This window comes from Cibotium barometz, chromosome 32, assembly GCF_041138505.1.
Source record: "Cibotium barometz isolate CiBa-2024 chromosome 32, ASM4113850v1, whole genome shotgun sequence".
Classification (NCBI taxonomy): domain Eukaryota; kingdom Viridiplantae; phylum Streptophyta; class Polypodiopsida; order Cyatheales; family Cibotiaceae; genus Cibotium; species Cibotium barometz.
In genome coordinates this window covers 47,998,760-48,070,848 of record NC_141077.1, presented here as the reverse complement: position 1 = coordinate 48,070,848, position 72,089 = coordinate 47,998,760, and the positions used below count along the sequence as shown (strand labels likewise).

General features: G+C 43.1%; 1 protein-coding gene across 2 annotated transcripts; it reads left to right on the top strand.

Annotated features, from left to right (window-relative positions):
• Positions 1-23,142: 23,142 nt before the first annotated feature.
• On the top strand, positions 23,143-41,413 carry LOC147620275 (UDP-Glycosyltransferase superfamily protein). Of its 2 annotated transcripts, none has more exons than XM_086772464.1 (7): positions 23,143-23,565; positions 23,774-23,916; positions 33,880-34,151; positions 35,615-35,769; positions 40,368-40,631; positions 40,743-40,804; positions 40,891-41,413. In XM_086772464.1, exons 1-7 carry the CDS (start codon positions 23,217-23,219, stop codon positions 41,161-41,163), a joined length of 1,518 nt encoding a protein of 505 aa, XP_086628590.1. In that variant the 5' UTR covers positions 23,143-23,216; the 3' UTR covers positions 41,164-41,413. The 2 variants fall into 2 exon arrangements, with proteins under 2 accessions (XP_086628590.1, XP_086628589.1); XM_086772463.1 differs by having other exon boundaries at positions 23,774-23,949.
• The last annotated feature ends 30,676 nt before the right edge of the window (positions 41,414-72,089 follow it).

Genomic DNA, 72,089 nt, shown 5'->3' with positions numbered 1-72,089 from the left:
GGCGTGCGTTCTGTTATCTGGTTTTCTGCGTGCGAGGGGGATTTCTGAATCCCCAGACCTGTGCTGTGTGCGAACCGTGCCACGGCCAAGGCTGAAACCTAGAAAACTTTTCTAAAAAAATAAAAAATCCTAAAAATTTAAAATTTTAAAAATAAAAATTAAATTTTTTTAAAAAGAAAAAACCAAACGTGTGAAGAGGAAAGATTTTTCAATTGGAGAAAAAAATTTTGAAAAGAAAAAATCCCAATTGACCCCCGGCCCCGGCCCCGGCCCCGGCCCCGGTCTTTTGATATATATATATATAGGAGAGTGAGCCTCCATAGCCTTCTTTCAAGTGAGAGCTTATGGGAAGTTGTGCCCTATATGTAGCCCACTCCCCAAGGAGTAAAGTGAGCATGTGGGATAAAGCCCTCACCCTTTCCTCCACAAGCAAATAGGCTTTCGCCCCTTCCCCATAGGGAAACGGACTGTTTTGAGGACCACAGGAGCTCTGGATAGGTGAACATGGTGCTGTAAAGCACGCTAGGACCCTTTGAATGATACGCTCGTTTTGAGCTATCACACGCCCTAGTCCAAGTTCGACCGTAAGTAAGGGGGTCAAAAACGAGTTAAAAACAATCTAAAAACAAGTAAAAACGGGGTGTGAAACACCTAAGAAACCACTTGTGTGAGTTTCAAGGGTAGTTACCAACGCACGTAGGATACCCACGTCACATGCATCTACGTTTTGGTCGGGTGCTAGAGCCTGAACCACTAGAAAGCGTTTCAGTTTACGCAGGCTCACACCATCCCTCCACGTTGGCATCTTGGCCTTCGCCTGGAACCCAAGGGAGTGCAACCCAAGATCCACGAATAGTGGATAGTGACTCGTCTTCTGACTCAGAAGCCATGGAAGGGCACCCTACCAAGAATCCTGAGGAGACAAGCCAAAACATGCCAGTGTGGGTCCCACAACCCGGATCTAGCATGTTTAGTCGTCTAATAGAGACCTTTAGTAGAGCTACACGCTCTGAGCATGCGACAAGCGAAGTAAATGAAGAAGGAGGGGTAGTGGATTCGCCATTCACATCTCATGTGGACCCTACCCTCCCAAAGAGTGTCCATGTGGATATTCTACCCACTTCGTTTAATGAGGGCCCTACTGAGCTACCACCTTCCGATGCACCTCCTAAAGTAGAGGTCCCTAGAAGCCAATCCATAAGAAGTGACATTGCGTCCACTTCAAGAGAACCGTTTGGCACACCAAGTCTGGATGGGATATTTCTCAATGAAAATTGGGAATATGATCTACACACAGAGACTCTAACTGACCTATACACGGGCTACACATACCATGTAGGTTGGTTAGAAGTCCTACACTCTACATCTAGCGCCACTAATCTAGAGGAGCAACAACAAATGATATGTGAGGTTATTCATAGAATTATCCAAATTGAGAGGCAAAATAGGGGAGTGAACTTAGGTTCCACTGGCCCTATGAGATTTTTGGATACAGGCAAGGCCAAACAACCAACCCTATCACAATTGGAGACTCCCTCGGTGAGTCCCATAGACCCTTCATATGTTGTTTTGCCTGGAGTCTCAATGCAGGTTGAGCCCACGAGCAGTAACTTCAACTTTCCAACCTTGGCTCAACTTTCCATTAGGGAATCCACAATGCCTATCCCAATGATGAGCATGACGAAAGGCGCACCTGTTACCACTGTAGTTAGTACGACACTGCTACCTGGTGGAACAGTACCTACAATAGTGCGTGGCAGTGCCTATCGGCCTTATGTACCTATTGCTACTCATGCTCATGTAGCTCCTACGCCTGTTGGTATGCCAATGGCGTATGCTCCACGACCGCCTTATCACAACCCTTATCCAAGAGGAGCTAGGCCTAGTCACATATCATATCCTACGTCATTTGCCAACATACTCAGACCAATGCCAACTCCTATCAGCCAGGCTATCCCAGAAGTGCAGCGTTTGCTCAGACGATCGGACGATCTATTGCGGAAAATATGCAGGGTATGCCTGAGAGAGAACCTAGAAGCAAGGCAGTACAAGTGGCTAAGCTCACTCAGAACTTCGGCGGTGGTAACGAGGATGTTAGGAAGCACATTATAGTCTTTGAGCACGTGTGTGATTCCTTGGAAGAGCACAATGAGTTGCATAAGTGTAAAGCCTTAGGCTTAACCTTGAGTGAGAAGGCCGGAGATTAGTATCGAACCTTAAGGGTTGAAGAGCGCACTCACTACCCCACTCTCAAGAGATTGTTCTTGAAAGAATACATACGTGAGGGTGTGCTTTGGGGAGTAGCATCTCAACTCCAAAAAGCTGAACGCGAGGAAGGGGAGTCAGTGAGAGACTTTATAAGTCGATTGAAGCATCGAAATTCTCGCTGCACTCCCGATGAGGGCTTCAATAATAACCAACTACTCGATAGATTCATCCGAAGATTGCGCCATGAGGACATTTACAATGGCCTAGTCATTAGAGGTCTTACAACGTGGGAAGTAGTCACTGCCAATGCAATCCAGTTAGAAGACAACTTGATGATTGCAGGTAAAAAGGTGTCTTCAGAAACAAAATCCGTTAGTTCGCAAGTATCTGGGCACGAGCCAATGACAGTAAAACCTATTGCCAAGGAGCCCAAGATATCTGAAATGTCTGTGACCGACCTTACTAAGGCTCTCCAAGAATACTTTAGGGGTAATCGAGCTCCTCAAAATAGCCATATGTACCCAAGGAGAGAGCAACAATGGTGTTCGGTGTGCTTAGGACCACATAGCATGAGTGAATGTCCCACATTCAGAGTCAAATTCAATGGGAATTGCAATGCATGTGGTAAGTACGGCCATCAATCTAAGGATTGCCTAGTACTTAAGCGAATGTTGGCAAATCAAGCACCACTAGCCTGGTCAAACACACCTCAAGTACCCGCGCTAATGCCTGCACAACTTGTCGATCAACCATCACAGCACATAGTTCCAAGGAATGCGAATGTAGTCCAGTCTGTGCCATTACCACCGCCAGTGCTAGGACCAAATTGTCAATGTACTACTTAGTTTTTGAAGTTGCTTACATGCTAGTGTAAATCATTAATGAGCTTAACTTTATTAGAAATATTCCTAGGCAGCATGACGTCCTTAGTTAACCTTGGAATACGATTGTCTTAGGTCTAGGGTCAAACCATCTTAATGTTTGACACCTGGCCATGTGTGTGTTGACCTCTAGGACATAGCTATTACCCCTTTGTCGAAAGGATGCAAGACAAATTATAGTTCAGGAGCGAAGATCAAAAGAAATAGATTTAAAAAAAAAAGCCTATAATAAATGGCAATACAAGTCTATGATGTGCTTTAATGTTGGCCTATCGCCTTATTGATACTTGGTAGGCGAGGAGTATTCTACTCCTCGCCTTATTGATACTTGGTAGGCGAGGAGTATTCTACTCCAGGCCGATGCCTTGGTTGGTAGGGGGTAGCCTTGCCTAAGGTGAACTAATAGATTCCTGGATAATGCCTTGTGTTAAACATGGTACCAGGATCGATGTTAGTTTTGCCTTAGGAAGTTCGCCATTGTGTGTAAAAATTGTCACGTGCATTTAAAAAAAATAAAGGCAAAAGGCTCCTGTAACTCTAATGTTTCTTGTGTCCCTAGACTCGTGGTATTAACTTGTTCTTAGAGTAGACACAGTGTGGTCATCTGTTTATTTATTAAGCTTGGTTATTTTCCTTGACTTAGGCCAGTTATAAACCTTGATTAACCTTTGACACCTTGCTAACCCTTTGATTTACTTTCAATAATTATTAAACTCCTGTTAATTTGCTACACTAGCTCATTCATGTGACCCCTTAAACTAAGTTCTCATAGCATCATTCAATGTGGTCTAACATGCTTGAATTTATACACTTTATATCTTTTGAATTCTAGCATACTTTCACTCTACTTCCCTGTTTTGCAGACGGTCTACCACAACAACCCTATCGAGCTTACCATACCATAGCTTCCGAGGACGGAATCTACATCAGGAAGGGGGGCATGTTAACCTATGACGGACAATGAGATGTACTATGTTTTACGTCATGTAATTAGTTTAACTATTCTGAGTCATGGGCCGGGCTTGTCGGCACCATATACAAAGGATAAAGGGATTGGGTGATTGCCGATGAGAGGCGCACCTTGTATATCAGTAGGATAAGGGTTAGGGTCGGCCGGCCATGTATAAGCGTCCAAGTGTGAACGGCCAAGTCACCTATAAGAGTCAAATGTAACCCTAAAATCCTCATTCTCATGTGTTGTGAATACGAGAGTGCTCTTGCCTTATCTCCTTGGTTTCCTTCTCCTGCGTGAGAGAGAGAGAGAGAGAGAGAGAGAGAGAGTGAGAGAGCGATCGAGCACTGTGTAGCGGCACGGCGGCGGAGAGGCGGTAGAGCGGCGAGGCGGCTCCTCCTTCACTGCTGCGACGCGGGAATCCTTTACGGCGGCGGTTAGAGCGGTGAGTGACACACCCTTGCATTCTGTTTGAGCTTACTTTTCTGGTTGTATGCTTGTAGCCATTCGTGGCTCGCATACGGTGTTCGGCAAGTCCCCAGCTACGACCTGTGCGGCAAAAGCGCACATCCACCTCTATGGTTGCAGATGTGTATCCCTCATCCTATGAGGAGTGGGAGCTAGTTCAGTGCATCATTGGAATTATGAATGTGGTTTATGCACACATTGGTCAGCTACAGTATGAGGGAAGGAGCAACAAAAGCCTTGTAGATGCAGGAATCTTTTTCTATGATCATTTCTACCGTCTGCTAAACAAGAAACACAATTGTGGCCGCTTGGAAGAGCTACCTTTGCAAGCTGAGTGGAACTACATGGATTGGCCTATGCCAGACTCCTCAGTAATGGAGTTAGCAAGAGCAAGCTCTTCAAGGATGTGCAACGCTCTCTACGAGGGAGCATTCCAACTCGTGTAGTGAAAATTATGGTTTACCTACTACCAATTACTGTGTTTGTGGAGCTTTTTATGTTATTCCAGGTGAAGATAGCAAGAACCATGCTCGGGAGCTTCTCTGTACCCAATGCTTTGGCCCTGAATCTGCGGAGCTTCTCCGTACCCAATGCTTTGGTGAAAATGTCAGTGACCTGATCCTGTGTGCTGACATAAACAAGGTCAACGTCTCCTGCCAAAACCTTCTCTCTGACAAAATGGTAGTGGACCTCTATATGCTTCGTGCGAGCATGAAAAACTGGGTTCCTGGCCAACTGTATACTGCTAATGTTGTCACAAAAAATGACAACTTGTCCACTGATAGACCCAAATCTGCAAGTAGCTTTCTCAACCAAGCTACCTCACATGCTGCCATAGCAGCACCTCTGTAATACTCGGCCTCTGTACTAGATAGAGCAACCGTAGGCTACTTCTTGCTGCTCCAAGTCACAGCAGCACTCCCCAAAGAAAACATAAGGCCACTAGTAGATCTTCTATCTGAGATACTACCAGCCCAATCAACATCCATATCTCTGTCCCAGTTTCATAAAATAGTCCACAATGCAAAGTAGACCTCACATACCTCAGTATGCATCTCAATGCATCCAAATGCGGCTTCTGAGGAACTTGCATAAATCGACTCACCAACCCAACAGCATAGCTCAAATCTGGCCTGGTGATCTCATCATGTAGATCAAGCTTCCTACTATGCGCTTATACATAGTAGGATCCTCCAAAATCTCTCCTGAATCTTGGAATGAAGGGATGTAATGCATGAAAATAAGAGCAAATCACCATGTAAACATGATGCCTAAGTGTGTTTAGTCTCTCACACCAAGAGAATGGAAATAGCCTTCCACAAGCCAAGAAGCCATGAGCTCCAAGAAACATGAGTTTCCATTTCTAAAAATGATCATCAAAAGTTACAACCATAGTCCAAGTCCCCTCTTTTATACATGGACTTGTCCCATTATTAACCCTATTTAATAAAGTTCCTACTTTATTACAAACCATCCCTTCCCAAAGATTTTGTCCTCAAAATCAATAACATGTATAATCTCAAAGTATGAGACTCTAATGTAATCGATGGGAAGTGGTTAATAGTTCTCAAGTACATCCAAAGCACATATACAATGAAAAATTTGGATGCGTACAAGTCCACAAAGCTTCAAGCCCAAAGTGTATGAGTGGGACTGTTATGACAGCCCTTCTAGTCGATGAAGACCCTTGAAAATCCTTCATTTAGACTCCATATATTGGGCTGAAAATGATATGTACACTCAGCCATATGTAGCCCACATCATAATCCTTCATTAGGATACGCCATGAAGCTTGTTGGAGTAGAAAAATAGGCCCAATAGTAGACCTTCCCAAAGCTGTCCAGAAATTACAGCATGTATACTTCTCCTCATATTACCCAATTTGCTCAAGTAAACCATACCACTTGGTCACGGAAAGTCATCCACAAGTAAGCCATGTTGTTGGACATACTCCAATGATTGCCAAGTAGCCTCATCCATGGGTAATTGCTTCCATTTGACAAGGTATTCATCAATATTCCGATTCCTCAACTCTCTTGTCCTCTTACCAATAACCCTCTCCGGCTCATAAATGATCTCACCTTCTTCATTCATGGGTGGAAGCTCTTCCATCTCTTGAGGCAAAGATCCCATAAACCTCTTAAGGTTAGATACATGAAACACATTATGGATCCTTGTCGAAGAAGGCAAATCCAACTTGTAGGCCAAATCACCAACCCTCTTGATAATCAAGTATGGTCCATAATACCTATGAGCCAATTTTGAGTTGGTTACACCTTTGAGAGTGTTATGCCGACTCTTGGGAAGCTTCAATAGCACATAATCACCCTCTTCAAACTCCACATCCCTTCTATGAACATCCGCCTTAGCCTTCATGACATCTTGAGCCTTCTTCATATTGTCCTTGCAAAGTTGAAGAAGCTGTCTCATTCTTTCCAACTCTTCTTTTGCCAATGGATTGACCACTTTGTCTTCACGGAAGGCTATCGATGGCACATGTACTTGATATCCATAGAGAGCCTCAAATGGTGACATGCCAATACTCAAATGCTTGCTTGAATTATGGCAAAATTCAGCAAGATAAAGCCACTCATCCCAAGATGTTTGCATGTCATGACAATAGTGCCTCAAGTACACCTCAAGCCATTTGTTTGTGCACTCCGTTTGCCCATCCGTTTGAGGGTGATAGGCTGTAGATGGAGTGATTTGAGTACCCAAGCTCTCATATAATGACCTCCAAAAAGTCCCCATGAACTTGGTATCTCGATCACAAACTATGTTAAGTGGCAAGCCATGTATCTTGAATACATGTTCCAAAAACTGCTTGGCAATATGAGATGCTCCATAAGTGGTCTTTGAAGCAATGAAATGGGCTGATTTTGTAAGCCTATCAATCACCACAAATATTTGATCCCATCCATGCTTTGTCTTTGGTAGACCCGTGATGAAGTCCATAGAAATGTGAGTCCATTTACCATCCGGAATAGGTAATGGATGAAGTAAACCACTTGGAAGTTGATGGCTATCCTTATTCTTTTGACAAGAAGCACATTCCATCACAAACTTCTTTACATCTCCCCATATGCCTTTCCAATAAAAACTCTTGCTCACTTTGTCATATGTTTTGAGTACACCAAGATGGCCCGAAAGTGGTGAAGAATGCATCTCATGAAGCACCTTTGGTATGTAGAATGAGGTAGGAACCAAATACACCTTATCCTTGTACCACAAGAGACCATTATGAAGCTTGTAATGAGGAAATTCTCCACCATCACCTTGCTGTAATTTTCTGTAAATGTGGGCAGCACCCTCATTGATGAGGTATTCCTCTTGAATTCCCTTGATCCATTCACTATATACCTCCATGATTGAAGTTGTAGCACAAGCCCACATTCTAGACAATGCATCCGCCACTACATTGTCCTTCCCGGGTGTGTAAGATATCTCAAAGTCATAACCTTGAAGTGTGGCCAGCCATCTCTTTTGCTTTGGAGAAAGATTTGGTTGGGAGAGGAAAAATTTCAGCACCCTATGATCACTTCTCACCTTGAAATGAGCACCATAAAGATAGTGATGCCACTTCTTGATGGCATGAAGTATGGCTAGCATCTCTTGCTCATAAACATGAAGCCCCATCTCCTTTTCGGTAAGCTTCCTACTTTCAAATGCAATGACTCCATGCTCTTGATACAAAACTGCCCCAATTCCTCTACCACTTGCATCCGCCCTCACATAAAATGTCTTTGCAAAATCCGGACATACAAGTATAGGGGCTGAAGTGAGCAACTCCTTGAGCTCATTGAAGCTCTTGTTGGCAATGGAATCCCAAAAGAAAGCCTCCCTCTTGAGCAAGTCGGTAAGAGGTGCCGCAATGGATGCATAATGTTGCATGAATCTTCTATAGAAAGAAGATAATCCCAAAAATCCTCTCAATTGAGTTGTATTGCTTGGTGTTGGCCACTCTTTGACACATGCCACTTTCTTAGGATCAGCCCTTATGCCATTCTCACCCACCAAGTGTCCAAGATATTCCACTTCATTGACCATGAATGTGCATTTGCTCTCCTTTGCATAAAGCTTGTGCTTCCTCAACACTTCAAACACTTGCTTCACATGACATAAATGTCCCCCTTTGCTCTTGCTATAGATCAAGATGTCATCGAAGAACACTAGCACAAACTTGAAAAGAAGGGGAGCCAATATCCGATTCATCAATGCTTGAAAAGTGGCCGGAGCATTTGTAAGACCAAAGGGCATCACCATGAAGTGAAACAATCCCCTTTCCGTCCTAAATGCTGTCTTCTCTTCATCACCTTCCTTCATCCTTATTTGATGATATCCCGATCTCAAATCAATCTTGGTGAAGAACTTTGCCCCTTTGAGCTCATCAAGAAGATCATCAATGCGAGGTATGGGATACCTATTCTTGATTGTGACCTTGTTCAAGTCACGATAATCAATGCACATGCGAAAGGATCCATCCTTCTTCTTCACCAAGAGAACGGGAGATGCAAATGGAGATTGTGAAGGTTGAATAAGACCCATAGCAAGCAAATCTTGCACTTGCTTAGCCACTTCCTCTCTTTCTACCTTAGACAAACGGTAAGGAGGCTTGTTGACAACCTTTGCATTCGGTTCAAGTACTATGGCATGGTCAATCTCCCTCTTAGGTGGTAGACTCTTTGGCACTTGCAAAATATCTTCATACTCCTTAAGAAGAGTTGCCATTTCCTCATCTATGTGCTGTCCACTGCCTTCCATCCCCTCTTGGGTAACATGTAACACATAGATAGTGCCAAAAGCCTTAATCTCTTTCTTGAGTCGCCTTGGAGTGATCAAAGAGAGCTTCTTAGGTGCATTTGCAGCAAGTACCACTTGTTGCCCATGATGTAGAAAGCTCATGAAACCTTGTTGAAGGTTCATGTGAATGTCACCAAGTGAAGCCAACCAATCACACCCCATGATAATGTCGATGGGACCCATATCCAAAACCACCAAATCACCTTCCCAAGTGTATGAAGAGGATAAAACCACTTTTGTAGAAGGGCAAACCAAGCTAGTCTTCTCACTTTCCCCATTTGCCACTTGCACTTGGAACGTTGTAGGTGTCTTCTTTGTGTTGAGTTTGAGAGAGTTGATGGATTTAGAGTTGATGAAGCTATGAGTGCTCCCGGAATCCACAAGAATATGTGCAACCCTCCCATTGATGGTCCCCACCAACCTTAGTGTGCTTGGGTTCTTGCAACCCGCCAACAACTCTTGCGAGATAGAGCATATGCAAGCTGAAATTTCTGCATTTGTAGGCATGTCTCCATCCACAAGGCTTTCCTTAACTCTACCTCCCGGATCAAACGGAAACTCACCATCCTCCGTGATGAAAGAATGGTCTTCAAGTGACTCCTCATGTGCTTCTTCATTGCAATCCTTCCATTCTTCAATGTCATGAGAGTCATCCTTGTTCTCTTCCTCATCCATGAGGATCATAGTGGCCACAATCTTCTTTGATTTGCACACATGCCCGGGTGACCACCTCTCTTTGCACTTGAAACATAGCCCTTTGCTTCTCAACTCCTCAATCTTTGGATCATCCATTCTTTGAGTCTTCTTGAAGGGTTGAAAGGGCTTCTTCTTCATGAAGTCACTACTCCTTTTGGCATCAAATTGATGTACCCCATTCTTTGGCTGTCCACCCCCAAATGATGTAGGAGTTCTTGGATTAGAGGATGGTAATGTAGAGGTAGGACCTTTCCCAAAATTGTAAGAAGTAGTGGTTGGTTTGAGTGTGTCTTTGGTAAAGGTCATGGGCTGAGATCTCTTGTACTTTGGCTCATAGAGTTCGGCTAACCTCATAGCTTCTTTGAGAGAGCTAGGCCTTTGAGCCGACACATCCGCCTTGATGAAGTGTTCAAGCCCATGCACAAACTTTTTCATCTTCATGTCTTCACTCAAGCCTTCCACGTACATTGAAAGCTTCAAAAATTTCTTGATATAATCTCTCACCATCATCCCCTTTTGAGAAAGTTCATACCATTCTTCATGGTAACGGTCAAGCACTAGGGGTGAAATGAAGGCCAAGTTCATCTCCCGCTTCAATCCTTCCCAAGTTGATGGCGTGTTCCCTTGTTTGACCAAGTGCCTCCACCATTGATGTGCATAATCTTCAAGGTGTAAGGAAGCAAATTGTACCATATCACGCTCACTTTTTGGGTAAAGTTGGAAATAAGTGTCAAGCTTAGTAGCCCACTCCTCCAACTCTTGCGGAGATGATCCATCACCTTTGAACTTTGATAGTGAGACTTTGTCTTTGACATCCTTAGAAGCTGTGTAGGATGGGTTGTCATGTTGGGTAGAGGGTTTGAACCTTTGCATCTTCATATACGATTCCATGAATTGCGCAAAGTCTTTGTAGTCCCTCTTGATGTCATTTGGTAACTCCATCCACTTCTCATGAGCATCCCTTTGTCTTTGGGCAAAGGACAATTGGTTCCAATCGAGTACCACCTCTTCATCAATCATGTGCATATTGGAATTAGATGGACCCGAGTGAAAAGAAGAATGAAACATGTCCTTGACAAGGGGCCTCCGTGCATCCGCCATGAATCCAAAAGTAGCATTCTTGGTGGCATGCTCATGCATTACTTTGGGAGAAACCTCTTGTGCCATAGGTAGCTTGCCTTCCCTACGGCCTTCAAAAGCTGTCCCATATTGCTTGCCTGCATGTGAAACACCATGACCACTATCAAATGAAGGTTGGCTCATTGGCCGAGCCACCCTCTCTTCCAAGACTTCCATCCTTGTGGCCATAGTATCAAGTCTATCATTGACCTCCACCCTTGTAGCCATCGTGTCCATCTTCGCATTCATTTGCATCAGCATTTGCATGATCGAATCGATGGGGATGGTATGTGACGCTTGTGGGGTGGGCTTGTGGGCACTTCCAACATTCACTTCTTCATGCACTTCCCTTGAAGTATGCCCACAAGTATCTCCCGGAGCATCTAAGATTCCTTGCTCCATAATTGCTTCTTCTCCCTCTACCTCGTCGGGAGTCAAGGTGTTATGCTTTGGTCGCCCTCTTGTCCTCGTTCCCATGGAAAGTATCGGTTTCAAAGATTTGGCTCCAACTTGAGGTAGGGATGTCCGATTGAAGTGGTCTAGAGCTTGTTGGAGAGCTAACGAGGTGTACTAGACCACTATACAAAGACCCTTAAGAGGTGAGAAGTGCTACTATTCTCTGTTTTAGGGTTTACAGGGTTATAGGCTGAAATAGTATTTTGAGCATAACTTGGGCTAGAAATATCCGAATGCAAAACTTCTTAGTTCAAATCGAAGCCCTCGATGAGTACTACGAGCCTATGTGATTAGATCTTGAAGACCTTAAAACCCCTATGACTGAATTAGGGTTTACTGTTTCTGCAAAAACCCTAATTTCTACCCCAAAGAGATATCGAAACGGAAAGGTTAAGGGCTCATTGGGTAGCTCTAAGGAAGCACTAAGAGCTCGTATGATCACCTTTAATTCAGTCCAAAAGGTTTGGGACTGAATTAGGGTTTTGTAAATCTGCAATTTTCTTGCCCAAGTGACCCTTTTGTGCCCCCAATGATCCTTGCTTGTTCCCACACCTTTGTTAGCACCTTTTGCACTTCCTTTGCATCCCAAGGTCTGCAATTAATGTTTCACCAACCTCAATTGCCATGCATAGCCAAGATTTTGGAAAGATTTTGCCATAGTCTCCTTTGTAAATGGAGCCAAATCTCAACTGAAAATGCAATTTCTGAAATCAAAATACAATGCTCTTTGCATCCCACAATGCCATGAAAGCTCTTATGCAATCTTTGTCCATCAAGGCATTAGCAACATCCACACAATATGATGGAATAGGGGCCCCATTGCCCAAATGCATCCATAAAGTCGATGTGAGGATTGTTGAGGACGCGCGTTGAAGCTTGCCGATCTCCCGGCCAAGCCCTTCTCACCCCTTCACCAAGTTTTCCTCCAAGGTGAAGGTTGAGGCCATGTCTTCACCACCATGTACCTAATCCTCCACCGTATCGCTTTCCCAAAGCAATCACGACACGGTAGATTCAAAACATGCTCCCCTTGGCCTCTCCAACCAACGCCAAGGTACCCTCACACATTGCTAGATTCACTAGGAAATGAAAGTGAATGCAATGGTGAGTGTATGTGTTTGGAATTTACAAATGGGATGAAGGTAAAATCACTTACATGTGTGTGGCATGACTCATGCCATTTACAATATTCTCATGAATCATTATGCATGAATTCATGCTCATTCTCATAACTCCATTCATCAAACAATCCAACATCAACCATCAAATCACAATGCCCTCACCATGGCATTTGGCATTTGCATAAGCATTTGTAAGACCAAAGTCAAGGCATATGTAATTGCATTCCTAGTGTCCATATGGCATCCAAAATGAGCATGTTTCCATGGCATGGTATGAGCTTATCAAATGGCAATCCATAGCATGGATATGGCATATGAATGGTGTATATGATATGTGAATGATGCTTCAATTCCAACCAATGCTACATGGATTTGCCATTAAATGCTTCATTTCTGAAATTTAGGGTTTCTCAATGTAATGAACCCCAATCAACTCCCAAAGCACCAATGAATGCTTCAAAATTGCTAGAAATTGATGAAGGCACTCACCAATGGCATCCCTTAAGCTTCAATGACTGAAATTTGTTGAAGGAGGCTTCATATTGATGAAAAACGTGGCCACTTTAGCACTGACTTGCAGCCATGTAGAAGGTAACCAATGCTCATGAAAATGGCATGAAAAGTCTACCAAAACATGAGGGAAAACTTGCATATGATCCATGGTAGGCATAGCAAGCAAAGAAGCTCCATCTCTACCATGAAATCGGTGCCGTTTCGCCGTCAGGCTGCCGCTGCAACTCGTGAAAACGCCTTTCCATTGAAGCACCAAAGCTCCCATACAATACTCCTAACTTGCTTATGATTGTTTCCCCATGTTTGCTTGCCATTTGGTGAAGGTTTGGTTGAGGAAAACCATGGCTAGGGTTGCAGGAAACTCCACAGAAGCAAAAACGTTTTTGGATTAAGTTTCCTAATCACGATTAACCATTTCCCCCAAATTTGGTCCAAACTTTTCAAAAAATTTGGTCCATACCCCCAGATTTGGTCCAGAAAGGGTAAAAATGGCCAAAATCACTCAAAATCTAAGCAATCTACATGAAATGCTCACCATCCCCATGAGATTAATCAAGATTAGAGAAGATTTGTCAAGAATCACTCAAGGATTACAAGAAAATGAGAAAAAAAAAATTAAAAGAAACTCAAATTTTCAAGCAAATTTTTCCCAACAACCCATGCATGCCCATGATCAAAATCAAGAGCTCTGATACCAATTGGAATGAAGGGATGTAATGCATGAAAATAAGAGCAAATCACCATGTAAACATGATGCCTAAGTGTGTTTAGTCTCTCACACCAAGAGAATGGAAATAGCCTTCCACAAGCCAAGAAGCCATGAGCTCCAAGAAACATGAGTTTCCATTTCTAAAATGATCATCAAAAGTTACAACCATAGTCCAAGTCCCCTCTTTTATACATGGACTTGTCCCATTATTAACCCTATTTAATAAAGTTCCTACTTTATTACAAATCTGCACTCAACTTGCCATTCTGATCCAATGGCACTGAGATAGGCTTACAGCCTGTCATACCATACTTGGACATGTCCAAGCCATACCATACTTGGACAACATGTCCAATGGCACTGAGATAGGCTTACAGCCTGTCATACCATACTTGGACAACATGTCCAAGCCATATTGTCTCTGCAGTAATCCAATACCATTTGGTGACCTAATCACCTCAATGCCCAAGAAATATCTGAGCTCTCCCAGATCCTTCATCTCAAACTTCTGTCTAAGCAAGATCTGTACATCAAAGATCTCTGCATCATGGTCCCCCATAATGATCAGGTTATCTACATAGATGACAACAAGCACAACCCCTCTATCACTGTGTCTCACATACAGCGAGAAATCTACATTGGCTACATGAAAGCTAATAGTGACAAGATATTCAGAAATCTTATCAGACCATGATCTTGGTGCTTGTTTTAAGCCATACAAGGCTTTCTTCAACCTACAAACATGCTCGGGGTGACACATCCTCATAAACATGCTCGGGGTGACACATCCTCATAAACAACATATACACCTCTTCCTGCAAATCCCCATGCAAGAATGCATTCTTTACATCCATCTGATGTAAAGACCATTGCTTTGATGTAACCACTACTATCACAACTCTCACTGTTGCCATCTTGGCAACTGGGCTAAAAGTTTCCTCATAATCAATGCCATATGTCTGCGCATATCCTTTGGCTACCAATCTAGCCTTGTACTTGCTTATGCTTCCATCATTGTTATGTTTTACTTTGTACACCCGCTTGCATCTAATGGCTACCAATCTAGCCTTGTACCTGCTTATGCTTCCATCACTGTTATGTTTTACTTTGTACACCCACTTGCATCCAATGGCTTTCTTGCCTTCAGGCAATTGCACTAAATCCCAAGTCTCATTTCCATATAGTGCATCCATCTCCTCATCCATAGCTTTCTCCCAACACACATTTCCAACAGCCTCATCAATGCATGTGGGCTCTACAACCTGTACAACTTTTGCCATGTATGCATAGTGATGTGCCACATAACCATCATAGGTAAACCTCTGCACAGGATTCTTCACTCTCCCAGATCTTCGCAGCTTTACATTCATGGCTTCCATAGCCTTCTTTACACCAGGTGTTCTCATAGCTGGTATCCCAAGATCCTCATCAAGGCTCATCTCTGAGTCTAGTGGCTCATCTCTGAGCCACTAGACTCTCCATCAACATGAGAATGCCCTGCAGAAATGTCAGGCATACTAAGGGGCTCAATCACTTTCTCTTTGCCTTTATGTGATGTACTAATCACATTTGCAGGACTGGTATTATGACGCAGCCTGCCACTCCATGGTCTATCACAACTAAACCACTAGATGAGGACTCTCCTAGTCTATTCAACTGACTTGCATTCTGTGCAACCACATTTCCACTCACATCAGCCCCAACAGCTTCTTTTTCAGTAGCATACCAGTCGCTCATCTCATAAAAAACAACATCCCTGCTTACCCTCAACTCACATGTAGCAGGGTTATAACACCTGTATCCCTTTTGCTCAATGGAATACCCAATAAACACACATTTTTCAGCTTTTGGATCCAGCTTAGTTCTCATCTCATCTGGCACATGCACATATGCAATGCATCCAAAGACTTTCAGATGAGACAAATCAGGTTTTCTGCCAGTAAACCTCTCCTCTAGAGTTACATCATGTATGGCTGTAGTTGGAGTCCTGTTCATGATGTAAACTGCTGTAGAAACAGTCTCAGCCCAATAGCTATGCGGCATATTCTTCTCTCCCATCAATGCTTGCGCAATCTCAGCAATGTGCCTGTTTTTCTGCTCCAGCAACTCCATTTTGCTGCGGAGTGTATCTGCATGCAAACTGTCTCTGAATACCATTCTTCTTCAAAAATTCAAAGAACTCATTGGAAAATTACCCTCCCCCTCCATCTGACCTTAGGCACTTTATATATTTTCCTGTTTGCTTTTCAACCATAACTCTGAAATTCTGAAAATGAGTGAACACCTCACCCTTCTCCTTCATGAAGTATACCCACACTTTCCTTGTGTGGTCATCAATAAATATCACATAATACCTGTAGCCTCCCATAGACATGGTCTTCGTAGGACCCCATACATCTGAATGCATAACATCTAGTGCATTTCTGCTCACATTTCTGTCACGTGGAAATACATGCTTTTCTGCTCACATTTCTGTCATTTCTAGTGCATTTCTACTCACATTTCTGTCACGTGGAAATACATGCTTTGTTTGCTTTCCAAATTGGCATGCTTCACATATTTTCTGCATACCTTCAACTTTAAACTTTGGCAGTCCTGTCACAATTCCTTTAGTCTGCATAGACTTCATTCTCTGCACATTCACATGTCCAATTCTTTTATGCTAAATGTCTATGTCTGCAACAATTCCTGAACCATTTGCAAACATCGCAGCACTCACTTCAGGCATGTTTACATTCAATGTAAACATTCTGCCCACTCTGTTGCCTTTTGCAACTAACCTGCACTTGTCTTTAAAGTCTTCAACATAACAACCATCAGGGTTAAACCAAACCTGCAAACCCTGCTCAATCATCTGGCCAATTGAAACTAGATTCTTTGTTATGTTTGGAACATAAAGTACATCTGTTGCAAGGTACTTCACTTTGCCATCCTACATAGACAATGGCACATCTCCAACATGGGTGATTGGATGAGCAGTGTCATCCCCTGTTTCCACAAAACCTTGTCTTTCAAAGTTTTCATCTCCTTGAACCACTCCCCATGACTTGTCATGTGGTTCAAAGCACTTGAATCAACGTACCATACATCATCTTTATGTGCTGCTTCAACATTTTCAGACATGGCATTAACGACATGCTGCATAACAAACAACCTTTCATTATCCTCATTGTTTCTGCTCGAGGATGCATAGTTGTTTTGCTGCAATTTCCCATTTTGCATGTCAACCTGCTTCTTATAACAATCTGCCTGCACATGTCCAGGCTTACCACAATAAAAGCATCCACGTGTAATCGTTAAACTGCCTTTGCCAATTTTCCAACCTCTTTGACTCCCCCTGCCTCTGAATTAGCCTCTTCCACCTACGTGTTGTTGTTGTTGTGAATTCTGGGACTGTTGTTGTTGCTGCTGCTAGACATAATTTTGATTACCTGTTCGGCCACCTCCTTGGCCACGTCCACGGCCTCCTCTACCTCGTCCTCTTCCTGAACTTGTGTAGAAGGCCTATTGCTCTGAGCTGTTTTTGTTTTGTGAGAAGACTGTTGGTCTCCACCCAAGCTCTTCTCTTCTATAATCAACATAGACACCAAATCTGTGAAATTGAGAATGTTTTCTTGAGTCTAAATAGACGTTTTGAACGCCTTGTATTGTGGCCTGAGACCACGTAGATAGACTTTCACCTTATCATCATCAAATGCCAATAAATGCAAGGGATTCTACAATACCCTTGATCTTCAATGCATAGTCATTCATAGACATACTCTTTTTCTTTTCTCCACAGTATGAAGTTCATTCTTCAATTGGATCTTTCGTGCCTTGGTATTCATTTCATAGAGCTTTACCAAGGTGTCCCACGCCTCCTTGGGGGACTTGGCATCTTGTATGTGCCCATCATGGTGTCCTATATACTGATAAAGAGCCAATACATAACTTTTCTGGCTCCTTGGTTCCAATCCTTGAACTCTCTCACATCTGTAGCAATCGGATTGATCTCCGGTGTCTCCAGTGCCTCTCCATGCTCACCTTCTATGTAGTCCCAGTAACCCTTTCCCATCAGGAAATTTGTCAACCTGAACCTCCAAGCATGGAAGTTGTTCTTATCAAGCTTCTCAACAATAATTTGGTTTATGCCATCATTTGACATCTTGCCAGACACACAAATTTACCAGAAACAACACTATGGTTTGTCCTGCACAAACTACTGTATTTTCTACAGCGGTATTGTACTACACTCAAATGTCACAACCAGTGACCTCAATGTGCATACATACACCCAATGGCAACTATTGACCTCCTTGCAGCCCACACAATCTCTGCACAACCAACCTGTCTTCTTGCAGTTCTTAAAACAGAGTTCTGCATAGAATCGATGACTTACCCGCAGTGCTTAAAATCGGCTGCTTTCTGAAAAACAGAGGTCCTAACGCACCCAAAACGCATTTTTGGCCTGAAAAATTTTGTCCAATAGGATGTTATAATTGCCCTGTAGCTTTACTCTCGCGAAGAAAGCTCCTCAATCAGAGATCATTTGCCGGTGCCTCCCGTAGAGCTCCCGACAAGGGTGTAGTCGCCAACACAAATAGGGAAGAGTAAATGAAGCTCTTACCCTTGTACTGCTTCTTGTGCTTCTCTTGCTTGTAGCTCAGCCCTTAGCATGGACCAGGCTCTGATACCATGAAAAGATGCAGGGGAGAAGAGAGCTTGAGCTCTTGCAAGCACACACACACTCACAAAACCCTAAAAGAGAACATACTCACAAAACCCTAAAAGAGAACACACAAGGTGAGAGGCTGAAAATCTTCTTCTTCTTCACATAACACTCAACACACCATATACAAAGATAAGAGTACACACAATATGAAAGGTACTTAACCAAATATATACTAGGGTTCTCTATAGTGTGAACCCAACTAAATGAGCTGGCGCTATAACTATGCCAGTCTCTAGAATGGCTGTCACACAACCTGTCATCCCACTGGCCGCATACCACCCATGGTCTCACCAACCATGCCAGTGGTGTAAGTGTGGGGCCTATCCCCCAGGCGGGTCATCAGTGTCCACCGCCTCACTAGATGAGCTCGATATCTCAACAGAGTTTATGGTACATGATCTAAAATGATCTACCTTCAAACTCTATGATAAGAGAGATCACCTCTCTTTTAAGATATTGAGGTTTATCCATAGGAGTAGCAACCGGCCTTCAGATTGGGCTCACAAGGTCATTCTCTCACAAATTAACACTTGCCTTTACACAACTAATGATCCCAATGAAGCGGCTCTTGCTGTTCGTAATTTGGTTCAAAGATTTTGCGACAATAGATTTGAGAAAGCTAAACTTTGGAGACTAATCAAATCAAAAATCAAGAATACTTTTCCTTATCCTCATTTTGATATCCTTCTGCTTCAAAAGATTCTCTCTGTAGGATGCACACCACCATTGGTCATACCTAGGATGAATAGCCTTGGTGTCATCCATTCCTACTCTTTGGCCCTTTCGTGATGGGTTTAGGGTGGGTTTTTGATAACATTTTGCTAATATAAATGACAAATATTGTCTTGATCTTATTCAGCTTTGACTAAATTTTGGAAGCATTATTTTGAAAAATATATGTTGTCCTTTTTAAATTAATTTTTGCTTTATAACAAAGAATTTTCAAACTTTTGGCGGTTATTATATGTCTTGTATCGAAATGTTTAACACACACAAATACACACACACACACACACACACACACACACACACACAGAAGCATATACAACACAGACACACATATGCAGTACACCCACAAAGAGAGAGAGAGAGAGAGAGAGAGAGAGAGAGAGAGAGAGAGAGAGAGAGAGAGAGAGAGAGTGGTTTGTGCAGTTTGGCACGATATGGCACTTGCAAAAGGAATGGAAGTGCGCTATCACGTCAAACTGCACAAATATAGATAGAGGGGTCGCTCGGGTTCTAATTCCTCACAGGGTTTTACTGATCAGAACAACAGAGAAAGCTTAAGCAGGGACCCACAACATTGGATCCAAAGTTTAGTGATCCAAGGAGAAGCAACATGCGGATGAAGGCTCCAAAGTTGTTGAGGACCACAAAGAAAAGGTCTATTGACTTTGCCCTACTAACGATCGTGAGGAGGTTATGTACGGATAGAGGAACCACAACTTGTGAGAGGACAGACAGAGGAGCAAGGATTTCCAACTATGGAGCCAAGAGGATCTAGTTCCCCCCTTTACTTTGTTAAGTAGCATAACGATGAGGAACCCAATTCAAAAGACCAAGATATGGGGGCAGATGAAAATGAACAGGAGAAAGTGGGTGTTCTCAGTCTGGTGTCCCTTTCCGAATGCTTGCCAGAGGCTCTCTATTTAAGAGGGATTTTAATTTCTCAACGGAGGCTAAGGAGGAGAAAGGGCCAACTAGTGACACAGAGATGCAAAAGAAAAAGAAGAAGAAGCAGAAAGTTCTTAGCACTGACATGAAGGACAAGAAGGAGGAAATTGTTGATAGCAATGATCTTACCTTAATTGATGAGAGACTTTTTGATTTTGTTTGTAACGCTAGAGCTACTGATGACTTTCACATAATTGCTGAGATGTTTAACAAGCCTTTGCCAATAGAGTCAATTTTTGACCAGCATGCAAAGTACCTATCAAAACAGAGGGACGGTTTCGAAAAAGCAGTTTCCAAAGGAAGGCTGCTGCTAAGGGATCAGCTTTATGTGCACTTACTGGATTGTGCACCAAGCAAGAAAGTAAACAATTTTTTATACAAGAAGTACCAGCGATTCCCATCTTCCTACTACAAGTCTACTTGGTGTACCATGCACATGAGTTGTTTGCAGGATGTTGTATGAGCCATTGGGATTCTTCTGCTACTCGCACTGCCTCTATAAAGAGCTTCCTGAAAGGGGTGAAGAACTGCTCTATGAAGGTACTATTGAAGATGAGATTCCCCAAGAAGATGAGTTATCTTCTCAAGAGGCAGAAGTTGAGGAAGAGATACAATTAGTACAGGAGGAAGAGGAGGCCAAGTCTATAGATATTGTTGCTCTTAAGACGTGCACAATACAGAGACCTCTGGATGTAGATCTCTATAAAGTGGACCAGTGTGGTCTAATATTGCCAATACTGCCATAATTCATTTTGGATAACAAACGTTATGTACTCTTATTTAACATTCAGAATATTTTCAGTCTAATAGTAGGGAAGATTTTTCTCTATGTGCTATTGCCAAATTTCAGGAAGAGAGCAGTGGTTTTGTCTCAGAAGATGACAGTGATGACTTAGCATTGGAGGTAAATTACAATAGTAAAGAGTGTCTTAGCATATGTTTGGGCAAAGCATAGAAGCTCAAAGATGATGGCTTTGTTCCAGACAATAGGACCTTCATGGAGCTTCAGGCCAAATATGGCTATGATAGGTTGAATGACTTCACAAAGGAGTGGATAAACAAAGTAGGAGAAGATAGCAAAAGTTCTATTAACCTTTAGCAAGGCCAACTGTTTGTGATAGATGAGACTTAGGTTCTCTCTCTCTCTCTCTCTCTCTCTCTCTCTCTCTCTCTCTCAGTGAAGAAGTGATATGTAGATTTATGTTTCCTTAATTATTTTGTTTTGCAAAGTATGTTTGAAGTCAATGATGAATTCTTGCAGCGGCATAAAAGGGAGTACTGTGGTCGAGACACAGCTCTCTCTCACTACCTACCCAAATTATCTAAGGCAAATATGATAATCTACCACAATGCCATGAGCCAAGAAGGGAGAGTTGTAAATTTTTTATTCAAGACATTGTCCCTATTTCTAGGTGGAACAATTATTCCTAAAAGTTATGAGAAGATTATTTTGATAGAGAAGTCCACTGCCTTAGAAATTTTTAGATGCTACCCTGAAAATATGTGAGAATATTTCTTTTATTTCTGCTATGTTTCTAACAATGTAACATTGGTTTTTGTGGCATGTAGGCATAAGTTCCTTCAAATCTAATACAAGAACAACTAATAAATAGTGTATTTAAAGTTTCCCTTTTTCCTTTGGTGGTATTGGCGTGTTAATGTATTGCGATTAAATATAATTAAAGAGAGTAAATGATAGTCATGTATGTTTAAAGTTTTCAAAGCCATCTCACCCAAGCGATACTTGGTCCCATTGTCTATGGGGTATTTAACTCAATATTATTAAAAATGTTTTATAAATGTTTTCTATGCACTTATTTCATTGCATTGCACCCCAACAACAATCAAATACTATTTATTTATGAATTGATTAATTTTAATACTTGTTAAGAGGATTTTGGGATACTTGTAATGGGGGGGGGTTAAACACAAGGAGTAATTACTCTTATTAATACTTGTTAAGAGGATTTTGTTGATACTTGTAATGGGGGGAGTAAATACAAGGAATAATTACTGTCATTAAGAGTTGCTATTAAAGGTAATAATGTATGATCATTCGTATGTATGGTTGCTTCCATTATGAGTGTTTGTGGTTGTAATATCTAGTACAAAAAAGTACCCACACCCCTCCCTCACACCAAACTTTTCATTTGTTGCTTTGAGATATCTACCTTCTAACCCTATCAATGCACTCTTTTTCCTTGTGTAATGTGTGAAAATTTTTTGCGTAGGGATTCTTACATGTTGTTTTTGTGTCTGTGTATGGCTGGTTTGGGCAACTTGCCAAGGTTGCATGCATGTTGCTTTTGGCAAAGATATGCATCCCTTACGTACTATGTGGGCATATGAAGTAACATATTGCTTATAGATAGATTACACACTCTTGAAGCAACTTGCCAAGTGTGCATGCTCCTAAGTACTTCTATCATATATTAGAATGTCCTCCATACAATAAAGAAATTCAGTTATATTCATGGCCACTAGAAACACATTTGGGATTCAAATTTGGCTGGACATCAAATAAAAGAGTAAAAAAGACTAAGGCTTTATAAAATTGGCTTTATAACATTAGCCTTACATGGACTTAAGAGATAAACACTTGGCTAAAAACCTTTTGGCATGACAAAATGTGTTAACCCCAAAATGGGTATTAACATACATTGGCATCTAAATATAACATCTAAATAAACCTAGAAGTCATCACGCTTAGAAACTAATCTCTGCACAGGCTTATCTTTGATAGGAGTCTCTTTGTTTGTGTTCATCCTTTATGGATGTGAAAATATACCAAATCCAATTTATAATAACTTAGTTCAGTTTGTGCCTTGATGATGCATCAGACTATCCCAATCCTTAAATGGTGGCAAAGCATCTACAGACTTTGAGAGACTAATGTAAGGCAGCGAGGATGCACCAGCGGCTTTTGTTTCCGCACAAGCAAGATGTTCTGAGCAGCTCGCCCAAGGCTAATGCAGCTACAGCAGCAGCACCGACAACAACAATGGCCAAGAGCTCGCCGCTGACACGCCACCACCACATCGCCGTCCTCGCATTCCTTATCCTGACACTCGCCACCCTCTTGGCTTGCATCGCCAGATCCTTCACCTCTTGCCAGTCCCCGCTTGTGCCCCCCCGGCCCCACACCTGGGAGGAGCTCAACCAATCAAACGGCCGGGAGAACCTCAACCAATCAAACGGCCTGGAGTTCATAAAAGGAAAACAAGTCATCTTGGTGTCTCACGAGCTCTCATTATCAGGTCCATTGATTATGCAATCAGCTCAATTTCTGTTTTTCTTTCCTTTTCTTTTTGATTCATGCTCAGACTAAGATCGGACGTTAATCCTTGACCGTAATGCTGCTGTACTTAGCTTACATCATGATTTAAACATCAACCTTTGATTTCTACGCTTAGACATCAACCTTATGTTTGCACTCTCATCAAGATCCATCTATCTTGCCTGCAGGTGGACCATTGCTTTTGATGGAGCTTGCAGTGCTTCTTCACAAAGCTGCGGGAGAAGTGAAGTGGGTCACCAATCAGAAGGACATAGCCAAGAACACTGTATATGAAAGCCTTGAATCTAAGCTTGTAAAGAATGGTATTCAGGTTCGGCCTTGCTGGAAAACTGCTAGATTTCTGGTATATTTGGATTGTTATGGTTGTACAAGCATTGGGGTCATCATCCTTGAGATTTTACCTGTTGTTTAAATTGAACCATCATTCAACCACATATACCACTAACCAAATGCACTATAGTGCTGTAAAGTATGGCCGCATCACATTATGCACGATACTTTTTCTCATGAAGGCTGTTGTTGCTGCATGAAAGGGTGTGAACGTGCTGCTGAAACTAGGAGTCTACAGATGCCATAAGGAGGACTACTTATGGTGAAAACAGATGTTGATGCTGAGTGTTTCACTAGTGACCGAAACACTGCTGCTGTGTGAAAGCAGGAAATGAGACATTTATAAGCACCATATGGCTGTCTGAGCTGTTATGCTGGTCAGCTAGCCAGTCAGCCAACCTTTTCTGCCCCATAAGCCCTGCCCTTGGGTGCTCTTCTTGCTCCTACTCTTGCCGTGTAAATGTTTCTTGTGACTATGCTCCAGCTAGCACATTGCAAGAAATTATGTGACAAACACAAAGTCCAAAGAGGAGGCTCCTTCATAACCACAGGATGATCATAGATGAGTTTGTCTTGGCTTTCTTCAATTCTGAGGTCAGTTGCACATGAAGATTGCGTCATGCAGACGTGTGCTCTAAGGGATTATTTGTTGAGGGGTTTTGGAGCCTGGTCAGCATTCTGTACTTGAACCACCCAGCAGACTATGCCCAGTTAACATAACTGTGGGAGCTTCTGGAATGGGGTATCCCAAGACTGCGGTTGCAGCATGAAAGGTTTCCAGCCATGTATGTGAAGAAGAATCTTCAAAGCCATTAGAAGTGTTTGGTGGAGAGTCTTTGACATCATCGATGATTTCTTCAGCAGCTGCAGCACCATATGAGGATATGTTAGTGGATGTGTCTTCACCCGAGACAAGAGTAAAAAGGTGAGAAGTCTTCTAATAGATTTTGATCCAAAAGTACTGAAGCATACAAATTGTCACATGTGCAAGGACTACCTGTATTCAGAATTGTGCGAAACACATAGATGAACAGAGAAGAGAGATGTTGCTATATATTCATCAATATATACATAGATCCTGGCCTTATGGCCTCCCAAACGGAACTCATATGCCTATGACCTATCCCACAACGTGGGATCAGATGAATACAAGTGGGATTCAATACGCCTATCTACAAGCTCCCAAAATCACATAAAATGCAGTTGGCCAGTAGACCAGAAGTCAGCCCGTTTTAGGACACACAAAAGTGGCTCTAATAATGCCTTATTACCTAGCTTTGTTGTCCAGCACTTACCCAACTGCCCTGGCTTTAAATTGGGCTGTTTACTGCCCCATAAGGTTCATAATCACAGCCTAAAATTGGGGATTAAGCATGTCCACATTCTGTGACATCCCCTTTTGCTAAGCTTGATGATGGGAATCCAAGTGATCTTGGATGACTAACATCATCCCCTTAATTGCATGTGGACTCCATCCTTGGCATCCTGCTTCCAAAACTTGAGGCACTCTTGACCGCTTGGATCTTGTCTTGAAAACCTTTTGCCACAACCTTGGATTGCTGCAATCTCTAATGCTATGTTCTGCATTGAGAAATGTGCACGTGTTCTTCTTGTCCCCTCCTTGGGTTGAAGAAGTCTACCTTTCTTGAGCTTAGAGCTTGATCCCTTCTTGAAAACTTCCAACCCCTTGTTCCTCCGTTCATCCTTGTAGCATGGTGGTGGCCAGGCTGAGCATCTAGGGGCTCTATACCCCATGGCTGCCCTCATTCTAGTTCCATTGGGATACTTGATGTCCAAGAACCACTTGGCTTCTTTTTCTAGTGTGGACCAAAAAGAGCTACCTTGTGCATTTTCCAATCATGCAAATTCAGCACATCTGGCATCATCCATGCCACCACTTGGTCCAAACCATTGCAAGGTCAAGACATTGGCCAGGCTTTTATCCCTGCATGATGAAGTAAGTGTGGGTGGGACATCAGTCGTGTTGATACCTTGGGATCATCGAGGCTTTGATACCTATGTCCTAGTGGAAGAACTACCTGTATTCAGAATTGTGCAAAACGCAAAGACCATAGTTGCATTCCGTACCCGTACTCATCCGATGAGTACCTTCAGTACTTTCCGTACCACTCCATAGGTACCGTACCTCGTACAGATAAGGTCTTCATACCAAATATGAGGTTCAATGTACAACACTTATTTGGCCCGTTTTTTAATTATTTTAGTCAGTGGTCATTGCCCAGTAGTTAATAGATTAGTTTTTATTTCATTACCATTGTCTTTCATGCTATTTTTGTATGGATGCTAGATATTTCTTATTTTATATACATACATACAACATAGTAAACAACGTGAACGTACTTAAAGTACTTATCTTGATGCGTACTTTACATACACGTACCATACCGCACCGTACCTAAAGTACTCAACCACTATGGCAAAGACGAACAGAGAGGAGAGATGTTGAAAAGCATTGTCTACAGAGATTTTGGTCTTGTGGCCTCCCAAAAGCAATCTCCTATGCCTATACCTATCCCACAAACTTGGGATCAGATGAATACAAGGAGGATGTTAGCAGTCATCTCTTGTCTGTACACTATGACAGGGCCTCTGTTGTGGGTGTGCCGCCCAGTTTTGGTGTGTCCCCATTTTTTCCTCACTTCCATGTGTTTTTCCCATTTTTTTGCTTGGTGTGGGAGGTTGTTTTGTGTGTGTTGGTGGCTGTTTCAGATGCTGGCCGATTGGACACTGCTGACCCGACTTGATGTGCTGACCTGGCCAACTGTAGATACATTGGCCGACAGCCCATTTGCTGGCTGATTGGCTGGGACAGGTTGTGGGCTGCTATTGGCCTATTTTGTGCTGGCCGACTAGCAGCCTGCTGGGGCCATATAAAATGGCCCCTTGTCCCCCACATTGTTCATTGTGTATTCCAAGATTTCTTTGGTGTATATAGCAGAGTTACACTAGCTTCTCTCTCTCTTGCATATGTGTATTGCTCTCTACAGCAGTTGTCTTCATTTCCGCTATGCATTCTGACATGGTATCAAAGCCCTAGGTGGCTTGAAGCTTGGAGACAGTGGGACGTCGAGGGTTTGCTGATTTAGGTGCTGATTGGAGACTGTTTTGGGCTGTACGGGACTTGGAGATCGGGTAGAAGGCGGCCATCATCGTTGGACAGCCACCTTGCATTCTATTTGCAGCCTCTTCTTCTTTTTTCCCACCCACCCTCCCTTCACAAGACCATCAGATTTGCTTGAGATGGTTGAGAAGCACGTGAAGATCTCGACACTCCCCACGGTCCCGGTGGACCGCCAGTTGGACGGGAACAACTACGGCATATGGAAGGTAATGATGGAATCTGTTTTGGAGTCTTATGACTTGGCTGATTTCATTGTTGTTGGGGTTCCACGGCCGGAGTTAGAGGACGGCGAGTTACCCTCTATTCAGAAGGAACGGGAGCATAGTCACAAGGGACGGGGGACGGGGACGGGGACGGGACAGGGGATGGCCATAAGTAGGGAACGGGGATGGGGGAGGGAACGACACTCAAAAAATACTTTTTTTTAAAAGTTTTTCTATCCTACACTTATTCTACTTTGGAAGTACATCAAAATGAGCACAAATTTACACTAAAATGGTAAGCTTTTGAGTCATATTAACAAAACACGCCCTTCAAAGAGTGAAGGCGTTCACAGTTGATTGTATTAATAATTAAGTTGAGCAAAGAATTACAGAAGATGCTTGATTCGTTTCAAGACGTATTTCCTAAGGAATTGCCATCGGGTTTACCACATGAACGGGCAGTCGATCATCGTATTGACTTGATTCCTGGTGCTCATCCTGTCAGTATTCCACCTTACAGGAGGAGCCAAGCTGAGGAAGATGAGTTGGCTAAACAACTCGAAGATTATTTAAGGATGGGCCAGATCCGTCCAAGTAAATTACCTTGGGGTGCACCTGTGTTGCTTAGGAGAAAGAAGGACAATTCCTGGAGAATGTGTATAGATTACAAGAGATTGAACAAGCTGACCATTAAGAATCGTTATCCTCTCCCTAGATCAGATGACCTGATTGACTGGTTAGCAGGAGCGAAATATTTCACGAAGATCGATTTACGTACTGGCTATCACCAGATACGTATTCATGAAAGACATGTCGAAAGAACCGCCTTTCGGACTAGGTATGGCCATTACGAGTTTCTCGTATTACCTTTTGGGTTAACCAATGCTCCAGCCACTTTCCAGCAAATGATGAACGATCTTTTTCGTGAACATTTTGAAAAATTTGTGGTGGTGTTTCTGGATGATATTTTGATATATAGCCGTACTCTTGAGGATTATGTCAGACACCTCATGATTGTCTTATCTATTTTAAGACAGAATCGACTATATGCTAAATTAAGTAAATGTGAGTTCTTTATGACAGAAATCATTTACTTGGGACACAAGATCACTCGAGATGGATTGAGCATTGACTATGATCGAGTTCAGAAGGTTCTGGACTGGCCTATACCGCGAACAGTGAAACAACTTCGTTCTTTTCTCGGTTTTGTTGTTTTTCTTAGAAATCTGTGCGGGAGTACTCTTAGCTCACACTACCGATGACCGACTTATTGAAAGGTCGTGGACGTAAGTCAAATCAGCCTATCACTTGGAATAACGATTTGGATATGGCCTTCAGACTTTTGAAAGATAAAGTCAAGGAAGCACCTATCTTAGCATTACCTGATCCTAGTCGGTCGTATGTTCTTGAAACTGATGCCAGTGACTATGCTATCGGGGCTGCTCTATTTCAAGATGGTAGACCGGTTGCTTTTGAAAGTAAAAAGCTAGACGACACTCAATCTCGTTGGCCAACCCTTGAGAAGGAGCTTTATGCTGTGATTCATGCTCTCAAGGTTTGGAGACATTATTTATATGGCTCCAAGTTTGTGGTATTGACTGATCATCAGTCAATCAAGTATGTGTGTGATGCGGATGATTTGAGTGGAAGGAAAGCTCGTTGGGCTCAGTTAATGCAAGATTTTGATTTTGAGATCTGTTATTGGAAAGAGTCCATGAATAGTATTGCAGATGCGCTTAGTCGAATTAGAGAGGTGAATTCTTTGTCGTTCACCGAGATTTCTACTGACTTATTTCAGTCATTGAGAGGGCTTTGCAGGAATGATAGTTATTTTGGTCCATTTTGGGAGAAGATCCAGGACGGGAGCTCATTGATTGACCAAGACTCAATGACTGAGCAGTCTACCATTCAGGTTGCAGGAGGCCAGTGGATGATTCGGAATGGTTTACTATTCCGTAATGACAAAATTTGTGTACCACAGATCCCGGACATTAGGTCCAAGATTCTTAAGGAGTGTCACGACGCCCCTTCTGCTGGACACCCTGGGGTACACAGGACACTATCGTTAGTGAAACACACTTTTTATTGGCCAAAGATGAAAGGGTATGTAGAAGATTATGTTCTCAAGTGTCAAATTTCTCAGGCAAATAAAGCTGAACGCTTTAGACAGGCTGGGTTGTTGCATCCTTTGCAAATCCCAGGTAATAAATGGGAAAGTATTTCCATGGATTTTATTACCGGATTGCCAAGAACACATCAAGGCCACGATTCTATTTGGGTTGTGGTAGATCGCTTGACAAAAATGGCTAGATTTTTACTGACCCGGAAGACTATTACAGCTACGCAATTAGCACGGCAGTTTATCGAGCAATTGTTTAGACTGTACGGGTTACCGTAGGACATAGTCAGTGATAGGGACTCTAAGTTTACGAGTGATTTTTGGAAACTTGTTTTTGAGAAGTTGGAAACAACTTTGAATTTGAGTTCCTCTGATCATCCTCAATTTGATGGCCAGTCTGAAAGAGTGAATGAGATTTTGGAGGATATGCTTCGAGCATATGTATCCAAAAGACAGAGTTCATGGGAGGATTATCTTCCTATGTTAGAATTTGCATATAACAGTACTAAGCATACGAGTACAGGTTTTAGTCCTTTCATGCTTATGTATGGTTTTCAACCCAGATCATCTATTACAGTAGGATTCTCAGGACTTCAGCATGATGTAGCACGTAATTTTTTGCAAGATATGCAGGAAATGTTACAAGTTGCAAAGGAATCTATTAGAAGTGCTCAAGACCGAGACAGATTTTATTCTAATAGACATCGTTCACCCAGAGAGTTCTCTGAAGGAACGATGGTGTATTTGCGAGTTCCGAAAGATTCCGAGACTTTACGGACAGGTTGATCTCCGAAATTATCCCCTAGATATTGTGGACCATTTCGTATTACACGACGGATTGGTTCTGTTGCATATGAATTGGATTTGCCTTCTCATGTGAAAGTTCATCCTGGATTTCATGTTAGTAGACTTAAGGAAGTACTGGGTGGAATAGACTAGTTAGTTACTCCTCAAGAAATTATAGATGTCGAGGACATGACATTTGTTCCGCACGAACCTGAAAAGATTCTTGGATTTCGTGAAAGAAGATTGTGTGATACGCTTATCACGGAATACAAGATCAAGTGGAAGGATCGTGTTGAGGAGGACGCTACATGGGAGACATTGACTACTCTTCAGAGAGATTACCCTGGGCGGCCAGCAACAAATTGTCCCACGACTGTAAATTCAGCATTAAATGCTGAAAATAACACATAAAAACCTGCGCATCACTTCATGGCTGGCTGGGCATCATGCGCCTGATTCTCTGGGGGCTGGGCACTAAATTTGCAAGTACATTGGGACTGAGCAGCCTGTATGGGCTGCCCCATACTTGCCCTACACCCCTCCTAGGGCTGGATAACCAGTCGGCTACCCCTGACCTGTGCCCTTAGGGCTGTCCTGCAGCCCTCCATGGCCTACCCATGGCTGGTGGGTACAGCCAGGACCTTCCTGGCCCTCATGGGGGTGGTTTCACACCATCCCCATGCCCACCCTAAGACTTGGGGTAGCCCTATGGGCTGGCCCCTTTTCCTATAAACAAACCCTAACTATCTACACAATGATCTGGCATCCGGTACCATACCAGATACACAGAATCACTGACATCATTCCAGAGGGAGACTTATAGCGCGGACTGGCACTGTTTCATGTGCAGGACAGTGCACACCTGACCTTGGACTCATAGAAGACCAAGGACAAATGGATACCAAAGAGGCACTAGAAACCATGTCGAATCCATAGGTTGAGGTCAACCAAGAGGTGTATTTGTTCGAGCATGCATAGCCACAAACAATTCGAGATTCCATGTGAGTTCTCGAGATCATCATAGCCATCGAGGAGGTGACAGTTCGCGAGGTTCCCACAATTATCTCCGATCCATTGACGTGGAGGAGAAGATAAGTACTTCAGTTTCTGAGGTGTTCATGGAGTCTACCATGCCAATAGAGCTTCCAAAGGTAAAGGGGCAACTTCCATTTCCGGCAGTTCTCGAGGAGATAGTGGTGGAGACACCATATGGGAGATCGAGCCCGTAGTCAAATCGATAGCATGGAGCAAAGGTGCATCATGTGCATTCCAGCTCCAAGTTTAGCAGGAGGGGATGTCACGTGCACACCTTAATCCGGTGCCACGTAGACATGATTATTCCTTACAACCGCCTTAAGGGCGAAGTTAGAGGTCGTATATGGGCAGTTTGGGGCTGGTTCGGTGGTCCTATAGGTGACCGGAGTTGCCCAGGACATGCACCAATGGTTGGGACATATATGGACACAATATAAACACATTTTATGACATTTTTGATGACTTTTTATGGCCTTAAAAGTGAAAATTGACCTGATTACGACTTGCTATCACTTTACTATGTAAAGGCAAGTCATGGGTCATTCATAATCATTCAAAGACAGAGATTGTAGAGCCAAAGTCCAAGGGCATGAAGCCTAACAGTTTGGATTAGCCAAGTACATCTCCAAATCAGCGTTTTCCATTAACGCACAATGGAAGGACAATAAGCATAAGTTCATTCATAGCATTCATAGTCTAGATCTACATTGGATCTATGACAATCATTGTAATTACTCATTCATTCAATAATATATAGTAGGAGTAGGTTAGGTAAAGAGTCTCTCTCTTCTCCTCTCTACTTCTCTATTTCGTGAGCATGTGATTAGTGTTAATCTTTATTGCTTTGAGTTACAAGATATGGTTGAGAATGAAGACGTCAAATCACAGCCTTGTGACCTACTGCTCACTCGCGGCTAGCACTTCGCCTACAGAGAAACGTTCTCTGAAGTACAACGGTGAGGAAACCAGATGATTATGACTATTTGGTGACACACCTATATATATGCAACAATGCTCCTAGTCGGCCAGTTGTACCCAATTGCCATGTCACCATAGTCCATAAGCATTATTATTTCAAAAAGGCACAAGAGGCTTAGTACAAGAAGTAATATAGTGAACTAGTGACTCTCCAGACTATAGTCATACCAGCCAGTACAAAGAGCTTTTGAACTCCATTCATACACAAAGCCAACTAAGCCGGTCTACTAAATACTATTGCAAGACTGTGCATCCAGACTACACTTCCACTTTTAGACTTGTATGCTTACAACCATGAATTTCCTATTCTCTCTCGATTACTCTCTCTCAACTACTAGTACTTTTGTCCTCATACATAGAGAGACTCAACTGGGTACCACCCGTTGGCCCTCAAAGCAGTTACAAGAGAAAAAGACCGTTATCCCAGTAGGAGCTCTTGATCATGATGGATACATCACAGCATCTTTGGCGGCCATTAGCTGAATTGGCAGACCATTGGCGGTGAACTCTTAGAGGTGGTTCACCTGCCAACAACTGGCATTGGTTGTGGCCTATCCTGCTTTCCTTTGCCCCCACAGGTAGCCTCAAAAGGTATGCCCTCAAGTCACTTTAGATAGGCACCCTTTATTGCCTCTCCTTTTGGTCCATTGTCCCAATGTGGTTCACCTTGAAGGGTGCCCATGGGCTGTCCACAGCTATGCCCCCAAAATGACCATTATTAGTAAGCATATAAGTGCATGGCTTTCACACATGGCTAGACCTAATTGCTTAGGACTTGGACAAGGACTTGACATTGACTTAGCCTTCCTAGACACCCGACCAATGGGTCTAATAAGTGTCCAGTTGGGCTTGTACAACCATTACATCTTGCAAAGAGGGTTACAAAGACTTGTGCCACAGGCACGATCAGACCAAACCCTATTTTCTATTGTGGATTTTTTTGCTCTTGTTTTCTTTCTTCTCTTTCTTGTCTTTCCTGGACCTACTTTTTGTGGTTGGGCTGCTTGCTGTCTGATCTTGTCCTATCTCCTGTTGCTTGTTGTTTTCTTAATCTACCTATCTCTGATGTTTTGTTTATTTTTTTGGTTTGCTTTTTCTCTATTCTGCCTCCTTTGCATTCCTATAATCTTGGAGATTTCTGTGTTTATCTTCACTACCCTTATCTCCTCTTGAACTTTTCTTTGTTGATTGCCTTGAAAAGTTTGTGGTGGCTTCTAAGACAACTTCTTTTGTTACTGTACTTAGCCAATTCATAAAAGCAGTGCGCCACTGTAGGCCAATCTAGACCTCACTCTTGCTAGTCCTTAGCACTTGGGTAGGTCCTATCAGTCCCCATGACCGGCGAAGCTCTAACCCTAACCTTGGGTTAGTACATCCCCTTCACCCGGCCTCATTCCTAACCCTAATAGGGTTTCGAGGTATGCGGTCCTAACAGATCCCCCACTCCTTTTTGCATTGTACTCTTGACCTCCATGGAGGGTTGTAGTTTGTTCAGGTCTTTATTTCAACGGATCTTCCATTAGTTGAAAGAAAAATGAAATGAGCAAAGAGCATTCCGACCTTTTTGGAGTAAGAAACTAAATCACCATGATATGCTGCACCTTTCTGTGCCTTGTCATTTGGTCTCTTGTTCATTTAAAATCTGCTGAAACTTTTCTTACAGTCAACTTTGTTGGGCAGGTTTTGCCAGCCAGGGGCTCACTCACAGTTCAGTCAGTAAAGAAGGCAGACTTGGTTATACTGAATACGGCTGTAGCTGGAAAATGGATAGATTCTACCATGAGGGAAGACATTTCAGATATGTTACCAAAGACATTGTGGTGGATTCATGAAATGCGTGGTCATTACTTCAACTTAGAGTTTGTGAAGCACCTTCCAAATGTTGGTGGTGCTATGATTGACTCCTTTGCCACTGCTGAGTACTGGAAAAACCGAACACAGGAGCGACTGAGGTCAGACAAATCTTTTTACTTTTTGTAATTGTTTGGTATACATTGCTGTTATGGCTATGCTTTTCTGGTGTTGTTGGCCCACTTTGTTGCGTAACATCTATGAGGATGGTTGTTAGCATCTCTGCTACTGCTTTATCTGATTGAGGACAGAAAGATTGGCAGCATTGCTGAACACCTCTGGCTGGTGAACTAGTAGGAACTCTTCATGTTGGTTTATGTATGAAGATATAATAACCAAGGTGGACATGTCTTTGCACATAATTCGGCACCTATACTTGGGCACCAACAATATGAGTTGGGAGTTGAGACGCACACATGACACAAAAGGGTTCATGGTATGCACAATGAGACTCTGGTAAGACACAGATTTTTTCTTCAATTGGGAAAGAACCCGAGCTTTCCTTTGAGTTATGTGATTTCCACCAGGGCGTGTCGGTGATGGGACTCAGAAAGCACATTGTTGGAAGGTCATGGCATACAGCTCAAGTTGGAAGACAAGCGCACTTGTTCTTTTAACTATGCGACTCAAGCTTGTTTGTGAACGCAAACATGTATGAATGTGCTCGTAAACATATTGCCATTGTGCTCATGAATTTTTATTGCATGCCAATATGGGTGTGCTTGGGCATGGTGCATGCTGTTCTCGGGGGCATGTTGTATCTTTTTGGAGGTGTTGGTATGCATGTGATGTCCATCTGTGTGGTGCAGCTGCCCATGATGTGCTCTGTTGTAAAATCTTTTTGGAATCTTCAATGGAAATGCCTGAAATGCACGATTCCATAAGGATTTGCATGTACCACCTGTAGAGGAATATGTGGTTGCAATTGTAGGGTTGATATTCTTTGGCAGTTAAAGTGGGTGAAACACTAAACTCCTGAGGATTTGCATGAACCACTTGAGCTCTTGAGTGAATTGGAGGGGGGTGGGGGTGTGTGTTGGGGTTAAGGGGGTGATAGTGCAGGCAGCACGGATACAGGTGTGGGGTTGAGATGAAGGGAAAAATTTCTTCCTTGACCTGATGTGACTGCTTCTAGAATGCCTTATGTTTGCTTCCATGTGCTTTTTCTCAGGGATTAAATTAGGTTCTTTGGACATCGGCACATGCATGATTGTCAAAAGCAAAGACCCTCATATTTTTATGAAGGAACCTGTACCAATTTGCTTTATAGACAGTATCACTGAGTTCACTTCTGCTGCCTGCATGGCATGATGCACAAGGTGTATGCCATAGGGCTACATTTTAAAGTATTTTATGTACATTATAGCATCTTAATGTTGGTCTTATTTATTGAAAGACTAGAAATTTAGTCTATAATAAAACAGTGCTTCTGATATGCAGAAGATGGGAGTTCCAAAAAATGAGGAGTTTTTTTTGGTGCTTTTTTTTAATTTCAAGTCTGCTATGGCCTCTTTAAATGCAAACTCTGATGTTCATGTTAACAAAGTACAGTTCTTTTTTGCAGTATAGCTATGCCACCAACATATGTTGTACATCTGGGCAACAGTAAGGAGCTAACAGAGGCATCGGAGAATTTCTTAGCTCGAAATCTATTACGAGAACATGTGCGTGAAACTCTGGGCTTGAAGGAAGATGATATTGTATTTGCTGTCATTAATAGTAAGTGGGCTTTTCGTTTGCACAATCTATTTGTCTTGGTTTGTGATTTTTGTATGGAAAAACTCTATAAAGAAATGAAATGTTTTTGAAATTCAGCAGTGACAAGTTAGAAATAAAACCTTGTACAGTTAGTGGATATGTGCTAAAAGGTTCTCATAGTATCTGATAGTATCCGGCAATGCTCTAAAAGCATTGATGTGCTCCATTCATTTAAACCTGAGGAAAAAGCAGAAAGGAATTTAAAAAATGGCAAGAACTAAAGTTGTAAATGTTGTGGAGAACAATGCTGGCCACATTTGTTACCACATCACATTAAACTCGGTCTTCAGAAAACATTACCCTACCTAGTTGCCGCATGAAGAGGTCGTGAGTGCCGTTATTGAGTCGTTGATCACAACAGTGCCATTGCCATTGCCATTGTGATGCACCTTCCTAACACAGCAGCCTTGTGCCTTCATCAACTCGATCATGCCACACCCATAGTTCATAACATTCGCGTTTGCTTCATGAAGCAAACGTTTGCAACATATGCGTTTGAAACTTGTCTTTCATACTTGCTTTTTTTTATAATGCTTTTCTAAGGTTTTGCCTTTTTTGAAAGTTGCTACGTTTTTTTAATCGAAAATCGGTCCACGCAATGAGCATTTATGTAACTTGTAAGTTGTAACTTTGTAAGTTTTTATAATGGAACTTGGAGAGCTTGAGTTGACAATGTATATTTGTATCTACTTGTCTAAATCTCGTCCTTTCTATGAGGTATTATATTTGTCACGTATGTTACTCGGCCCGGGACTGAAACATACTCGAAACATTCTTGCATACCCGAATGCGTATGCGTTTGCTAAACGTATGTTATGAACTATGGCCACACCTATGCTCCTGGTCATGTAAAACGTTGGAACATAACTAACTCTCTCATGTGCTGTAGGGATCCGTTTTAGGTTTCAAAGTATCTTTGCGATTTGGTTAGGACGTTTTTACAAATATGGAAAGAACCTACTTACAAGGCATGTTACTTGATGCCCAGCTGAAAGTACACTGCTTAAGTGGAATTTTTTGTTGTAATGTCTTTTGTTCTCTTGCCATGTATGATTTGCCCCTAGGAGAATGAAACATGCATGAGAGAATTAGGGCTACCTGTCCATATCATTCTATGCATTAGGAGGATTGAAACCAACCAGCTTAGCTTGTCAAATACACATTCAATAGTTCGATAAATCCACGTCCCCTCAAGTCCTTGTCCATTGATCTCACTCATTTACTTTTTATCCACCTCATCTGCTTCTTCAAGCGGTGTTAAGTTCTTGTCCATTGTTTGGAGAATGGCAAGCTCACATGGTCCATAACTCCACACAGGACATCCCCAAGCCAGAGATTAGACCAACTTTGTGCGAGAGCCCTTTGCATAGCCCTAGTGTCTTACATCACGCAAGCCACCTAAGAGAGTTAAGCTTGAGGTTGACATAGGCTAATTCAAGGTCTTGACTTCCCATGAGTTTCCCCAGTGGAGGAAGCGAGTTATTAATAAGCCCTCCTCACTTTTATAGTTTCTAAACGAGATGTCTTAATTCAAGGTCACTTGTACAAGGTCATCAATTAATAATTCACTAACATTCAATCAGTACCACAAATTAGCATGAGCCTAACCTCATCATTAATGCCACAGAAGTAATGTCCTTTAAAGGGTATAACATATTCCTCCTTTAAAGAAAGACCTCTTTGTCAAATAGAGAAATTCACTGAAAACTTTTCTAGGAATTGATCATTGAGAGATTCTATAATTTCACAGAGAGAATTTCTAGGAACTGCCTGCAGCCAATCCCTTGAAGAGTTTGCATTTCTTCAGTTACAATGTCATACTATTACTACTTGGACAGATTCGGGGGATTCCTACCCTCATGCCACATTAGGAAACCTTTGGGATTACTTCATTATTCGGAAGAGGTTTTGGCACTCTTACAGGAGGAGCCAGATATCCCATTTTTTTCTGGTTATTGCTACACGGTGGTCTACCTGTCAACCAGTGAAGAGTTATCTTTGGTGGGGATCCAAATTTCCCTAGATGCTTGATAGCCTCTGAGATTGTACAACATTGTCTCTAGGGTTGCAGAGTTGCCCAGAGGATATGGAGCTCCATAGCTTAGCTTTTAGGCAGATTAGAGGAGAGGTACTTTTTATACATCTTGGGGCTCAATTGCCTGGTTCACTCAGTCTGGACCACAGGTTTTCTTTGAGGGCGAGGACCATGATTCCGTCATCATGATCCATAGAGAGGGATGGCCCAGAGCTGCACACTTCAGGATATTCCTCGGTCATGTCGCACTGTCCTTGGGGAGACTTGATACCACGTGGGAGATTATTTCCAGCATCACTACGTGGCAGAGATATGGAGGGCTAGATGCATGGAGGCGATCAAGGTCACCCAGATTTAAGACACTCATTGCATTTGTACCATTTAGGGAGATATTAATTATTCATACCCTCATTTCCACTTGGATCCTTATACATACCTTCTAGATCAGTACAAGCAAAGTGCGTTCTCTTCATGAGGGAGTGGGATCAAGGGATCTTCTTATGTTCGACTCCCACTGGACTCTCTTGTCATTGCTGCGCCCCTGACTAGCTGTGATTACCTTACATTCTGTGATGAGGTTTCGGGCTTCTACCCATGATTTTGTATTGATTCTTTCATACTTAATGGAAGTGTCTTTCTTGCAAAAAAAGGAGACACAATTGTCTCCCAGATCAATCCTTCCACTTCATTAGTCAACTATGAAATTTGCCTGTTTCTCATAGCTCTTTAACAATTAATGGCCAAACCTGAAAGTTGCAAAGCTACCTCGAATCTTGAACGCTTCTTTTAGTCTAGTAGCATGGAAAGCATGATGAATCCTCACTCTTGGTGGCAGTTCCAGCTTATAGGCGGCATCCTTTATCACTTAAAAGAGTCTTAAATGGCCATACCTGAAAGAACGTGTATGAAATCTTCCAGTTTGGAAGTTTGCAAGTGGAGGCCCGAGGGGTAGCAAAGTGATGATACGGCCGGGATGCAACTATTCTTGTTTCAAAAACTCCCATATGCTGAGCTTTGCTAAAGAATTTCTTTGTGAGAGTTAACAAGACAACTCTCAGATGTTATAATATTAGCAAGAGTTTGCTATACATGAGGAGATCATCCAAAAAGATAACCAATCATTCATTATTATTGGCGAGTTAGTGAGTCCAAAAGGTAACACCAAGAACTCATAATGCCGGCATAGTTCATAACATTCGCGTTTGCTTCATGAAGCAAACGTTTGCAACATACGCATTTGAAACTCGTCTTTCATACTTGCTTTTTAAAAAAAAAAATGCTTTTCTAAGGTTTTACGTTTTTTGAAAGTTGCTACATTTTTTTAATCGAAAATCGGTCCACGCAATGAGCATTTATGTAACTTGTAAGTTGTAACTTTGTAAGTTTTTATAATGGAACTTGGAGAGCTTGAGTTGACAATGTATATCTGTATCTACTTGTCTAAATCTCGTCCTTTCTATGAGGTATTATATTTGTCACGTATGTTACTCGGCCCGGGACTGAAACATAGTCGAAACATTCTTGCATACCGAATGCGTATGCGTTTGCTAAACGTATGTTATGAACTATGAATGCAGGTACCTCATTTGGAATGCCGTTTTGAGAACCTCTCCCATGGATCCGACTTTGATTCTTAGATCCATCTTGGTGAAATACATAGCACCATGAAGACGATCAATTAAGTCATCGATCCGTGGTAAAGGATATTTGTTCTTTACCATCAGTTTGTTAAGACCCTTGGTAGTGACCACATGGTCTCATCCTTCTTACCAACAAGAATCTCTGCTGCTCCCTACAGAGACTTGCTTGGCCAAAAATGCCCATCCTTGTCTTGCAGTTTCATTTTCTTCTTTGAGACTCAACGCGTATGGATTTTGAAACATTGGTTGATCTCCAAGCATGATCTTAATTTTATGATCAACACTTCTCTCAGTAGGTAAACCATAAGGCAACTCATATTGAAGCATCATAGATTATTCAGCCAACAATTCCTGCAAAACCCTTCCCTCCTTTGAATCTTCGAACAGTTGGGACAAAGTTTTGACAGATGTTAAATACTCTAGCATGCTGTAGTCCTATACTTTCATCCTATGCATTGGAAGTTCAACTCGTGGTTGCCTCCCCATACATGCATGAAGGTCGAATAGCTATTGGACCATGTATTTATTCTTCAATACGGATTGAATTCCCAGACCTTGGCACATCTTCCACAACTTTCCGATCAACATTCTCCAGATCACAATTACAGGAAGACCTATGAAACACAATTTTGGTTTATGTAAATAGTTTTCAACATGAGGAAACTGAATAATCAGATTTGATACCTCCATGATAAGTAACATGATCAGAGGAACAAAGTAAAGATTTTACTTGTACTGCGTTACACATAGGAAAGAAGACCAGAGACATAAAATCAAGTCTTATTTTTAGAAAGAAGACCAGAGGCATAAAATCAAGTCTTATTTTCAATACTCAGTGTGTTTACAAACACCTCCCTTGAATTGGTTTGATCTGGATCTCACAGGTGTGTCACGAGGCAAGGGCCAGGACTTGTTCCTCAAATCTTTTTTTGAAGCTATTCAACTGGTTAAAGGCATTTCCAAGCAGTTAGGAAAAAGTCTGCATGCTGTTGTTGTGGGTTGTGATATGAATACTGGCAAGTATGAACTGGAGCTGAGAGATTTTGTGAAGGAGAAGCGAATTGAGCATTTGGTGCATTTTGTGAATAAGACCATGAACGTGATTCCGTACTTGGCAGCCATTGATGTGCTGGTTCAGAACTCCCAGGATAGTATTTCTAGAACCTTATTTGTTCGTTTGCTTGCAGTATTGCATTGTTTGCCAGTATGAGCTCATGTTACTTTACCTTAACTAAGTATCCTATGGTTTGCAATGCAGGCTCGAGGTGAGTGTTTTGGGAGAATAACAATAGAGGCCATGGCATTTCGGTTGCCTGTCTTGGTAAGGTTATCTCAGGAATTTGGGACCTGCAGTAGCTTGGCTTTATCACCCTTTCGTAAAATCCTTGCCTTGATATGCTTATGCAGGGTACGGCGGCTGGTGGAACGCGGGAGATTATCGTAAACGGCACAACAGGTCTGCTCCATCCTGTGGGGAAAGATGGCATCCCTATTTTGGCCAAAAATATGCTTCATCTTGTCTTTGATGCCTCGAAAAGGCTTGAAATGGGAAAAAGGGGCCATCAGCGAGTACAAGAACAGTTTATGGAGATACACATGACGCAAAGGATTGGGCGAGTTCTTCGAGAGGTCTTGGATAGGGCAAAACACCATCAAAGAAGTGCTGTAGGTGTTATTTAAGTGTATAATGCATGAACCTGCTGGATCAAGTATAGCACATCGCAAACATGCTCAGTGGCTGCTTTCTTACAATTTTTGGACCAAATTGCATCCTTATTACATGCTCGAATCTGGGCAATGGGTCAGTGACGCTTGCATTGAGTGGTGACACGTGGGAGTGATCATGGTCTTCCATGGTGTTTCACACTTCTTGAATCGTCTGCTCAGTCTATGCCTTTCGTAATCAGGATCATAAGTACATTTTGGACCATAATTGTGTTGATTAGTTGGTGTTCCTTTATTGCAATGGATGGGTAGGCCCTGCATTTAGCTCATTAGGGTTCTGCTGGCAGCTTTGGCCCCATCAGCTACCAATGCTTGTTAATTTGGCAGGAGCTCTTAAAGGTTCTTCTGGGTACAAGGGTTCGATCAACTGCCAATGCTTAGTTCTCACGCATGAGTGGCCAACAGTCTAATACGGGTTGAAAAACCAGTCTTGTAAGATATATAGTATGCAAATGACACTTGAACATTTGGGGTGGGGTTCGTGCACTTAAATGGTGATCTGGAAGTGCTACTCTCATTATGAGTGTGTAATGAGATGACGCGTTGGGGGAATGTTACACGACGATTATCCAAAGCATGATTGATTGATTGAGAGAGAGAGAGAGAGAAAGTTGTATTAACGTCTTCAAGAGGCAAAAATGACCTATGAGACCAAAAAGGTTATATCATATCCATGAGGTACATCATCCTAGGTACAAAATAGTAATAAAGAAAGATAACAAAAATCTAGAAGTATAAAATCTGATCTAGGTACATGAGCATAGAGCTTTCATATCACCCTAATACATCCCTCATGGGTTGCTATGACACGGTGCTCAAGGTGGTAAAACTGTGTTGGCACGAGAAGGTCTTGTGATGATGGGAGATGATGGCTCGGACCCTCTTGTGGTGGCGTGGCCGTGGGCGAGGGCCATGGGGTCTGGGATGCCGAGCTTTTTGCATAACTCAGTGGCTCTATCGAGTGTCACACCTCTCGGCTGAGCTCCTGCACTAGCCTGTGGTCCAGGTATGGTGGGTGGATCGGCCCTTGTGCTAGTATGGAAGAAGTCGGTGAGAGCTCTCTGTGCTGGTCCTTGAGCAAGTATAACTGACCTAGATCTCACTAAGGACTCCTCGTGTCCGCGGAGCTCTAGAAGAAAATCTCTGATTTGGGAAGTCCATGATCCTGGAAAGTGGTCCGAACCCAGCTTGGAAGAGGTAGTGGAATCTCCCCCCATCTCATAGTATATAGGGCATCGACATATGTAATGATCCTCTGTCTCGCGCTGTGTGTGACAAAGATGGCATATCCTGTCCTCTGGTGCGATCGCCCTCGGCCCATATCTAGCAGTCTCCACTCTCAGTCGATGGGACGAGGTGCGGCTTTGGTTGATCACACATCTCACCCCAAAAGATAGGTGTGTGTCCATGTAGCGTGGGCGGATGATGAAACCATCCTCTGTCAGGCATAGGAGGTGATCTCTGTAGAAGGCTATCTTCGTCCCCAATGGACACTAGGTGAACTCCATGTCCTCTAAGTATCCAGTCTGACAATGTTCTTCCTGATAACCCTATTCCGCTATGTGCAGTTGAGAGCAAATGACGGGGCCTCTATGCTGTAATGGCCTCCATCTGCATGCCGTGCATGCCATCTCGAGGACTCCAGGGCTAGTCGGGGGTATCTATCTCCCATAGTCTGTGCCAGTATGTCACTGTTTGGAATAGAGCCTCTGTCACTATCGGTGCAGCCCCCATCTCTGCCCGCACAATCTCATGTGGCACTGACGGCTTACTCCTAATCATGCGCATGATCATCGCCACTAGGGGCCTCTCCATCGGCTTCCACCCATTATATACCTCCTCTGTATCTGTCTCGGTCGGCTCTCCTTTGTCTCCTCCTGTGGTATAAGCTGGGACCCCAGATGGGGGCACCATACAGTAGTGTAGGTGTAACTAGAGTATCAAATAGCCAAAGCTTCGTCCTCGGCTCCTGAAATTGTATCTGTGAGCATTGCCTCTCTAGCGAGCCAAGGGTTGCATATCCCCTCATCAATCTAAACTTAGGTCCACAAAAAGTGATCCCAAGGTATACATATGAGGTAACATACTCCATAGGCTCTCCATTGTATGTAAATTGTACTGCAGATCTACCCATCCGTTGTGGGGAGGTGTTAAATATCATGACCTTGGTCTTTCCAAGGTTCACAGTGAGGTCCCAGTCCTCGCAAAAAGCTCGCATCCAAATGCCTTTGCAACCCCTCTGGTGAATCAGAAATAAGAGAAATATCAGCTGCTTACAAGAGGATCGATATCAAGACTCTTGCTAAATGTGCTCTTGGTCCTCCCTGTCTGTCTATGTAATCTGAGATCTCGTCAATGTATAGATAGACCAAATAGAGTAGGAGACAAGGGGCAGCACTGCTTCACCCGGATAGTGCTGTGTATGATCTTTGAGTCACCTCGTGGAGCCCGTACTCTGCTTGTGACTGACTCAGAGTATATAATGATCCCCCAAAGCATCTCTGTTGGCACTCCCATATCTTGCAGTCTTCTCATCAGTCTGGCCTGTGGGACGGTATCAAAAGCTTTGTGGAAATCCACAAAGCATTAGCCTATAGGATGCCCGTGAGCTCTCCCCTCCTCAATGCTCCCCCGTAGTGTAAAGATATGATCTAGTGTGGAGTGCCCTCCTTGAAGCTTGCCTGCCCCGGTGCTCTGAGTCTCTGCTCTTCGGACCATCTACTAAGCTCATGCTCCAAAATCGAAATCTTGGCCAAGGTGTGACCAATCATGATATTCCTGTAGTCGCTGGGGTCTATGGGGTCACGTGCTTTCAAGATAGGTACAATAGTATTCGATGACCAATTGGCAGGGAAGCCCTCACATAGAGCCTTGTTAAACATGTGAAGCAGCAAAGGGGCTAGCGTGTCCCTAGCATGAGAGAAATGCTTGGTGAGGAGTCCATCATGATCTTGTGCTCTCCCAGTCTGCATCCTGTAAATAGCATCTCTCACCATGCTTAGGTGAAAGAAGGAAGAGTGTGGGGGATAAGGTTCGGGTGGATGGGGGAGAGACAGTTGCTCGGGGGCATGGTAGAGAGAGGTGGCATAGGTGTCGTAGGTCTCGGGTGAAGTAATCGGAGTTGGCAGGTGATGATCTTGGAAGATCCTCTAGGCCTCCTTATAGTCCCTCCCAAGAAATAGCTGGTATAGCTCCTGCTCAAGCATGGCTAGGTAGGCTCTCTTCTTCCTCCGTATGAGACGTCGGAAGATCACTTGCGCGTGCTGGTGAGTGGTGGATCCTAGGGCCACCTCTCGATGTAGATGGGCTCGGGTATCACGACATTCCTCGTCGTACTAGCTATTCTGCCCTCCTCGCCCACAACGCCAACCCTAGCCTGTGCAAACCTTTGCGTTGCTTGCAACCTTCTTCTCTCTTCTCTCTTGTGCACCGCCTGCTTTGCTTGCAGCCATGGTGACCTTCGAGCTGTTCAATAGTATCGTCACTGAGAGCACCAAAGTGCAGCAATGGCTAGGCATCACCTGCCTGGCAGATTTCCTCAACATCTCGTGGGGCATACAACATTTGTGCACCTTGATGCTGAAGACCTAGTGCGGCAGCCTGCGAGCCGGCACGACAATCACCCTATGCAGCAATGAAACCATGATCACGGAAGCCTTGGTGGCTACACGCCTGAAGCTGCCCCTCGTTGGCCTCACAGAAGTTGCCCCAGCCAAGAATGATTAAATGGTGAGACACTTTGGCGACCGCGTGAGCGGTGAGCACAAGCTGGGCAATCACAAGAACCCCACCTCCATTTTGTGTTATAGAATGTTCTTGGAAACCATCTGGCTGCAGAACAAGACGCATCATATCTCAACAGCCATGGATTGGATCCGCAAGGCTGAGAAGGGAGAAGACATCAGTTGGGCAACTCTCTCCCTCGCCAAATTGCAAAAAGAAGCCAACCGCCTTTAGAAGAGCAAGACGCACATGAAGATGGGCCAACTGCTCACACTGATGTTCCCGTTCGGTGTAAAGCCTGTGCAGAACCTGTCCCCGTCTGCGCCGAAGTTGAAGTACTGCCACTGCCTGCGAGACTGCACCTCCGGAAGTGCAAAACACTCCAGCAACCCAGCCAGAGGACCAATCGGTGCCCATCCCTGTCAAAGTGGTTAGCTTAGAGCACACTGCCAGCCTCAACATTGAGATGGGACGTACCTGTTCCACCACCATGGCATCCCATTCAAGCAGAAGCTGGTGTTGGCCTCCAAAGAAAAGAAGTAGCGTGTCCTGTTGGAACTGCCCTCTACTCTGCCGCCCGAGGAACCTCCGCCCGTCCTATTCGCCTTGGCACAGTCCGTGGTAGCCTCCAACACTGCGGGTCCATCAAGCCAATAGCTACACCCATTGACGTCCCCACAGCTCGACAGTACCGGCGAGTACCTCGCCCAGTGCTTCCAAGGAGAAGATCCGTTCGACACCCATCAAGCAAAAGCCTAGACGCTCCGCCTGCAAGATATTGTCAATCGCCTCTAACAGCAGGAGAATAACGCCCTCTGTGAGCAGATGGCGGGATGCCTAGCAGGAGCTTACTGTGGCCAAAGAAACCTAATCTCGAGCCGCCACCCAGTTCATTGGTTTCCTCGACTCCCTCAAAGCCCAAACCCTCAAAGAGAAAACTCAAATCGCTTTCCTTGACGCCCAGCTCAAGCCCCATACCAACCCATCCCTCGATACCATCCAGATCGACATTGGTGTCTTGGCCGATCTCTCCGACTCACTTCAAGATGAGCTGAGCCGTCTTTGGGACTAGTAACTAGTTCATGGACAAGCTCCACCTGATCCTCACCGGCCAATGCAAGCAACCGGCCATCTAGCCAAGAGAAGATGCTGACTTGGATGATGAAGGTGACACGCAATTCGGCGCGCCGAGCCGCATGCCCTCCCCACTCCACTCCGCCACTCCAAGTGCTCCGACCGTTTTGACCCAGCCCCCGCCCTGAAAGCATCAACCTCCGCCACCCATGTCATCAAGATGGACCAGCTGGAACAAGAGCTCACCCGATGTAAAGCGTAGAACGCCAAACTCTTGGGCAAGAAGCCGATCCAAGACCTAGTAGAGCCGAACTCAGAGGCACCAGATCGACATGGAGAACCTGCAAATGGCCATGGTGCCCTACTCTAGGGGAACCACATCCAAAAAAGATTTGGCCATGGCCCTCCTGAAGGATCATGTCGCGGCTCTCCAGAAGAACTACGATGAACTGCATGATCTGATGGTTGCCATAAAGATGTCCTACAAAGATAAGCACTAGTGACACATGTCACCCTCCACGCTGAACTCGACTCCGCCTCTCGTGAACACAGATCACAGACCTACAGTGCGAAACGATCCGACTCTAGGCCAACCTCACCCAAACCATCCGCCAGGGCTTTTACTACCTCTAGATCCTCGCCATCAACATCATCGCAGCCAACCTACTCGAACCCCGCGCCTGGGGGAGGATGGATGCCTTTCTGGGCAGCATGGCTTAAAAGCGCAATCCCTTCCCAACCTAGCCCCCAACCCGAAGAACCCCAACCCACCTCTCGACAATGATAATGAATAGATGGGGGGAGTTGAAGATTGAAGCTACTAGACCCGAGGGATATAGAATGCGTCCAGATTGCTGATGATGGTGGGCACCTTGGCCAGCCCAACGCACCAGAAGGTCCTTGACCATACTGGCGCTGTGTTCCATAGCTCAAACTTGAGGAAGTTATCCTTTATCTCCCGGGTCCGTTCTTCCATATCACTGTCACAGATGTAGTTGTCACTGCGTTCAGGAGTCTGGGCTTGAGACCTTTTGAAAGTACTCCAAAAAGTACCTAAGAGTACTCCAAAAAGTACCTAAGAGTACTCCAAAAAGTGCTTGGGAGTTTTTGAGAATACTTGGAAGTACTTTAGAAAGTACCTAAGAGTATTTGTAAGTACTCTAGAAAGAACCTAAAAATACTTGAAAGTACTTTAGAAAGTCCCTAAGAGTACTCCAGAAAGTGCTTGTTGGGAGTTCTTGAGAGTACATGGAAATAGTTTAGAAAGTACCTAAGAGTACTTGGAAGTTCTTTAGAAAGTATCTAAGTGTACTTGTGAGTACCTGAGAGTAATTGGGAGTACTTTAGAAAATACCTAAGAGTACTTCACAAAGTGCTTTGGAGTGCTTGAGACCGCTAGAAAGAATTCCAGGATGCATTTGATAGCACTCCAAAAAGTGCTTTTTGGGAGTGGTTGAGACCACTCCCAAAAGTAGTCCAAAAAGTGCTTTTTGGGGGTGGTTGAGACCACTCCCAAAGTAGTCCAAAAAGTGTCTATGAGTACTCTAGATAGTGGTTGGGAGTGCTTGAGAGTACTTAGAAGGACTTTAGACATTGATTGAGGGTTCTTAGGGGTACTAGGTAGGACTTCAGGAAGTATATAGAAGTCCTTTAGACTAAGAGCACTCTAGAAAGTTCTTGGAAGTGTGTGGTGAGAGTACTTGTAAAGACTCTAAAAAGTACTTGAGAGCTCCTAAGTGTACTTGAGACTTTCCATGCATACTTAAAAGAACTCCAAAAAGTACTTAAGTACTTAAATGGGAGAAAAAAGTGGGTAAGAAAGCTATATGAGCTTTGCAAAGTGAAAAGTAAAACACAATGCCACCTTAGCATAGTGTTTGACAGGATTTCAGAGGTAACTGAGAGCACATTCAAGGATAGATTGCATACCTGAGGCAAGTCAAGTAGATGCACATCACAAAAGCCTTTCTACCATTCCTCTTTCAACATATATCTTTTTTGTTTGGGGAGACACATGTCTATTGCCGAGAAGTCAAATACAAGGTCTATAATCTCAAGTGCATTAGGACTTGTTTGGGGTCTTCTTGGGCCCTTTTATTTGGACACTTAGTGAAATGCTTAAAATGCTAATCAAGCTTTGACCAAGCTAGTGGCCTAGGCCTGAAAATGCATTTTTCCTTTTCTACAAAAAAGAAAATAGGCCAAAAGGTGATCTAATCATTAGATCTTCTGTCCTTGGGAAGGAATATGGACCTAACTGCCTTTTTGTCTTGCAGTGAAGTACCTTTCACAAAGAATGTTTGAAAATTTTCGTCACTTTATTCCCTCCCTTTTTGGAGGTGTTGCAGATCCCACTCTCTCTCTACACTCTCTCTCTAAAACGCGTTTAGGGTGTTTTACTTGGGTAAGGGCTTCTTTTTCTCTCTCTAGGGGCCATGGCCTGCAGATCTGGACCTCCTACTCCATCATCCTCTCCACCAGCTCTCATGGAAGAGCTCACCATCCCCTCTTGTGAAGGTATAGATCTACACATCCTTGCAAGCTGAAGCTCTCCATCTCCATCACTAGCAAGCTCTCCATATCTATCATCCTCTCCACCAGCTCTCATGGAAGAGCTCACCATCCCCTCTTGTGAAGGTATAGATCTACACATCCTTGCAAGCTGAAGCTCTTCATCTCCATCACTAGCAACTCTCCATATCTATCTCCTCAAGGCCTCCATTTACATCTCTGTATCCATCTGCATCTCCTCCACCAGCTCTCATGGAAGAGCTCACCATCCCCTCCTGTGAAGGTACAGATCTACACATCCTTGCAAGCTGAAGCTCTCCATCTCCATCACTAGCAAGCTCTCCATATCTATCTCCTCAAGGCCTCCATTCCATCTCTGTATCCATCTGCATCTTCTCCACCTCCACTCCATCACCATCTCCATCTTCATCTCCTCCATCACCATCCACATTTCCATCCTCCACCTCCATCCTCCATCTCCATCATCTCCATCACCATCCACATTTCCACCTCTGTATCCATCATCTCCTCCATCTCCATTTGCTAGGTACAATGGCTCTACGGGACATCACCAACAAGCAATCAAAGTTTCACTTGCACGTGGACTTAGATGAGGAGTATGCCACAATGCGAAGTAATCGAACGAAGGGATTTATTCCTGCTGAGGTGCTACGACTTCAAGGTGCAAAAACCATTGATCTTTGGACTGATGGAAGCATTTATCCCCTTGATCCACAGACTGGTGCACCTCCCCCTTTTCGTAATATCACACAGGTCGTACGCTTCTTGGGTGATGGTTATAATGGTTTCTTAGGGTACTGTCAGAGGCTCTATTCTTTGTACTTGCAGGAACTCTCAAATCAAAATCACCTCAGGAAGCTTCTAAAATTATGCAAGGCAGAAAAGGAAGAATGTGCGTCAACTTTCATGGCCACAAAGGAACATATGCTGGCTCGAGTCAAGGATCTAGAGAAGGAGGATGCAGAGCAGAAGATGAAGCTTGATGAAGGTGTGGAAAGCAAGGATTGAGCTATAGAGAACTATCTCCGTCTTCGAAACTCAACTTGGAACCTTCGCCGACATGTCGATCATTTCACTCACCTCCCCGTGGGATATAATGCAAGGCAGCGAAAGCGCAAGCCTCTGAGTCTTCTTTCCAAAGATGGGGGGGCTCGCAAGCGACGTGTGCGTCAAACAAGGTAATCACAGCTTCAAAACTAGCATTACATTCCTTTTCCATATAGTTATGTCATTGACTCTGAACTATGTGATGTCCAGGGAATGTGCTAAAGCAATATTAGGTTGTTCCAATACTGAGGAGTCTATCCTTGAGCACATTATTCCAGAGCAGAAAGTAATCAATATGATAACCAATCCAGTAAATGGTGCGTTGCGTGACAGGATTCAAAAGTATTTTCTCAAGGAATTCGAGTAGATTGTCAGTCCCGTTGACATGCTCACTGTGTGTGACACAGCAGGTATCAGTGATAAGGGATACAGGGCTTTGTATACTTGCATCACAGCATGTCTACGAAGCAAAGGAATGACACGATCTATACTTCCAACACCATACAGTATAGTTATGGCAAGGAAGTCAGCAAACAACAATATTGCTGACTTGCTAGGCGGCTACAGATGGGTGGATGGTAGCATGCCAATGTCAAATTCAAAAGATTTTGCTTACAACAAGTTTAACAATGTTTACGTCGAGGTGGAGGCGCTTCAACGAGCTATGATTCGGTTTTATGATATGACATTAGAGGAGACGGATGGAAAGGCTATATTTGTCCTCAAATTGGATGAATGTCAGGTTGTAAAGGGCCAAAGGGTGGAACGTACAAGTCTGACACTCATGAGCAGGGCATTGAAGCGAAAGAGCTTAGACGGCAAAGATGAAACAGGTGATGCGGAGAATAACTTACACACAAAGCGATGCAAGCAAGATTACTTTGGAGTGCAGTCTGAGAAGAACATATGGTGGCAGGCGGCATGGACCCTTCCGCACGAGGACCATGACAGTCTGAGGTGGTACTTCACCCGTACAGGTATTCAAGGAGTGATACACAGGCAATCAAATGGTGAAGTCTTGCATGTGCCTGGCACTGGTGACTTTGAAATAGAGTGGCACCTTGGTGGTGATCTCAAGACCCTCAAATGCATGTTGGGAACTAAAAGCGGTGCTAACACTTTATTTCCATGCATCTTTTGTTGTCATCCAAGGATGCCAAGTGTCGCAGTGGGGAAGGCCAAACAAGCAACCAAGGTGAAAGGTTGTAAGCAGGCAAGTGCAAAGGGATCAAATCAATTACAAAAAAGGAAGGGTATGCCTGTCTGGCTCAATGGAATTATGAGCTGCAATCAAAGCAATGCACCATCTCGCGCAGAGGAGGATGCTACTTGGAACCCTATTCTTTCAATTCCACTGTCGTCGCGAGTACATGTGTGTACCTTGCACGCAAGACTTAGAATTCTGGACAAATTGTTGATGCTCCTTATCAATTATGCTTGGAACATGGAGCCAGAGTCACGGCGAGAACAGTGCATCCAAGAGCTTGAAGTTGTTTTATCATCCGTGGGGCTTCACGCAGGTGCTGTCACCCTCTCTAAGGATCACAAAAACCCATCAAGTACCCAAGATAACCCTAATAAGATATGTATGGGTGGTGCAAAAGCAAGACACCTGCTCTCAAACTATGGTGAGGCTCAAAGCCATACACATTTTGAATTATGGAAGCAGATTTGTGATGTAACAACCTATCGAGGCAATGAGGCGACACTAGGATTGAAGCGTGCACATGTGTGGGAAGCTTGTGATGAGATGATGAGGCTTCTTGAGCGCCCGTATCTTGATGAAGCAGAGATAGCTACATTCAAGACTTCGATTGACAGATTCACAGAAGAAATGATTGATGCTTGGGGGGAAACTCATATAACACACTACATGCATATTCTCTATGCGCAAAGTTCCTTCTTTCTAGATGAATATGGGTCTCTTGCACTCTGGAGCAACCAAGGCATGGAACGATCACATTACCAAGCCAAGGCGGCCTATTTTAAGAACACAGGTCATGGCAGTGGGGGCAAGGTTCACAGCAATGTGTTTCAGGAAATGTTCAATTGGTTTTACCGTGCACTTACTGGGAGAAAGGCCCAAAAGCGAGCCGAAAATTTGTCTTTGAGGCGCAAAATCATGAAGGTGGTAGGTGCAAGGCGAAAGAGAAGGGTGCAATGCATCAATGGCACGTGAAAGAGCGAGGCAATGGCACAATAGTCGACTAAGAAATGGCCACGTGTGGTTACCCACCCAATAATTCTTGTTCGCCACTTTTTGGCGCGTTCATTGTAAATTGACTTTTTTGTAATTTTGGCCCCCTATAAATATCAAAGTGAGTTTTATTGTCATTTTTAAAAGTCTTGACTTGTGAGCTCTCTCTCTCTCTTCCTCTCCCCTTGACTCTCTCGCGCTCTCTCTCTCTCTCTCTCTCTCTCTCTCTCTCTCTCGCTCGTGCACTAATATCTCATGCACATGGAGCCCCCAAATCATCCTCCCTCCAATACGTAGGATGACATTTTCAAAGACCTTGGGCCCTTACCGGTGGCACATAGAATTGAAATCCCAAACATTTACCCACAAGCCCAAATGGATCTGGAAGCTGAGCATGTGAGGCTTGAGCGAGAGGGCCAAGAAGCCCAAGAACGCCAAGAAGCGGAGAGATTACAAAAAGAAGCAAAGGACATGGAGGCAGTTAAGAGAGCAAGAAAAGAAGCCGAAGAGACCGTCAGAACAACACAGGAGGAGGATGAGGCAGCAAAGAAAGCACAGGAGGATGAGGCTGCCAAGAAGGCGGAAGAAGACAAGGCAGTTAGGAAGGCGGAGGCAGATAAGAAGGCTGCAGAAGAAGCTCAGGCCACCGCAAGCAACGAGAGAAGATTAGCATTCTTTGCTGCGGAGGAGGATTGGCTTAACAGACAAGCTCGCGGATTTGTTGCTGACCTGCGAATGGCCGGATACGAAGATGACACAATTTTGGAAGCGGCTATACAAGGTCTTCGAGCAGAATATACAAAGAGGAGAAATGAAGACAGAGTAGAAAGGGAGCACCTGCCGAGTAGTAGGATTCTCAATGCAATGTTAGACAGAGTCTTGGCTCGTGCACTTGGTAAAGGAAAGAGAAAACTCTCAGCTGAGGAAGTAGAAAATAAGAGACAGAAGCTTGAACGAGAAGCCAGGGCAGCAAACGCACGGAGGCTTCGTGAGGAAAAAGAAAGGAAAGATGAAGAGGAGCGAGTAAGGAAGGAGGCAGAGCAGAGAGCAGCTCAGAAGACTCCATCTGCAAAGGCAAAGAAAACTCCAACACCTGCAAAGGCTAAGAAGGGGAAAACCATTCCTAAACGCAGAGAACCCCCTTCCGATAACTTCTAAGAGCAGCGACAAAAGTTCAAAAATGACACGCCAGCTTGGACTCGCCACGCACAAGCACCACCGCCCCCAACAACGCAGAAGAAGCAAAGGTGGAGACCAGGGACAGTTGCCCTTAGAGAAATTCGCAAATATCAGAAGAGCTGCACACCAATTATTCCAAAGGCACCTTTTGCACATCTCATCAAAGAGATTATCCTCGACCAGCGTTGGGATGTCAATCGTGTGCAAGCGGCGGCACTAGGCGCTCTGCAACAAGGTGTCGAGGATATTTTGGTTTCGCTTTTCCAAGACGCGGTTTTGTGCATGGTGCATGCAAAACGTGTCACTCTGAAGCCATCTGATCTTCATCTAGCTAGGCGTATCTGTGGAGACGACGCTCTCTTTCACTAGATAGGAGAAGCCTTTGTAATGCAACAAATCCGTGTTTTGTAATCTCAATTTGATTAATGAAAAACCATGTCTATTTTTAAAAAAGTTGTTTTCTATTGCAAGTGATTATCGTCTTGTCAAGGTAATTGTAGTCTTTTGCATGTAATTGTTGTCGCTACGTACATTCGACCTCATGTGAACGCTCGTCTGCCACCACCACCCGTTCGACTTTGGCTCGACTCGACGGGCCGATTTCTCCTGCGTATGGCCCCAAAAGGGTAGATCAGATGTGCGGGGTGTGCCGGGCCCGACGGGGGGGGCCGGTGGTCGCGCCGTGGAACTTGTGTGCCATGGAGCGAATTTAGCCTGTTTGACCTGGGGAACTTGTGTGCCATGGAGCGAATTTAGCCTGTTTGACCTGGGTGGTCGCGCCGTGGAACTTGTGTGCCATGGAGCGAATTTAGCCTGTTTGACCTGGGGAACTTGTGTGCCATGGAGCGAATTTAGCCTGTTTGACCAGGTCAAACAGGCTAAATTCGCTCCATGGCACACAAGTTCCCCAGGTCAAACAGGCTAAATTCGCTCCATGGCACACAAGTTCCACGGCGCGACCACCGCCCCCCCCGGTCGGGCTCGGCGCACCCCGCACATCTGATCTACGCGCCGAGACCGACCGGGGGGGGGGGGCGGTGGTCGCACCGTGGAACTTGTGTGCCACGGAGCGAATTTAGCCTGTTTGACCAGGGTCAAACAGGCTAAATTCGCTCCGTGGCACACAAGTTCCACGGTGCGACCTGGTCAAACAGGCTAAATTCGCTCCGTGGCACACAAGTTCCACGGTGCGATCACCGCCCCCCCCCCCCCCCCCCCGGTCGGCCTCGGCGCGTAGATCAGATGTGCGGGGTGCGCCGGGTCAAACAGGCTAAATTCGCTCCGTGGCACACAAGTTCCACGGTGTGACCACCGCCCCCCCCCCCCCCCCCCCGGTCGGCCTCGGCGCGTAGATCAGATGTGCGGGGTGCGCCGGGCCCGACCGGGGGGGGGCGGTGGTCGCGCCTGGTCAAACAGGCTAAATTCGCTCCGTGGCACACAAGTTCCATGGCACGACCACCGCCCCCCCCCCCCCCCCCCCCCCGGTCGGCCTCGGCGCACCCCGCACATTTGATCTACCCTTTTGGGGCCATACGCAGGAGAAATCGGACCGTCGAGACGAGCCAAAGTCGAACGGGTGGTGGCAGACGAGCGTTCACAAAAATTGATTGAAACATCATGACACGACACAACAACAACATATAAACACATCAAGAAGATAAAACTTAAAATCAGCTCGACAAACATCTTGATGTCATTAATTGTTTGATTTTCACAAAAGGCAAATGAGTACATTGGATCTAGCCAACTCGCTTGATGAGCTTGGTGAAAGCCTCGTGGGTGAGAGTCTTTACCGATGGTTTGTCACCAATGCGTTCGGCTATCTCTTTGGCATCAGTGATGCCTTGTCCAAGGCTAAGGCCACAAAATCTTAGGAAAGATCCCGCACTTTTATCACCAAAGCTATAGATAGCTGCTTCCCTATTTACAAGAATACATTTATGGGCATTTTGGGCTATAGGGGCTTCAGACAGGATGGCGCTTAGGGCTCTGCACTTCAAAAATTCAGCTTGCGCGTCATTTGAAAAGTCGTTGTGAATCACGCGAAGCATCTCGGCATTGAAGCTCGGGATGTAGTGCCATAGCGCAGCATCTTTCCCCTCCACCTCCTTTCGTGCTCCACCCTTTCGGCTTGCGATTCAGTCCATTTCTCTTGCGGTCTACAAAGTAGATAGAAGAATGAGTTGACTTCAAAAAATTACAAATTAAGAGGGAAGAAATTGGGTGTACTACCTCAGTGGCATCATCATGATCCGCAAGGTCTGCATCACTAATATTGATGCTCCCGAGGCTGACGGAATCCGAAATGGCAAGCGGCTTGTGAGGGGCAAAGCTAGTTTCTGGCACACTCTCGTAGAAATCCTTGCACTGGGATATTTGTACAAGAGTCTCTGCCACAAGGGACTCTATTGAGGCATGATTTTCCGGGAGCGCAAGCACCTTTGTGACATCTGCGGAACTGAAGTCAATGCGGATGTCATCATCTTTGGACGGCTGTTGTGTGTCTCGCATGCCCGCGTACATAGCAATGACTGAGAGAGTTTCATCCTGGTGCAGCCCGAGGACATGGGCGATGTCATCCAAAAATAAGAACTCTACACCTTCTACTATGATGGGGTGTAGAGTTCGCACTTCGAGCTCTGGAACTTCATCCATGACATCGTCCCCTTCGATGTCCCGTTTCACAGCCTCAGCTTGCGGCTCTTCCGCCAGAGTCACAAGTGCAAGAGATGCTTCTTGCACTGGGGTGACAATCTCCTCCTTTGGGTCAGCTTCCTTGATCAAGAGATAAGGTGTGGCTTTCTTTGGAGGAGTGGCCTTCCTCTTTCCCTTGCTTTTCTCTGTTACCTCCAAGATCAGGAGCCTCCCTTAGATATGTGCTACTAAGGCCTTTGAGGAATCTTGCAAGCCTGAACCTGAAATTTTTTTCTGCTTTGTAGGTATGCTTGATAAGATCCACAGGCACCCAAGTCCCCTCCTCGTCTTCAAAGTTGACACAATATTCAGCCATGTATGTGTCCATGTAGCTAGTGAACGCCCCAAACACGTCATTATGGAGTTCGACGGTGCCTTCCATGTCAATAGATGTCTGAAAGATGGGTGCAAGCTTCTCGATCAAGTGACCGAGGTCAAGCTTGTGCAATTGAGATAGGAGAGCTTGGGCGGGGGGTGGCCATGCTTGAGTAGTGAAGAAGGCGAGGGGACCGCAAAGATGCCGAGAGTGAGGAGATGAACTCAAAGTGGCCAAAAGTGACTTATAAAGGAGTCTTTAAAACTTTTTTTATGTTTAAAAATTCACTTAAAACCTCCAAAAAAATAAAAACACGCGACATAACTTAAAAGTGCACAAAATTGAACGCAAATTGCGAGTAGCCACAAAATTGTTTTGAATTAATCTCTCAAAATCTGTTACATAGCTTGCTTGATATGGATACATCTAGGGAAGGGAATGCTTTTACAAAAGTAAGATGCCTCTTTCCTCTTACGTAGAGGTGTGTTATCAATCACAAATGAAAAGTCACCTTTCAGTGCAAACCTAAGGCCTAAGTACTCCCTTAGGTTCACCATATTCCAATCAGCATTTACTACGATATCCCACACATCAGCTTGCGTGCTAACATGTACATCAAGCTGTTCTGCATCGTTGATGTCCGAATCAAGTGCTTGCCATTCGCCTCCAGTCAGCTTCCAACGTCTGTAAGGAAAGATAATAGAGAGTTGTTGCTTTCCAAGCTGGTGCCGAACGACCATCTTCTCCGACACCACCATGCACTTTATCTTGTCACCCTGATGTTGAATAACCTTCAAATCCCACGAAGGTGGCAGAAAGGCACTCATTGCTGTGCCTCCCTTTGCAATCCACATTGTAGGAGTATGGTGAACATCAGCCTCCTTGAACAAAAACACAAACAAATGTAAAGGCATGAAGAACGTGAGAGTCACACGATGTGACCCATAGGTGCACTTCATTGCATTGCACACATCAATCTCAATCCGACGTCTGGTTAGTGCAACCAAAGTATTGTTGGGCTTTGGCCAATCATGGTCCGTGAGACTTGGTGTAGGGAGCCTCCGTAGAGTCCCAGAACCATCTCTTGACATGGGTACAATATACTCTGCATGAAAGAAAAAAACTGAGCGCTCTAAAAGCTCTGATGCCGAACAACCAGTATATAGTAGCTTGCCGATTTCAAAGTGGTGCGCCTCAAAGGTTCCAGAAAGGGCCTCTAAAGGCTCCCATTCCACAAATGTCGACGGAAAGATGTCTGCACAGAACATTACAAGAACACACTTGAAAAAATCAAGCTTCCGTAACATGAAATGATATTAGCATGTCTCAGTGCAGCCCATAAAACAAGAAGCACAAATAAAACTTACAATTTGCAGGAAAGCGTTTGTGATTGGCATTGTCAACACGGAGTTGCGATGCCTTGTAGACGTGTTGGATCATCACCTGCTTGCTTCCGTCAGCCCCCTGCTTGAGATCCACTATGCGACCCTTCCAATGGTGCGACTTTAACCCTATGTATCTGCGAGAGACTTTGTGGGCTCCCCTTGTGCTTGGACGCATCGTCACCCACATTCCTTTTGCAAAGGTGCTTGTAACCCACAAGCCAGTGTTGTCTTGTTCGTTGCTGCTGCTAAAGGACTCCACCCTTGAACGAGGTCGGCGACTCATTGTGCTTGGCTAACCGATTAAGCTAAATGCTATGAAGTTGTAGGTGTGTAAGAAGATCTCTGCAACCTAATGCTAGCAGAGCATATAAGCTGGCAAGAGGAGTCAAGAATGTGTATAAGCTAGCAACAGGAGAGTGAAGAATGTGTGCAAGCAAGAGAGGATGGACTTAATGGGAGAAAAAGTGGACTGTTTTCCAAGCTTTCCATAGCCAAGAAGATCTCTGCAACCTAATGCTAGCAGAGCATATAAGCTGGCAAGAGGAGTCAAGAATGTGTATAAGCTAGCAAGAGGAGAGTGAAGAATGTGTACAAGCAAGAGAGGATGGACTTGATGGGGGAAAAAGTGGACTGTTTTCCAAGCTTTCCATAGCCAAGAAGGCACAGAAAGATAGATCTAACTTTAGGAGGGAAGGGGAAGGCTGAATGGGGAGGGAGGAGGCCAAAAAAAGACTCTTTTAGTTAGAGAGAGACTCAAAACCGAATTGCTAGTTTTAGAGAGAGGAAGAGGGAGTGGGGAGAGGGAAAAGTAGCTTTAAATGAGGGATAATGATGGGGGGCGTTTTTGGCCCTAGCCCACTTTTTGAGGTGGGGTCATTTATACCAGTTTGAGCTGTCTTTATTAAAAAAGGTGGGAAATTTGATTTTATTGAAAGATTTTGTATTTTTCAGCCCAATTTCTTAAAAGAAAATGGTATGATTCAAGTTTGACCCCTACATATTAGGGGCAGGGAAACCCAACATTTTTCTCCACATGGCCTTCTCCCATTGCACCACTCCTTAATGACTGTCATTAGGCTTGGGGCAAATTAAAGGACCCAAGAAGACCCCAAACAAGTCCTAATGGTGATGCTGGTAGTATGATGCACCTGTCGTTGGAATGTAAACAGGGGAAAGAGTCCATTCTCATCCTCACACTGCAAGCTTGAATTGGCAGAAATGATGTTCCTCCTATGTATACCCAATGCCTTGGCAACTGTTCTACTACTCAAAAGCTTTGCATCCTCTGCATCATTAGCATTGATACAGGCCATCATAGTTGCCCTTTTGAAAAACAAATCATTACTCGAGTGAGGCACCTTCACTTGAGATAAGGTTTTTTGCGAATGTTGGAGAAAATTGCTCTCTCGAGTTCCATTGCTGGTGGTTGTAGCCCACGGAATGTTGGATGTAGGAGTTGTCCAAGAATCTCTGTTTTAATTTTGTCTGTCAGTTCTTGTGTTTCCTTGCGCTAGCACTTGGCCATAGCTCTGCAAATCTTCTTTCTTTGGATTTCATCAACCTGGTCATTTTCTCTCATCCTTTTCATATCCTTTGCCCTACTTCTCTGTTCTCTCTTCTTTGCAGCTAAGTAATCTCTCATACTTAGTATGAGTTCTTGTGGAATTTGTGCTACAGTGCTTACACGTGGACCCATGGTGGCATTGGTGAAACCTGCAGAAAAACAACCATCCATTAATGGCATGAAGCAATCATGATGCAAATGCAAAATTATGGCTGACATCTCATCAGCTAAGTATCCAGCTCAGTCTGTAGCTCCAAAGTGTTTACATCTCTACAGCTCAGTATCCTAGAACTGACATCTCTCCATTCTGTTGAAACCTCTTGACTTTGTGACTCCATGCACTTGGCTAAGTCCTTAGCACAATGTAACAAATGGATGTCACTAACCGCAACTTAACGACTCTCAGTACTAGGAACCAGCTGAATATTCAGAGAGATCTTCCAAATGCTTGGGCTATGGTAGACGATGATGCCTCGTTCAGGAGCCAAGCCAACAACAATGAATGGCATCTAGGCATCAGGTTTTTCTACATGGGATACAGATGCATAAGGAAGGAAGTTGACTATTTGTCTTGACTCTGCACGGGAGAGAGAGAGAGAGAGAGAGAGAGAGAGAGAGAGAGAGAGTGAAAGATGGTCATTACCCAAGGAGGTCGTGTGGGTACGTAGTTGCAATTATTTATAGATAACAGTTTTTTCTTTTCTTTATTTCCATTATTTCCCCCCAAATTCACTACGTGAAAAGGAATTTCCAAGACACTCCTTTTTGGTGTACCACCAATACATGCTTTGACCCTTGTTCACTTACACAATGTTTGCATTGCACCTAGACTGGTTCGATTTTCTCTCAGTTGCTATCTAGATGAATATTAATGCTATCATTTTTTCTTAAAAAGAGTCCTACTCTTCCTATTCTACATCTAAAATAAGGAATACCGAAGGAGTATGCCAAGTACTCAACTCTATCTTTATTGAGCCCTCTTTAGCCATATTCTAACTCTCTAGGGAATTTGTGAATGAAAGGATAGTTGTTACAATAAATAGATTAATTAATTAATTAATTAAGAAAAAGAAAAGAAAAGAGAAGACCAAGAAGAGATCCATTTCCATGTAGGATCCTAGTAGATCTCTTTGAGACACCATCAATGGTACTTTAGAGTGATGCCTTGGGTTTTCATGGGGTGGAACCTTGCGTTTGTGCTCCCCTAGAAACCTAATGTCGTAGGAGGTTCTTAGCATGTCATAAATACTCTTGGCGGAGGTCTTTGGTCCATTGCTTTGGTCTCTATGGGTAATGGCTTATCTCTATTTATTGTAGGAAAAAAAGCACCAAAATAATAAATCAATCAATAAAAATAAAATTGTTTCAAAACAAAAATAGTTTTTTGCTATGTAAAATGTCTAATCACAAGTAATTTTGCTTCTAGTGTTACCATCTTGCTTTAAATGGTTCATGTGCATCATTGTGTTTTGAGCGAAAGGGAGGGGAGGTCATAACCATAGGCATACTCTACCATATGGATAGAATACTTTTTACTCATTTATAAGTTAAATCCGCATTAATTTTCATCTTTATAGCATCTTTGGAAAGTTTGACTAGTCGTATCTCCATTGTATGATTACTACATCTATGAATGTTATTTTTAAACTAAATCTTTCATACTCTACCACATGGATAGAATACCATGTACTCATTTATAAGTTAAATCTACATTAATTTTAATCTTTCTATTATCTTTGGGAAGTTTAGAGTCTTATATCCATTGTATGATGAGACTACATCTATGAATGTTCTTTTTTACTAAATCTTTCTTGTTTTCCCAAGAACACCTTACTTGTTATTTTTGTTACTATGCAGATAATGCCAAGCGTCATGTTGATTTCCTCATGTAGAATCGACTTCATTTACATCTTCTGAGGATGAACTCTGTATCAAGAAGGGGGACATGTTAAATTGTTGCCAGAGACATCCACAACATTAATGCCAACCACCTTACCATCTTCAATAATTTTGGCTAGAGTCGTTGGATATGATGGTAGATTTCATTGGAATGTACTTATATTGTATGATTTTGAGTGTGTGATCTATTAAAAGCCCACCACGAGATCTTAGATGGAGATTACTAGTTGTGGATTGGATGTTTGCATAAGCTAGAGTGGAAAAAAGTGAGCCCTGGGGCCTAATTTTTAACTTTGGCCACCCAAGAGTGTAAACCCTAGAAGCCACACATATAAAGGAAAAATGTAACTCTCACCACTCATTCTCTTATGTTAATTCAATATAGTACTCTTCTTCTATACTATCTTATACTATTTCTTGCTTGCTTGAGCTCTTATGTGTGCCTGCTTACTTGTATGTGAGAGAGTGAGTGTGTGAGATTAAGATGTGAGGAGGGTCAAGCTTCCATTGGAGTGCAGTGCTAGGAGTGATGGTGGAGTGGATCTTTCAGGTGCTTCTATGTGTAGCGCCGCGATGAGAAGACAACACTACCTCTACAAGAATCCTAGGTGACCTGCATTCATGAGGTGAGTGACACACCCCAAACGTGCATTTGTGTGCTAAGCTAGGACTTGTTGATTTCTCGGTTAAGCTTTTGTGCTCTCGAGTGTGGAAGGGCAAAGCCCCATGACATATGGTTTCACCCTTCCCATGGTGCTAGGGCTACCCTTCCCATGGTGGTAAGGCTACCCAAGGGGCATCATCACCTTGGTGCACTGGTGATCCCAATGAGCATTGGGATCCAGATCTAAAAGAATTCTAGGAGGAAGATGTCCATAAGGAGGATGCTAGCAGTCTAGATCCAACTGGGGAGGAGACAGTGATGGTGATACGACTGCCTAAAATATGATCACTTCTGGTTTACTTCTTGTTAGTCTGAGTGCTAAATTACCATTTATCTAGGGTTTGGGGCTCGGTCCAATTCTTCCTCCTTCAAAGCTGACTCCCATAAGTATCCAAAGTTTTATGGCAAAAGGAAGGATGACCCCAACATCCATGTGGCCAATTTTGAAAATATATGGCATGCCACCATATGCAGCTCAAAAGCATAATGCTTTTTTGGAACCTCTGATAGGAAGCAACAAATTCGCATGCATAGAATGGGCCCAATGGGCTATGTTTTCCTCCATATAAAACCTCCATCACTTCTAGGATAAAACTTATTCTCAAGTGATGCAAAGCCTAAAGTAGAAATATTTACTTGTGGAATATTACACAACAAAATTTTAGACTCTTTGGGTTTATGTGAACCATTCAGACTACCCATCATAGGCTTTTTTAGGAGGAGAATGGCTTGTTTAGACTCTTTGGGTTTATGTGAACCATTCAGACTACCCATCATAGGCTTTTTTAGGAGGAGAATGGCTTGTTCAGGGCCTTCATCAAAAGAGTTTAAAAATAGTATTTATCTCATTGGATGTAGTAATTAGTGGTTTTGATGGGTTGTTGGAAAGTCATCCAAAGGTCAAAATGAAGTTTGATAGTGTGAAGAAGTTTAAGAAAAAGAAAGATGTCGATTCCTCTAATTCAGACCAAGATGATGGCAATTCAAACAAAGAAGACACAAATTCAAATTTAGATTTGGATTCAAACTCCAAGCATAGAAGCTAGAACAAGAAAAGTCAAAAGCTCAAAAAAATAGTCAAGGATCAACTGGTGGCATTGTTTGCAAAGGTTTCCAAGGGAAGCATAGGAGGAGCTAGATCCAATTTCTGATGGTAGTCTAGTGTAGGAAGTTTTCTATTCAAGTTCACATAAAGGAAGAGTAAGTTTTCATTATATTGTGCCATATGTCAAACAACCACTCACATGCAATGGAGTTTACTAGTGTAAACTTAGCACAATGTACTCTAGGGCTTGCTTCTGGCAGTACAGTTCAATAAGTGGTGCCATAGCAGTAGTGCCCAATAAATTTCCACATCAATTCCCCTTTCAGAGTGACATGGGTGTATAAGGAGGCCCACTTCAAAGTTACTACTATTGAGTAATGGGGCATCATAAAACAAACTATCCAATAAGGTAACACATCAATAGGAGCTTCCAGCAGGGAGGGGTCTATTTTGACCCAACCTCCAACAGTCAACATGGTACATATTCAGCCACTTCAAGTGTGGGAGAAGAGAAATACCGCAAGCTATTTTCATACTCACTTGGTCCAAAAGACCAAGAGTAGGTGCTCAAAATTTAGAAACTCCAAAACCTAAACAGAAGCCCATAGATTGGGGGGATAAGAAGCATGCTTTAAGAATAGGTAGCCAAGTTAGTGTAGGACACACATGGGGTGGCAGTCTAGAATGAACATCAAGCTCTTTACCAAGTCAACGTGGCAACAAGTTTTAGGTTTCTCTATAAACACCTAGAGTAAGTACAAGTGATTATGTAAAATTGATAAAGAACACAAAAATCTAGAGTAAGAAGTGATTTTGTAGAATTAACAAAGAATATTGGACGGTTACAAAAGGGTGCTTGGAATTGTCGAGAAGGTATCCAGTGTGTGCTAAAAATAGCCTGAGACACCTAAACCAGAGCATGGAATTATTTTGGATAACAAAGTTCCACATGATGCCACACATATTGGCTATGTTAGAATATTTGTCTTGGAGCATGGTCAAATAATTCTATAGTACAAACAAGGATATGAGAAGGATTCTATAAGCAATTTAAAGGAAAGTTTGTACATAGGAGGAGTATAGTAAGAGACTCCATTAAAGCAAATTGGATGTACACTCTAGTAAAAAAGGAGGGTGAGAAAATCAACACTCCATATGACTTATGGGATGGTCTAAACTAAATGAAATTGGATATCAAATTGGATTAGTTCCTCTCTTTAGTGCCCAATTACATGCAACAATTGCTAGTGAAAGATTGTTTACCCTAAAAAGCTAGTGGAAGTTTTCCTTGATCCAATTGCAGCCAATATGGTTGCCTATGGGTATGTTGAACCAGTTCCTAATTCTGGAGCAATTGTCCCAAAGGTTGTTACAATGAAGATTAAAGGTGATACCAAGGGTATTATTGGATGGAGGTTCAAGAGCAAATATAGTAAAAGAGGATCAATGTCGGGTGAGGCTTATTGCAAGGGCCTTAGATAAATGTGGTAGGATGTGATGTTTTGGCGGTACTTGTATTGCTTAAAATGGAAGAGATTACTGGATTATATCCCATGTTACTGGGTAGACCATGGCTCCGGAAAGACAAGATCAAACAAAATTGGGAGAAACAGATCAAGTCACAATTTGAAAGGGGAAGAAGAAAGACAAAGTGTCTATAGCTACCAAGAGCAAGTTGGACACATATAGCCATCATTTTTATATTAAAGGTCTTAACTAGTTAGAGGGCACAGAAGGAGATTAAGAAGAATAGGTTGGATCCATCCGCCCCCATCATTTGTATGTTGAAGGTGTTAACTAGTTAGAGGGCATTGAGGAAGATGAAGAAGAATATGTACTCAAAGATAATTTGGATTTGATGTCCCTATTTGATATAGATATGAGCTGCATCATCTTGCAATATGAACCAATAGTATTGACAGTCTCGACCAACCAGAAGATCTAGAGATGAAGCTGCATCTATAATCAAATCCGAGGAAATTAAAGCTTTAATTGCTACTAAAGAGACTCATGAAAAGTCCATGCAAAAGAGAAGTCGAGTAAAGGAGGATGAGATTTTAGACATGAATTTTGGTGATGAGAAAACTCCTCAGATGGTGTAAGTGCCAAGAAAATAGGTGAATGGTGGAAAAGCCATCAAGGATGTGTTTTATTGGAGCTATACATATATGCAAGGAATTGACATAAGTTTCTATCAGCATAAGATTAATTTGAAGGAGGATACCATCCTAGTCTGGCAACAATATTACCAGATAAACCCAAATTATGCCAAATAGGTCAAGATATAGACAAGCTATTAGCAATGGGATTCATTTATCTAGTGGTGGATAAATCCAATTAAATCTCACCGATTTTCAAAGTTCCAAAGAAGATTCAGAAGCTTCAGGTATGTGTGGATTACCAAAATCTCCAAATGTTATAGACGTGTTCCCATTGCTCTTTCACTCATTCAATACTCATTATTGGATGTCATAGAAGGGCATGAAATGTACTCATTCTTGGATTTAGTTTGGTGGACTGGGTTTGAATGGCTATAAAGGACAGAGAAAAAGTAACCTCGGTCATAGAGTGAGGCATATTTGCCTCTAATGTGATGACATTTGGGTTAAATAATGCTTCAGCTACCTTTCAACGCATGGTCGAGGAAATATTTTATGATTACTTGACCACATTCATAAGTGTTTATTGATGACTTCACTGTGTTTGGGAAGACATTAGAGCATTTGTAGCACTCTTTGTTTGGAAAAGTGTTGGTCTACCTGTCAACCTTAACCTAGCAAAATGCATGTTTGCAGTAAGAGCCTTTACAATAAGTAGTGGAGCATTATATGGCACATTATATCTAAAGAAGGCTTATCCACCACCATGGATCCCTAAAAAGTAATTGCCATGGTACAACTGCAAGAAAATAGTAAAGAATTGGATAGGTTTCTTGGCCAAATCAAGTGGAACACTAGGTTTTTACGATACTTAGTCCATGAGCACATCTGCTTTATGTGCTCACAAAGAAAGATGTTTACATTTGGTCTACAAAGTGTAAAATGGCCTTACGAAGTTTAAAGAAAATGATTGTTAATGGCTACACTACCCCTCTTCTACTAATGCAATGGATAATGCTTACCTTAATACGCCGTGTGAAACTTTCTGGTTACAAGCTTGTATCTTTGGAAGTCTCTTAGTTGCACTAGTGGGTGCTACCTCCACTCCTTTTCCTCCTTCCTCAAGCTATGACCAAGAGGTTACCTCTCTCCATACAAGGACTCTCACTCCTCTCTACTCTCACACTCATGAACGCAAGCATGAGAGGAACATGCACCAAGAATGAAAAACTCTCTCTCCACTCAACTCCATCTCAAGAATGAAGCATGAGAGGAACATGCACCAAGAATGAAGTACTCTCTCTCCACTCAACTCTCTCCCTCTCTCTCTCTCTCTCTCTCTCACACACACACACACATAGACACCATAGACACAAGGGAGCAAGGAGATAAGAACTAGACTCAATTGGAACAAAGGGGGATTGTGTCTTTGCATTATAAGAATTTGATATTTATATAACTGTTATTCACACTTGTGGGGAATTGTCTTTGCATTATAAGAATTTGATATTTATATAACTGCTCCTTATTCACATGGGTTTCCAAAACTTAAAAAGAGATGAACCAAATGATTATGAAAGTTACATAGTCTTGGCCATGGCCAGCCATTATGAGAGCTTTCACCCTTTATTCTTGGGCTTGTAATGCCTTGGCCACATCTTGCTCCCGTTGTTGGCGGGCTTCACTTGAGTGGTCTGTGTGTTGAGTCTCTGACTCATCCCTCTCTTTTGTGAGGATGTCGACCTCTGGTTGGAGGCTTGTGTGGTGAAATTGTGTGCATCTAAGATCTACTCATCATTGAGGTGGGAAATCACCTGCTACTAGCTTTAAATCATATTGATCTTTTTGGCTTGAAAATATGGTAGGGATCTTTTCAGATCGTTCACTTGGATGTCATAATTTTCAAAGCACATATGATCACATAAATTGAACTTGTATCTGTAGCTATCATTGTTGCTCATTTTCTAGCATGAGTTCTTGCTTATTGTTTTCCAACTGCTCGAGGAGTCCTTGAATCTTTGCGTTGAGTACCTCGTTGGTGTCCACACTGGCTTTATATTTTTATTTGCAGCTTCCCTAGTGGCCTGGTCCACCAATGCTTTTTCTTTTTCATTCTCCTTCTCTAGGTTGCTAGCATATCTTTTGAGAATCCTATTAGTGTAAGCCTACATATAAAAGTTCCTTTTCGTTATCTAGGCAGAGAGATGCTTAAGTCGAAGACATAAGCTTCCATTTTATAGTCTTGCTTTTTACCCTATTGTTGCAGGTACTCTTCAACTCTGTTATATTTTGGGTGGAGGCAGTGGACAACAACCATGTGGGTTGATTTGTCCATCACTTATAGCTGAACTAGGAGTGGCTTGTACATATCTTCTTCTTTTTCCTCAGCTTCCCGCCTTTGCTACTTCATGGCTTGAATTATCTCTTCGGGGGTTGTGATTTTTGGAAGTAGAGGGTCCGAATCTTTGCAGTGGTTTGGGACTCTAGCAACAATCAATCCCTCCGGTTCAAAAGGCTCACACTAGTAAGACATTGAGGGGCTACGTGGCCTTGTTTCGGGGGCATCTCAGTGGGTTTTCTTTGATAGGGCTCTCGACCTTGCTTAAAACTTCAGGCTCACCATTTGGCATTCTTGGGAGAGTAGATGTATCTTTAGGTACATTAGTTGTGGTGGGTTCTTATGGAGATTCAAAATGTAGTGGTGGATTTTTCGGTACCTCGTCTACTACTGCACACTCCTACCCTTCAGTATGAGTTGGCAGTGAGGTTGTTGGAGGAATAAAGAGGGGTCGAGTCTTCAATATTTTCTTCTTTTCCCTGTTGATCTTTCGATTGAGAGCTTAATCCAAGTTTGGCCATTAAATATTTAGTTTTGGCTAATACTGTCGAGTGCTCCTCTAACCCTTTTTGCAAGGCTATTGTGCCCATGGGAAACTCTTTTGGCTCTTGGTAGTGTCTATATGGCAAAGGTATTCCTGTTGCTGCATGGTTAAGTAATTGAGCGAGAATGTATAGGTTCACCACCTTGTTGCCATGCTTGGTCATGTAAAATCTCTATGTAGCATGCTTGCCCAATCATCCTTTTCTCCTTTGTACAGTATGTAAACCTTATTCATGTCTACCTTGTTATACCTATTATAACTAAGCGAGAATGTATAGGTTCACCACCTTGTTGCCATGCTTAGTTGTGTAAAATCTCTATGTAGCATGCTTGCCCAATCGTCCTTTTCTCCTTTGTGCAGCATGTAAACCTTATGCATGTCTACCTTGTTATACCTATTTTAGATGTTATACCCTATTATAACTTTCCTCCTTTTTCCAATCGTCCTTTAATCCTTTGTCCACCCTATTATATGTTAGCTATTGGATTTACCTACATAATCATATATGCCACCCTGCAAGCTTTCTCTAGCTTGGGATCCCTAAGAATTCCACCTGTTGTTCTTCAATTTTTCAACTAGGAAAATCTCAATGAAATTTAACTAGGCAGATCTCAGAGAAATCCAATTGAGCAAATCATTTGAGTGGCGAGAATAATGTCAACAAGCCTATGACATGTTAAAGCAAGATTCTTGGCTAGTGCTCCCATACTACGGGTGCCAAACTGGGATGTTATCTTCCATGTGAATATTGATGCTTCAAACTTTGTAATTAGATATGTCCTAGCCCAGCCAAGCGAACACAAACTAGAATACCCTGTAAGTTTTTCTAGTCGATAGAACTTATGTGAGGATGAGAACACCACAGATCATGAAGGTTTAGGAATGGTATATGCCGTGAAGAAATTTTGACATTAACTTCTAGCTAATAAATTTGTTTTCTATGTTGATCACATCAAGTCTTAATGTACCTTGTCAATAAACCTTGCTCCATAGGATAATCACTAGGTGGTTGTTGATTCTTCACAAATTTAATTTCACAATGGTGGTATGGCTTGGCAAGAAACATGTCATGGCTGATTATCTATCTCGTGTACCTAATGGTGAAGCACCAACTGGAATAGATGATTATCTACCTGATGCTACACTATTTAAAGTTGAGGCAATACCAGAGTGGAGTTAGAAAATCATTAACTTTCTAGCTAATGGTTTTCTAGAGGGGTAAAGAAGCTAAGGAAAGAAGCTAAGTAAAGAAGCTAATGGTTTTCTAGAGGGGTAAAGAAGCTAAGGAAAGATCTAGCAAGGAAGTTTCTTAAAGAAGCATAACCTTACTAGTTGATTGCTAGAACTATTTATAGAAGAGCCTATACGGATGACATTTTGAGATGTTGCCCCCAAGGGAGGATAAATACTTATACATCATCGAACAAGCACACCAAGGGGTAGCTGATGGACACTTGCAGGAGATTTTATGGCAAGAAAAATATTCCAATCGAGGTATTGGTGGCCCATGCTCTTCAAGGATTGTACACTATTTATTAGAGGATGTGATGAGTGCCAACAATGTGCTAAACCACAAAAGAAGGACATGATGCCCTTTCACCCTATTAAAGTTCTAGAACCCTTTATTTAATGGGGCATTGATTTTTGAGGGACCCATCAGTCTGGTTGAACGAAGAACCCAAGAAAGGTACATTCTAATAGATAGCTACGAATTATATCATGAAATGGGCCGAAGCAGGAGCTTCAAGAAAAGTGGATGTTGTGGCTACATCTAATTTTCTTTATGAGAATATCTTTACCCGCTTTGGGTGACCAAGGGAAACATTTTATAAATGATGTGATCCAACATCTCACCACAACGTTCATGATCTCACATCACAAGTCCACTCCATGCTACTGGCAAGTAAATGGTCAAGTTGAGAGCATGAACAAAGTCCTCATTTCCATATTAACAAAAATTGTTGAAGCCGACGCAATGATTGGGAATTCAAGCTCACAACATCTTTATGGGCTTACCGAAAGTTGCAATTGATTGCACCATTTATAATGGTATATTGGGTTAAGGTGGTAATGCCATATGAATTCATGATACCCAGCTTAAGGGTAGCAGTGATGACTGCGAGACTTGAGGGTAACATGTTGGCCGACCAGCTATTTATTCTTGAACAACTAGAGGAAGAAAGACAAATTGATGTAAAGAACATGTTAACAAAGAAGCATCAACAAAAAGGTGGTTTAATAACAACCTCAATGATAAGGAAATGAATGAGGGAGACCTTGTACTTATGCACAGAGTACGTAACAAAAAAAAGAAACTAAAGTATACCAGATAAAAAGACCATTCCGAGTGAGCAAAATAACGCCTCAAGGTACCATGTGTGTTGAAACCCTTAATAAGGTTGACACTGTTGTCTTCTTTGATTTTAGTAAATTTAAAAAGTATTATGGTCCTCGTATCGAGGAAGCATTGTGGGTTACACATGATAAAAAGGTAGCCAAGGAAAAAGTAGAATTAAAGAAAGCTCAAGATCGACAAGAAACTAAAGAAAGGCAAATCCAACAGTAGTAAAACAACGAGAAGCTATTCTTGGATCCGTACAAGCCTTTGTGGGAGAAGTTGAAGGAGACACAGAGGAGCACATAGCACCACTGGAGCATCCATTCAATTGCCTAGCCCTTATGGTGTAAAGTTCTTTACAATGAATTTCTTGATATGAGGGCTCATCACAATCTAATTTCCTTCAATCCATGCTGCAATGCCTACTGCATCAAACCCTCCTCTAGGACCTCCACATGCTTTTCAGACCCATCTATAGCACCCAACTCGCAGGTATCCATGGTAGGAATACCAAGATTCTTGGGCGGTCTCACAATCTTATTTCCTTCAATGCATGGAACCAATTTGGAAAACCCCAACTCGTAGATACCTCTTTAAAGGTGAAAGGTATCCATGGTAGGAATACCAAGGTTCTTGGGCTGCTACAAATAGAGACATATTGTGATGGCAACAAGCACCTGGTGGAAGACTTCCTGGTTATGCCTGCCCCAGAACATTACTTGAACCGATAATACTTGGTTGCACATAGATGAAGGTTGTTAGATGTATGATTGATTGGTCAAGGCGTGTCCCTATGGGTGAAGCCATGGCTGAAAATTATACTCATAAACCCCTACATCCTCTCACTCTTGTTGAGAGTCGCAACAACGAAGAGGAAGCTTCAACATCCACAAAATCTTAGGAGAACCCCCCCTTAATTTATTGTCCATTTTTCAAGGAGCTCTCAATTCTTTCACCTCCATGTAACAAGGACAAACATATACGACAAGCTAAAAAGACGCAACCTAAATCTACCTTGAAATGGGTTCCCAAGATTTCTCTATTATCTATACCACCTTGACCGACCAAGCAAAGAAGGTCTTAACATAACAATCGGTGTAGGAAATCCAAATAATAGGTTACCACAAAGTGGATACCCAAATGCTTATTAAAAGCTCAAGGCTACACAAGAGTAAACCAGTATATAAGGATACCAAAACATAAATGTATACCACTAGCCTCACTACCACCGCTTACAAATTCCCAAGTCTCCTCAATTAGACAAAAGCTTTGGTAGCTTATATTATAACAAAGGTAAGGCTATTGTAAGGGAACGTTCACCACCAACACCCAAACAAGTCTAGATCCCAAAGAGAAACCCTATCACACGAGACATGCTGATTGATGGTGAAACTTCTTTATCACAAAATGTTACAAAACCATTGCTAGCAATCCAAGTCCTAATCCCATTGGTTTCCCTAGAGCGACCCACTACGCAAGTATAAATTGCCTTGCCGTAAGTGTCAACCCCATTGCTCATCTCTAAGGGAGAACTCATAAGCTCCATCCGGTCTTATGAAAGTCCTTTTCCACCATTAAAGCTAGAAATTGACGTACCGCAAACAACAAGTAACAAGTAACAAAGGGTGCTCCTAGCCAGCACTAATGGAGCACTTCGCAAGTACAAATTGCCTTGCCGTAAGTGTCAACCCCATTGCTCATCTCTAAGGGAGAACTCATAAGCTCCATCCGGTCTTATGAAAGTCCTTTTCCACCATTAAAGCTAGAAATTGACATACCGCAAACAACAAGTAACAAAGGGTGCTCCTAGCCAGCACTAATGGAGCAAAGTTGGAAGGGATGGTTACAAAAAACCTACAATAACTTCCCCGCGAGGTCAAGGTATAATAGGAAGCAGGAAGGGGAGACTTATGCGAATATCATTACTTTTTCCCCCCACATTTTGCTTCCCGACAAATTTCATGTCCATATCAGGAGAGGGAGTCTATTGGAAAAAGCTAACCCATGACAATATAGCTTGCACCAACATGTACAAAATTATAGCACCTATGCACATACTAAAAATTTTACAAACCATAAAAATTAAAAAAAAGATGATGAGAAAGAGCACATATTAAAATAAGAGAATGAAGTATGACTGTGCTATTACTATAGGCTGTGAGCATGGAGTTTTTGTGGATTGATAATACGAGTGACCCTATCCTGAACCCGGATTGTTTGGATTGGTACTATCAAGGGGCAGC

Bases quoted from the DNA above. Each gene is read 5' to 3' on its own strand.
- LOC147620275 (XM_086772463.1), top strand. From the start codon at position 23,217: ATGCACCAGCGGCTTTTGTTTCCGCACAAGCAAGATGTTCTGAGCAGC. The intron at 35,770-40,367 runs GTAAGTGGGCTT...TGGATCTCACAG, and splicing joins TGTATTTGCTGTCATTAATA to GTGTGTCACGAGGCAAGGGC. The intron at 40,805-40,890 runs GTAAGGTTATCT...ATGCTTATGCAG, and splicing joins CATTTCGGTTGCCTGTCTTG to GGTACGGCGGCTGGTGGAAC.